Source organism: Dipteris shenzhenensis, chromosome 9, assembly GCF_047967505.1.
Source record: "Dipteris shenzhenensis isolate YYH24624 ecotype China chromosome 9, Dip_SZ_1.0, whole genome shotgun sequence".
NCBI classification, from domain to species: domain Eukaryota; kingdom Viridiplantae; phylum Streptophyta; class Polypodiopsida; order Gleicheniales; family Dipteridaceae; genus Dipteris; species Dipteris shenzhenensis.
In genome coordinates this window covers 28,334,218-28,406,306 of record NC_141604.1, presented here as the reverse complement: position 1 = coordinate 28,406,306, position 72,089 = coordinate 28,334,218, and the positions used below count along the sequence as shown (strand labels likewise).

Sequence of the window (72,089 nt, the reverse complement as noted above, 5' to 3'; positions counted from 1 at the left end):
GAATCTCATGAGTCCCTACACAAAGTGGGGGAACCTCTTGAGTCCCTGCACAAAGTGGGGGGACCTTTTGAGTCCCTCCACAAAGTGGGGGACCTCAAGAATTTTAGGGTTTTAGTAATTATCTCTCTAGTTTTAGTATTTCTCTCTCTAAATCCTAATTTTACAAATATGATTAGATCTTTTCTAGAGAGTATGTGGGCTATCATCATCCTTTAAGATTCATCATACCATTTTTTAGGCTCAAGATATTATAAGCGAAGCGGAAAGTAGATCTCATGCATGCGTGGGTGAGAAAGAGGGCTTGATCCACAACGTAAATAGGGGCTCTCGCCTCCACAGGGGTTTAAGGGTTTAGAAGGGGGTTGCAAGGTTTAGAAGGGGGGTTGGATTGAGAGAGATATCTAGGAGTTCTAGGGTTCACAAAGAGTTGCAAGGTTTAGGAGAAGTCCAGGATTGAGGAGTGGAGCGCTAGTCTCCTTCGTGACTTTGAGGGGTAAGGGACGAGGAGGAGGGACAAGGGAGGAGAAAGGAGGAGGGGGGAGGAGAAGGAAGGGGGAGGAGGAGGAGGGAGGAGGGAGGAGGAAGGAGGAGGGAGTACAAGGGTAGGGAGTGCAAGGGTAAGAGCATGCTAGAACACAATAGTGTAAGGGAGCATGGACACAATGGGGATCAATCACATGAACATAGTAGTGAGCTTGAACACTGAACCCCAAAGAGTGGGAGCTTCATTTTGATTAAGAGAGATTTATACATGTTGATCTCTACACAATCCATAGGTACCTCTAGCGTGGGACTGAACAAATATGGGACCTGTTTTGTAAGGAACCTCTTGGACAAGAGTCCCTCCATCTTTTGGGGGGACCTCTTGGGTCTCTACACAAAGTGGGGGAACCTCATGAGTCCCTACACAACATGGGGGAACCTCTAGTCCCTACACAAAGTGGGGGAACCTCTTGAGTCCCTACACAAAGTGGGGGGACCTTTTGAGTGGAGGGACCTCAAAAAGTGTAGCCTTTTAGTATTTCTCGCTCTAGTTTTAGTATTTCTCTCTCTAGATCCTGATTTTGCAAACATGATTGGATACTTTATAGAGAGGATTTGACTATCCTCATCCTTTAAGATTCATCATACCATCTTTCAGTCTCAATTACAAGCGAAGTGCTACTCTACACACATAATGATCTCATCATCATTGCTCTAGACTGCACTTTGCATTAAGGTTAACAAAGTATCGCCCAAACAAAAAATCATTAGCATTTGTTTCAACCACAAATGGTTAATTGGGGACCAGTGCCTTCAAGACGAGCGTTGCATCTATAGCTATTTTGAACTTTTTGTTCGAGGTTCATTCCATATGAAGGTACTTCCCTTCCCCTTAAACACAATAGAACAGTTATCTTAGCATACTATTGGATGAATCTCCTATAAAATCCAAACAAAACTAAGAGTATATGTAAATTTTCTAGGTTTGTAGGATATTGTCATTCCAATATGGCCCTCACCTTTTAGGATACATATGAATTCCTTCTTGGGATATAATGTGTCCAAAGTACTATGCTTCTTTTGCAAAGAATTCACACTTGGATTCTTTAGCAAAAAGAGACTTGTCTCTACATGATTGAAACACTTTTCTCAAATTTTCCATATGCTTTTCCTATAAGAAAACAATACAACATCTATGCTCAACAGATAACAGGATCTCGTATGCAAGAGAGAAAAGCAGATAGTATGGAGAATCAAAATTTTGATTAGTGTAAAACTGATACAATAGATGGTGCTACCTCCCAGCAGCCGTGCACTCCTGTGTGAGAAGCTTCAATGGCATGCTGGAAACAGTAGAGGACAGAGGCTAGATGCTCAGGAATTAGGGTTGCTATAGCCAGTGATGAAATGGGCTTCATGGGCTTGCTCTTATATAGCCACCACTCGTAGTCAGTTAGACCCAATTGAGTCATGGACCCAGTCCGCCCAAACGGCCGACGGCAAAATAGGCCACTGACCACACGATAGAACCATGGCGCAAAATAGAGCAACTAACCTACGGTGGCCCAGAGCCATTCGAGATCATCTAAGGCTCTAAACGGGCCCCGCAACCCGAGAGTGGGGTGCCCCGAGAAATGCTCCATCTACCCTCAGTGCGGTCAGTCATGGGATGCCTTCCCGCACTTGCATGTGGCCTAGTTGGCAGTGTGCCAACTCTATTTGAAGCCGTCCAACCATCAGGCCACACATGGCCCTCATCTGATGTCCAAACCAGGACTTATCGGATAACTGAGCTACTCAAATGCCTTCTCCTCATATGGGGGGCTTACAAGTAGAGTTAGCTGGTTTCCGCATAGTTACACGAGAGTGGAGCATTGATATCTAACACCCCCCCTCAATGTCCACTTGCAAGTGAACTTACTTTTTCGGCCCAATGCCAAGTCAATGAAGATGCCTCTCCAGCAAGTCTCTTCCAAAAGCCTTTGTGAAGATGTCCGCAGCATTCTTTGTAGTCGGATAGTACACCAAGTCGACCTCTCCATCCATGATGAGCTCACGTACAAAGTGATATTGAATCTCAATGTGTTTTGTGCGAGCGTGAAACACAGGGTTCTTTGCAATTGCCATGCAGCTCTGATTGTCACATGATAACTGCATAGGCTTGTTTTGCACTGCACCCATGTCCCCTAAAATCCTCCTCAACCACACTACCTCATAAGAAGCAAAACGTGCTGATTTGTACTTAGCCTCGGTAGAAGAAAGAGCAACTGTGGGTTGCTTCTTGCTGACCCATGACACAGCTCCAGATCCAAGTGAGAAACAATAACCTGTCACTAATCTCCTGCTGTCCACGTCTCCTGCCCAATCCGAGCCATAGAATATGGTCAAGATGTTTCCCTTGGTATAAGTGATGCCATAATCAAGTGTGCCTTTGATGTATTTCAGCACCTACATCCCTGCCCTCCAATGGTTCTCCCGGGGCTTATTGGAAAACCTACTTAGTACACCAGTCGCAAAACTGATGTCCGGCCGTGTGTTGCACAAGTAAATCAAACTGCCCACAAGCCTTCTGTACTTAACTCCATCCACGAGTGGTGATGAATCCTCATTTGAGAGCTTCACGTCAACCTCCATAGGGGTGCCAACTGTCTTGCACTCAGCCATGCCAAATGCCTTCAGTATCTCTCCAAACTTCAATCCCCAAACAGAATGCATCAGTCCAAAGTCTGTCATTTCAAACTCTCTTCCTAGCAAATGCTTTGTCTGCGAGATCTTCTCTTCATGGTTCCTTGTTATGACAAGGTCGTCCACATAAAGGACCACGATCATACACCTGCCTCCTTCTCTGAAGATATACAAATTTGCATCAGATGGGCTCCTCTTGAACCCGTTTTGCAGAAAGTACGCATCAATCCGTTGGTACCACTCGTGGGGCCTGTTTCAGCCCATAAAGTACCTTCTTCAGTTTACAGACTTTACCTTCTTCACAAAATCTGGTGCTTGTTCCACGTATACCTCCTGCTTGAGATCTCCATTCAGAAAGGTGGATTTTACATCCATTTGAAACATTGCCCAACTTCCCTAGGCTGCTAAAGCCAAAACACTATGAATTGTGGTTAGTCAAGTTGTGGGAGCAAAAGTATCTTGATAATCAAAACCATGTACCTGTGCAAATCCTTTTGCCATGAGCCGAGCCTTGTACTTATCCACGGTGCCGTCAGACTTGTACTTGGTCTTGTACACCCACCTGGTGCCGATTACCTTGCATTTTGGTGGTCGATCCATAAGGTCCCAAGTGTTGTTCTTCATTATGGAGCCATACTCCGACTGCATAGCCTCCATCCACCTTTCATCACCCTGTGCCTCTTTAAGACACTTGGGTTCATCAGCACGAATCACCTCTGTCATCAAAGCATAGTTGACCAAGTGTTCCTGCGCCCTTCTTTGCTCCTCTAATCTCTTGGACCGGTGATGTTCGGATGGCTCCTCCTCAATGGCTGGAGGTTCTCTGCCATCCAAAAGCTGCTTTTACCCACTTCGGGAATAGCCATTGCCATTGTGGTTCTGTAGGCTCTTCTTCCTCTTCTTTATCTTGAATCCTCCCAAGCACCGTTGGGGGAGTTCGGTCTACCGTTGGTGGTGGTACTGGATGGATATCCTGGTCCTGGTTGTCTCGGAAGGAAGCATCCTCCTCCAATTGATGCGACTGTTCTGAGAAGACCACATCACGACTTACTATTACCTTCTTGGTAATAGGGTTATAGAGACGGTAACCCTTTTCCTCTTCACTATAGCCCAAGAAAATACACTTTCGGCTCTTTGGTTCCCATTTGGTCCTGTTAGCATCAGGGACATGCACAAAACAGTCACATCCAAAAACTCTAAAATGTGCAGTTGAAGGTTTCTTACCAGAAAAGGCCTGCAGTGGAGTCATCCCGTTCACAACCTTCGTGTAGCTATGATTGAGAATGTAAACTACCGTGTTACATGCTTCAGCCCAGAAAGTCTTTGGCAAATCTTTCCCTTTCATTATACTCCTGCCCATTTCGTAGATGACGCGCATCTTGCGTTCTGCTACTCCATTTTGCTGTGATGTATGTGGCGGGGGTTTCTGCCTCTTGATCCTGTGACTTTAGCAATAACTTTCGAATTCAGTTGATGTGGACTCTCCACCTCTTTCTGATCTCAATTTCTTCACCTTCCTCCCCGTTCCTTTCTTGACCATTACATGCCATTCCTTGAGAATGCTAAAAGCCTCGTCTTTAGTCTTCAGGAAGTATATCCATATCCTTCTACTGTAGTCGTCAATCAATGTCATGAAGTAGTAGGAACCACCCAAAGCTTCCATCTCCATCCTTCCGCAGCTGTCCGTGTGAACGAGCTCTAGAGCAGCCTTTGCCCTACTAGCCTCTTTAGGAAAGGGCTGCCGATGCTGCTTGCCCATCATGCAAGCTTCACATACATCGGGCAGATTTGTAATTTCTGGTAGGTCTGCAATCATTCCACTTTTATGCATCTCCTTTAACGAACTAAGCTTTAGATGACCAAACCTCTCATGCCACAGCTTAGTGTTCTTCACATCGGCTCAAGCACTAAAAGCTGAGAGTTCCTACATGTTGTTGCGTCGTGTACCTTTACCAATGACCTTCCCTTGAAGATCCAGAATCTGTGCACCATTCTTATCGAATTGAACTTTGAGGTCACGATCCGTGATCGCAGAAATAGACAACAAGTTCCTCTTGCTATCTGGCACATAAAGAACATCGGGACAACTATTTTACAACTCCATTTGACTTGACAGCAATCGTACCTTTTCCTTTTACTGGACATATTGCACCATTGCCGACTGCTTCTACGTATTCAGTGTTGTAACAAGACCGTCGTACTTTGGTGGGAGGATCCGTATGCACCTTTGTGCTAGATTCTCGCTGGTGATTGTGATGCCAATCGCAGTCATCTGATCACGCAAATTCTTCACCCTGGTGATGAACTTCTCTACTACTTCAGACTCAGACAGTTTCTTGTTCGCAAGTTGAGTCTCTAGATTTTGAATCCGCATCTAATTCATGGTCTCGTACTGATTTTTCAAGACTGTCCATGCCTCCTCCGCTGTGGTGACATGTTGAATTAACGCCATGACAAAAGCACTTATACTGCAGACAATAGAACACAGTGCATCTGCATTTCTTCTTGTCCATGCGAGAATCTCATCCGCACCTGGTACTATCTGTCATCCTGCATTGGCTGGATCCGGTCTTGCAACTGGCTTCACGTACATCCCAGTAGCAGTATCCCAAAGCTCATATGCGCTTAAGATGGTCTTCATCTTGAACTTCCAGAGTGGATAGTTAGTGCCTTCCAACTTTCCGCTTTCACCGAACGGTGGGATTCGCAGTCTTGTGGGCTGGGCCATCTCTCACAATCTGCTCGCAAACAGAAACACACTACCAAATCTTCTTGCTAGAGCCCAAGCTCTGATACCATGTAAGAAAACAATACAACATCTGTGCTCAACAAATAATAGGATCTCGTATGCAAGAGATAAAAGCAGATAGTATGGAGAATCAAAAATTTGATTACTGTAAAACCGATACAATAGATGGCGGTGCCTCCCAGCCGTGCGCTCCTATGTGAGAAGCTTCAATGGCATGCTGGAAACAATAGAGGATGGAGGCTGGATGCTAAGGAATTAGGGTTGCTGTAGCCAGTGATGAAATGGGCTTCACGGGCTTGCTCTTATATAGCCACCACTCGTAGTCAGTTAGACCCAATTGGGTGACCGACCCAGTCTGCCCAAACGGCCGACTAGGGGTCAGTCCCGAAATAGGCCGCCGACCACACGATAGAACCATGGCGCAAAATAGAGCAATTAACCTAAGGTCTTCGTTCGGCCCATCCGAGATCATCTAGGGCTCTAAACGGGCCCCGCAACCTGAGAGTGGGAAATGCTCTGTCTACCCTCAGTGCGGTCAGTCATGGGATGCCTTTCCGCACTTGCATGTAGCCAAGTTGGCAGTGTGCCAACTCTATCTAAAGCCATCCAGCCATCAAGCCACACATGGCTCCCATTTGGTGCCCAAACCAGGACCTACCGGATAATCGAGCTACTCAAATGCCTTCTCCTCATATGGGGGGCTTACAAGTAGAGTTAGCTATTTCCCACATAGTTACACGAGAGTGGAGCATTGATATCTAACATTTCCTTGGATTTACTATAGATAAGGATATTATCTAATAATAGTACAACAAGTTTTTCTAATTGTGGCCTTAAGACACTACTCATAAGTGTCATAAATGTTTCTGAGCATTGGGTAAACCAAATGGCATTACTCTAACTTGATAACGCCCATACCTATTACAAAATGATGTCTTAGATACATCATCTTCTCTAATTTGTACTCAATGATGTTCAGATCTTAAATCTATTTTAATAAAATATTTAGCTGCTTGCAATTGATTAAAGAGATCATCAACATGAGGCATATGATATGCATTTTTGATATTTGTTTAAACCCTTAGTAATCTACTATGCATAAATGCATAGTACCATCCTTGTTCTTTACCAATAATACTGGTGAAGACCAAGGTGGGCTACAAGTTGGTGAAGTTTGGCATTTTCTAAGGTGTTCAATTGATTCTCTTTCTACCTCACAATCTTCCATTTGACTATCTATAAGGGGTATAAAAAGGGGTAAATCCAAAGAAAATATCTATTTTATTATCTACTCTCTCAAGGGGTAGACCATCAGGTAAGTCAGACCAAAAAGCATCTTTAAATTCAACCATGAAATTGTTAAAAGAAGCTTTATGCTTTTCAACAACATCAAGTTAAATTTTACTTTTTTTAGATGTAGAAGAAATTAAATCATCACCAAGAAAAAGCTCACAAATATAGACCTCACATCCTTATTAGTCTAGAAATTGTCCCAATTCCATCCACAAAATAAATGGAGAATTAGGTACATTATGTCCCCCTTGAGTTTGAAAGAATCTACCATGCTTTTCAAAAAGGTTGGATATATTTAAATAATCCATTGCAAGCTATGCCCTAGAATATAAAGGCATTCTCGACCCGGAACAATGTTTGTTTTATTGAGATGCATGATTTGCAAATCCAAAGCATCTTAATAGTCTTGAAAATCCACCTCTACACATGTATCATGGTGTTTCAAACTTTCTTATCAATACCCTTTGCAAGAGAGACCACATATTTATGGGCACTTGGACTCTCCCTTTACTTTGAGCTTCTTAACTAATGAGTAAATTAAGAACTTATATGTGGCGCAATCATTGACCATAATCCTTAGTTCTTTCCCCTTAATATTTCTATGTGTCATCTTAAGTCATGAGGACCAAATGTGTAGTGCCATATTGTCCATGATAGGAAACTCATATGATAGCATCTTCAAATTTTTGAGAGAATTTCTTCTCCAATTAACCTTATAATTGTCTTTCAAATACCTCAAAAAACAGCTTATTTTTTAGAACTCATCAATTACCTTTAATAAGAATTTCCCTATATAATTGGCTATATATTTGACTAAAGCATTTTCACCTGTATTACAATTATGCCAAACTTATCTTGGACTTTCTAGCTCATTTTTAAGGTAAAAAGTCTTTTAGAAAAGCTTGTTCAAACTAATCCCAACACTTTGGAATTTTATCAGTTTCTCTGAGGAGTTTGTACTCTTTATTCCCAAGGGAAAGGATAGCTTCCATTACTTGATTTTCCAAGAGGGGTATTTCTAATAAGTGGAAATCTTGCCTTTTTGTAAGAATCTGTTTAGAGAATCCTTGTTCTTTTCTTTTTGTTCCTCACTATAAATTGTTAGGTCCTTTAAAATATTTGAGGTTTCTCTAAGTTCAAAGGTAGATGCCTCAAATTAATGTGGAGAGTTCACAATTTTATAACAAAAATTGTAGCTTGAGAGTTTGATAGCTAAGACATGACTCATTAATAAACTCCAACTGAGTTTCCCTATTAAGGGTTTGGTTATATAGTTTTGTAAATTCCAAGTAAGGAATTCCATAGTTTTGGTAGTCTACTTCCTAAAATTTGTCTTTAACATCTGCCTTACCTTTCCTCACCCTATCCTCACTTTCGATAATTAATCTTTCACTTTTTAAAATCATCATCATGAATCGAGATTTTTCCAAAAACAATAAAGCAAAAATATTTATCTAAAAAAGGACAATGCAATGTCCACTCCTTGTTTGAGGTCTTGGGATTCAACTTTGAAGGTAGCTCTTTCTCCTCTTGATGCATGTATCTTAAATCTTTAATCTTGCTCTCCCAAGTCAATCTACCAAGTCTAGATGTTAAATCTTGTTACTTTCAAACTTCCAAGAAATAGTTCTTTCTTTTAAATTGAAGAGGTTGGGAGGTAAAAAGGATTGGGATATATTTATAAAGGAGCTAAAGGTGATCACTCAGAGATGAAGAGGGGGTAGAAAAGATTAATGATGTGTTTTTTTTTCGAGGAGGATAAGGGAACTTTGTATGATGTGGTTCCTTTCTTCTTCTTTTTTGCTTTATTTAGTTTTTTGCATGAATTCCGCTCCTCATTTTTGTACCAACATGTGCTTGTCTTAAATGAATTTTTCATCAATTCACCCAATTGTGGGAATGAAAGGTGTTTTGCTTATTTAACATATCTTCCTGTTCTCTAGACCTCTTTTGTCACATCGAGTTAGGTTGCTATGAAATTGTGATTTGTGTCTTAGTTCTTCTATGCTTAGCCTACGTGTATATTCAAGAAGCTATTTTGGGACACTAATGGGTGAACTCCTTTTGAAATGACCCAAAGCCATCAATGTCTTCAACACATCCTATTGCTTATCCTCCAAAGGGCTAGCAACACCTCCTCTTGTGTGGAAATGCTTTAAGTGCATCACATTGTGCTTGTGTCTACAATTTCTCAAAAGAGAAAAGCACATGAGTGACTATAGACAAAAGGGATTATGTTCTCCTCCTTACTTTCTTGTTACAAAACTCCTTAGTAGATATTATAGCTTATAACTAGATTTATTCCCCCTCTCTAAAAAAATTTATTTTTGTGACCAAGTTCTAATTCTAAGTCGACCTCTCTATGGATCCCTCCTTCATGCCCAATGCTTGCCATTTTCTCGACACTTTCATGCTATGTGTCCCATAAGAGACCCTTATATTAAATTCCTCTCTTGGAATCTTCTCTTTGCACCTCTTTATTAAGCCTTTGACCTAGGTACGACCCTAGATGCAACGTGTTTAGACCCCCTAAGTCAAGATCAAGACTACACAGTTCCCCACCTTACCATAGCCATTCATAGAATTTTGTGGTTATGGTTGACATACCAATACCCCCATAAAACAAAAGGTGCTTTAACACAACTAAGCCTAAAATCAAATGACTATAGAGAAATACATAACATTAAGTGGAGAACAAACAAAAGTGATAGCCCTCTACTCTATGAAACCTTGGAATACTTCACCATATATAAGGCTTGCAAGGTCACCACAACTTTTTTGCAAGATAAAAGAAATACTAAAGAAGATGAGAATGGATATCATGATGGTCTAGGCAAAACTAAGGTCATACATCTGGGCCTACTCGGAGAATCACATAAGCTCATCAATGTAGTAGAGCACCTTCCACACTTCAATGAATACAAAGATTGCTTTATGGCCATATAAGGACACATAGGGTGTGCCACCAAAATTGCTAGCTCATAGCATACCAGTATGGATAGAGATCTTACCCATCAATCCGAAAAAAGGTAACCTAATGAAGTAAGAATTGCATATGTTAATAAAACATAGAAATTGGGTGCCATCGATTGTCATAGTTTTGAACATAATAATACTATGAGGATCTATTTAAACCTTAAAAGGTGAATTAAAATATCAATATCTTTTTCCTTTCATAGAAATATGCTGTAGAGAGTAGTAAGAAAAGAGGTCCACAATTTCCTAGATGGATTCTTTAATTCATAAATAACTAGGTGCTACTAGATTCAAAAGATAGTTGCAAGATTAACATTTGCCATAGGATGGGAATTATTTTCATATAAGATTCACACACTCTGATCTCACTAATGTCCTTGTAATTCTCCAAAGAATCATGTTCATTCTTTACAATAACATTAATAGTGCCTACCCCTCTTATAAAGATTATTGAAGCTCAAAATTTGGGTGTATACGCTAGAGTTGGGTGAAATAACTTGCAGATTATGTGGACACAACGTTGGGATATGGACTATCTTGGAGCTAAAATTTTGATTGGCTCTTTTCTTCTACGTGCTTGCCTGGTCACAAAGTGGGCCCCATATACCAAACTTCATTGATAGCATTGTGATAAAATAATTAATATAACTATTTAAGAGTGACAAGGTAGAAAATTCCCCTAAATTACAAAGTACCACAAAATGTGATTTCCTTAAGATTAGGTCCAAAGCTAGAAGAAAAAAAGAACTAACAATGGGTTAGTAATAATAACAGGTATGAAAGGATTCTAAATGAAGTTTATCATGGACATAGATGCATAGGATCCACTAGCTTGTTGACTCTACTTTTTGGCTAGTGGATGTGCTAAAGGTTGTCTAGTACTCATGGGTGGTGAGGTTAAACAAATAAATGAAGCATTGATAATTGGCATAATGATGAAGCACACCTCGAAATCTATCCCTAGAAAATAAGTGCTAGAAAGATTTTTAAGGTTGAACAAATGTTTAATGATGTATGGAATGTTGTAGTTGAGGGATTTCTATAAGGAATAGAGCAAAAGTTCAATCTCTTAAAGAGAGATTGAGTTGATTTGTTGATCTTCATTGAAGTACTTATGGTTTTTAAGATAATAAAATTATTAGGGCTTAATGGTCTATAAGGCCAATTAGTGGTCTATGATTTGTGCTCCATAATGACATATTAGCATCTTTGTATTTGGAACAGATACAACACTTGCATAATGTGAGCATATACAAATGGAAACATTGCTATGCTTGATGTATCAAGGAAGATTTCCCACCCTCATTCTATTTCTTTCTTCTCTCAAAGGAGTGTGCTCATAGATTTTAAGGTTTTTTATTCTCATGTCAAAATGAAGAGATAAAGTCAGATCAAAAGAAGAGATGACGAAGTTAAACTTCAAATTTGAGCAAGAAGTAGTGCAGGCTACTTCTTGCTCAAAATCTTGACTTTTTTAAACAAAGGAGGAGAATAAGGACGTCACAATAAACAAAGGAAACATTAAGATCAAGACGTATCCAAAGGTGAGGGAGGACAAATAAAAGATATTCTCACTTAAAGAAGTCAAAAGATTTGATATTAGGGTTCATGATAGGAGGAGGTGAAAGACAATCCAAAAATGAGGAAGATGGAAGGAAAACATGGAAGATGAAAGGGAGGTACATTTCTGCTTGTCATAGCTTTTGAATTTGGGTCTCAAGTGCTTCACTATTGTTCCCTAGCATACCTCTATTGTTTGAATAGGGGTGGTGCTAAGCTCCTTGCTTAGCACCTCCCCTCCTTTCCTCTCCTTCTTTCAGTTTGTGTCCCCCTCCCCCACTTCTTTTGGCTTCTGGGTGTGTACTTGGTGTGTAGTGGGTCAAACGACCTTGGCCTATGATAATGGAGGGCATTGTGACTCCCTTCACCATAGGGGTTTTTTGGGGAGCACTTCAATCAAAGCCAAGTTTCCTTCAATAGTGCATGCTAACAAAATTTCGTTCCCCCTTTCTTCCTATCACAACTTTCTCCCTTGATGATTCAAGCTATAGTTTGCTCCCTTTACATTTTGAGCTTCTTGTTCACACTGGTGGAAATTGAGGAGACAATCGTGGCTGGCACATCTCACTGGACGAGATTAGGTTTTGTTTGTGCAGGCCTTTGCAAGGGTTTTCCCTGTTGGTCAAACTGCAGTGAGGGGATTAACTTTATCTCCCACCTCATGAGTAAGGTTTTGAGAGGATTTGGATTGGGTTTTCTCTCCATATCTGTTGTTGTGGAGGCTTGAGATGGAGAGTACTCTCCCACCTCTACTATGATGAGGTTTTGGATTGGGTTTCCTCTCCATCTCTCTTGTTGTGGAGGCTTGGGATGGAGAGTACTCTCCCACCTCTACTATGATGATTGTGTCATTTTAATGGAAAATATGACTTTTTCATTGGAAGATGAAAGGGAGATGCTAATTCGACAAAGAAGATTTAGGAGAAATGGTTCAAGTCTTATTTTAGGAGAAGTTTGGTTACTGTTCAAATACATAATGGGAGAGTAAAAAACGTCATGGGGAGCTTGACATGAATTTGGTCCATCTAAATTCAAAAATGGTAAAATCATGTCACATCCTCACCTCCGATCAAATATTACATTCATTTTTATTCATCATATCCTTCCATGTCCACACAAGTAGGGCTCTCTTATAAGGTCCCAAGTTGCAAATGCAAAATTTTTGAAAGTTTTAATGCTAGTGGTAAACCAAGATAGCATGTGGCATAACCTTATTTGGATTTTTTTTTTTTGTCTCCTTGATACTCACTCTCTCTTTTTTTCTCACTTAGACTATCAAAACTCAGAAACACTCAAAAAATGACCTCACAAAATACTCAAAACAACACAATGACTTTGAAAACCATAACTTTCACTTCATAAGTCAAAATGGCCCAAATTCTTGAAATCTATGAGAGAAACTTGAGCTAAAATATAAGCTAAAAAGATGAAGGAGATGCCTCAAAGGGAGGGCTTGCCCTTGATGGAAGCAAAGTCTTAATACTCACAAGTGAACCAAGAGAACTATAGGCTTTGATACCATGTTACAAGATAGGGTGAGAGAGGGAGGGTTGCACACCACAAGATAGCTAGCTAACACTACTTTGTAGTTCAGAAGTAAAAATTGAATATACATATTAACAATTTTAGGTTAGGGTTAGGGTTTACTGTAGTCCTCTATGAGAATTGCAATTCACACTACTCTCAATACGAAAACATTTAATTCACACATAAGATTAAATACAAGAAAAATGTAAGGCATTAAAGACATGGAATTGAGTTTTGTAGTTAAAAAGGATTCATTATTGATATGATAAAGCATAGATGATAAAATTTTTTCTTAAGAAGGTAAAGGGAAAGATATCTCACAAATCTTTCAATGTGGCATAAGAAGGTATGTGTATACTATCATAGATCTGGGATTAGAGGTGTGCACACAATTGTAGATTTAGCTTTTAGAGGCAATGGATTATGAGAAAAAAAACATCCATGGGCTTTAGCATTCTGTTAGCATTAAGAATATTATCCTCAACTTACAGATAACCCCTTAAGATTAAGAATATTATCCTCACTTACAAAAACTATGCATAGGACCTTTTAAGTCATAGAGTGGGAAAACAATTAGAAGCAAAACAGACATACATGGGCATGTGCATGCACGTGCATATACACACATGCATGCGAGAGAGAGAGAGATGATAATTCATAAATATCTACATCGATAAGGGGTACTTGACACATTCACTATGTAAAATAGCACATAAATTCAAGAAATATTACAAGTAACCCCTATTTACAAATTTTTAGAACCTATATATACCCCTTCTATAAAATTTTGAGATGACAAGGGTTTTTTGTTTTGTATGGAAATTTTCACTTTTTGAATTAAAAAACCTCTTATGTATGTAGTAAAAAAGCCCTTTGGTTGAATGCACGTGCTATCTTACACATTGCTTGGTGACTTCCATTAGAAGGGATTCCAAGTCGTTACAAGTAAATAGGTGCATTAGGTACTATGAAATGATAAATTGGATTCATGGTCGTGTAGGAAGGAGGGATGGATTTCCCCCAATCTGAACTACAATATTTATTATGTATCGTCTAAATAGGTCACTTCCCCTTTGTACGAATTCACAAAACCATAATTTTAAAGATTTTGGAAGGGTAAAGGAGTCTAAGACCTATATGTAAGTTAGGACCTTTTATTATTATACTTTGAGTACACGTTTTATTTAGGTTTCTTAGTAATGAACCCCTAAGAGAGAAACCCATTTGATCTATTATGCTTTGAACATACATTTTATTTAGGCTTTCTTAATAATGAATCCCTAACAGAGAAACCCATTTGATTGTGATCTAAGATGAGATACAATGTTTAGTACTAGTATAATTTTAAAATGATATCATGGGCTATAACAAATCTTAGCAATCACTACATACATATACTTAAATTTTTCAAAATGGCCATGCGAAGAAATGTTGGGATTTCCACATAGTTCAAATCGATAGTACACTAATCATCTACCCATAAGAAGCTGCTATACAATGTACATTAATCGTCAAATTGATGAGAAATCGATAGTACATTAATCATCTACCCACTTTGTGAGTATAAACTCTTGTGGGTGAGAACTCAAAGCAAATAAAACAAATTCTCTTATATTATGAATCGAAATGTACTTGGATGATTGAAATACGTTTACTACCAAAACCTATTCGTAATTTATGAGCTTGAATGAGTCCTTTTAAAGGTATGTCTATAGGATCAAGTATCTCGAAATTCTCTTGATTTTTAACCCATGATGAATGGCTATAAGGTCTCAATTGTCAAAAGGAAAGGATGTTGATTATGAACTTAGTTAACCTATGTTTTGGAAGGGCATATGACACTAATTTAGATGATGTTGAAGGCATTCTTGGTTCCTCACATAAAAATTCTAGTGAAAGGTTTTATAGAACCCTTTATTCTCTTGTCAAACCATTCCAAAAAGTCCCCCAAAAGGTTGTAGCCAATCATCATATACATGGTGCAATGGTTGCACATCCAACAAAATCTTCTTCATTTTTGTGGTTGTTGATAAGATCTTGAAAAGAATATTCTAGGCTTTAGAAGAAAAAATAATGACATGTCTATTGAGTACAAACATATTTGTAACAAGCCAAGCTCAACACAAAATAGCATAAGGCTTTAAAAAAACATTACTCATGATATCATGTTCTAATTCCAAGATTTGGGAAAACCTAAAGTAGAGCATGTCATTGATGGGATATGAGTGAATATATACTCAATGTTACTTTTTACATAGTAGAAATTCATAAGTTCTCTAAAAGGAAAACTTCAAAGTTTTAAAATACACTAAAGGTAACACAGGAATCCAAATGTCAAAGAATTGAACCATATGGCTGGAAAGGTCCTTGTCTCACAAACTCATCGATACCCATCATGTTTATTGTACTGTCTTTAAAGTCTTTCATAATATTATTTTCCCATTTCCCTTGAGTGCTTCGTACACATCATGACTTTGCTAGTGATTTAATGTATGAATTTGACATTGTCCCTCCTTGAAACTTTCATATGCAAATCTCTATCCAAAGACAATTAGCACCGCTCTTGACAACTACCTTCCATCTAACAATAAACATTTTTAGAACGTAAAACAACAAAGGGACATACATGGAATTAATATAATGTCAATATGAATTTCTTCAAAATATGGCAACATTTTTGTGCTAATAGCTGAAATTCTTACAAGCATATATTGTGAGAAATTGGTATTTCTATTTATGAACTTTGGAGTTCAAATAATCATGTGACTATTAAAGTTTATTGTTTTCAGAAACAAACTATAAAGCTATAAGTAAAAGTGGCATAAGAAAAAATCCTTAGATTATGCAAAAACTTAGCAAAATAACATAGATTAAAGGAGAAATTATACGCATGCTGCAAACATTAAGATAAGACATCAAAATTTTCTTTTTTATAAGCTTCATTATAGCATTTGTCTCCATAAGGTCTCCATATCCACAAGTCTACCTTTTGCTTAGCCAAGGGTTATCACTATGAACTAGTAGGATGCAAAATGCCTTATATTTATATTCCTTATTCATGAAAAATTATATGTACCAATCCACCTTTGTCTGCTTCGACATGCCTTATAAAATCTGATACACCTCTTCATTATAAATGAAAAATGACAAAGATAAGCATTGAGCATTGAGTGGGAGCAACGAGGGAGAAATCATGGATGCCTCTTCATAGATGAACTTTGATCTTTGTTTTTGACTTTTTTCACATCTTTTAATTGATCAATCATGGTGTGTGTTCTTTCACTTTAACTTTCCTTGATCTAGAATGCTACTCTTTACATGCGTCACATTTTATTATCAAAAGTGACTTCAAAATTCATACATAAAGGGTAACACTATCAAACTTCATGGAAAAGAAGGGAGGCTAGTAGCTTTATGCAAAGTGTTCTTTTGGCGTACACATGCTTACTTATATACTCAATATGTACAACATGAAATGTGCCTATGCCATCGTACAAGAAACCTTAGCAAGGTATACATTAAATGTCCATATAAACTTAGTTGGTTTATCCAAGAGATGATGCTTTCATTTTGTATACGACATTAAAATTTGTACCTATGCAATCCAACAAGTAACCTTAGGGATTTCCCACCCACTTTTATGTTATGTTAGTAACTTAACATAATTATTTTAGTTATTTTAAAGTTATTACTAATAATACAATTCCATTTTTATTGGTACCCATTATGTTATGCTTAAAGTTGTCTTAGTAAAAATTTTCGGATAGTTTTTTGCATAAAATGGTATATCTTTACATTGTGATGTCCATTCTTTGAGCTTGGAATTCCAACGGATTCTTCTTTTCAAGGGCTTTGAAACGAGTACACATCCTATGTGTAGTTTCTAGTTGGTCTCAACCTTAAAAAATACGTAACATAAGTAGCATTCTCGGAAATACTAAACAAAAGTCTTGATTAAACCCTTATTTTTCTATATTTGAACTTGTTTCCCTTTAAGAGAAGGTCCTTACGGACCTATTTTTCGGGGTTAAATTTCCAAGCATCTACAATATGATGTTAAAAGACTTAACATAACTGGGCCCTTTGAATGACTAGTCCTTGACTAACGGGTAGTGGCCTATGAAAACGAGTTTCCTTTGTATTACGTTTTGTGTATGAGGCTTAGAAAGGTACATACTTTGCTGCTCACAAGCACACACACATTTTACACTTTCATGCTCACATGCACACACACAATCTAGAAAAGTGCTCACACACACACACATTTTTTTTGTGTGAAAAGCCACAAGACACACACTCTCTCTCTCTCTCTCTCTCTCTTCCTCAAACACGTTGAGAGGTGAGGCGTGGAAGGCCGACCCACCCTCCAATTCTCATGCCGCCTGCCATCATTCATCATCGTTATGCTACACCGCCTCCTTGTTCCATAAATGGATTGCTCCGCTTGAGCCACATCGCGTCTTTGCCTCCTGTTGTTGTAGCTTCTAGTTATGCAGTTCTCCTTTGCTATTGGCCTGCCGACAGCATATTAGCTGCAATTGGGTAGCTTGTATCGGACCATATAATCGATGTTTTCGTCCACCACAGGATCCTACTAGCTGTGAGCTTCCGCGGTCATAGCCTTAACTCTCGCAGCAGGACTCGTTCTACTGTCCAAGACATAGCATAGATCCCTTCTTAGCAAAGTGTGGAAGCCCAGTTGCGATTGTCTGTCAGCTTCAGAGCGAGGAGACTAGTCTCTCGGTTCTTAAATTAGAGCATCCATATCGTTCTTTTGTCCAGTCAATGGATCAGATGGGCACGGTTGCTCCGGATTCAGCTTGGAGATTGCTTCCTTGGTCCTTGACGTCTAAAAGGTCGAAGGACAAACTCAAGAAGCTTTCTGCTTTCAGAAAGCGGATTCAAGCTCATGCAGTCATAGCAAGGACTCTGAGCCCCTTCTGCGCTCGTACAAGGCTTGATTCTCTGGTCTTCGAGGAGGGAAAATGCTTACTGGCCTTCTCCGCGTTGCTTCACGGTTGTAGCTGTGCCTCGACAGCGGTTAAGGATGTGCAAGTAGCTACGAACCTCCAGCCTCCTGATGATGAATTACCTGAGCCCAAAGAGATCGAGACACATCGCAGAAAAGAAGGTAACAAGGTCCGTGTGGAGAGCATCCCCCTGCGACATACGACTACAACAAAGAAAGAGCATGCTGTAAGAATAAGGCAGGATGAGAAGCTCAATCCCAACGTTAAGAGATGCAAGGTGACTAACAAGGTGGACCATGCGATCTGGATGAAAGACACAGTTCCCGTTGTGAAGTATTCTTATGACCCGTACTTGGATTTCCATGATTCGATGCTAGAGATGCTAATGGGGAGAGGCCTGAGAGACGTCCAAGAGCTGCAGGAGATGTTCGCCTGCTATCTTTCACTCAACGCTCCTCGCCACCACGAGCACATCGAGAACGCCTTCAGGAATCTATTGACAGATCTGTACAAGTGTAAGTTAGTCGTACCCAGCAACAGAAATTAGAGAGGAACGACAGGTAGTATCTTACAACAGCCAAATAATTCCTATAGAGATTGAAGAAGCTGATGATCTATCCTCAGACTAAAATCTAGATTGCACACTGTCTTATACAACCATGATCAGCCCGCTATGTATTCACAATATTTTCCGCTTATCAAGGTTGGTTTTCGTTGATTTTAGAACGAACCTCGAACCATAAAAAGCTTGAGCAAGTCTTACACAGTCACGCTCAAAGCTATTGTAAATCCAGTGCTCCTTACACTTTGTAACTTCTGCACAGGTCCCGATTTCCAACGTATGCTAGCGTCAATATTTGCTTTAGTTTCAACTGTTTAGTTTACGGTCAATTTTCTTTCGAGTTGAAAGTCATGGAACAGATAAGAGGCCAAATGTAAAGCCAAATATTAGAGAGAGAGAGAGAGAGAGAGAGAGAGAGAGAGAGAGAAGGGGCTTTTTACTTCAAGGAAACAATTCTGAGGAGCTAAATATGACTTATCCGAGGATCGAACCCATGAGACACACAATGACAAGATCACATCACAAACCAACAAGTCTGCTCGCAATTAGTGGCAGAAATGTTGGTTGTGATGTGACTATACATAGTGGGAGAGGAGGGCGGAGCTACATATTTCGGATAAATAGATAAATAGATAGAAAGAGATTAGATAGATAGATAAAAGAGAGGACATTGGTGAGATACAATGCTACAAACTAGTCAAGAATTCCTCGTAGGCACTCTTGCTATATCTTATTGCATTATTACCTAGGCCAAAATGATTTTTACTAAATTCTCTAGCTTTCAGATCTATTAAGCCCACTTCTTAAGGTTAATGGCAATGTTCTAGTTCACACATTGCAACTATAGAGCTAGTCCAAGAGCACATATTGCATCTATAGAGCTAGCTTCTAATTTCTCTTCACACAAACCTATAACCTCACCTAAATAAACTACATCTATTTGGGTCATCCAAATTGTGAGAGTGATGAGCCCTTAAGATTGGTAGATCGCATCTATTTGGGTCATCCAAATTGTGAAAGTGATGAGCCCTTAAGATTGGTAGATCAAGTGAAAAGTCGAGGGGAAACTATAGGTCGTGTGATACCTAATCTATTTGGGTCATTTAAATTGTGAGAATGATGAGCCCTTAAGATTGGTAGATCAAACGAAAAGTGGAGGGGAAACCTTTAGGTCAAGTGATACACACTTCATGAATGTTTCTTTTATTCTAAAGCTATGCATAAGGCCAACTTTCTATATAGCACATCCGATAGAATACTAGGCACCTTTGTACTATGCAATGATCCCATGATAATGCTTCAAAGAGTTGTGCTCTCTTCGAGTAATAAGATTCCTTCCCTTTTAAATTTCTAGATTTCATTGGCCATATTTAAAGATTCTTTAATCCCAAATATAATTGAGCTAGCAATTTTTTAAACTTTTATAAATCTCTAGATTTCAAGCCCACTTCTTAAGGTCTATGGCAATGTCCTAGTTCACACATTGTATAGAGCTAGTCATATTACATCTATAGAACTAGCTTCTAATTTCTCTTCACAAGGAAATACGACGTCATCTAAACAAACTCTACCTATTTGGGTCATCCAAATTATGAGAGTGATGAGCCCTTAAGATTGGTAGATCAAATGAAAAGTGGAGGGGAAACCTATATTCAGTGATACACACTACATGAATGTATTCTAAAGCTATGTATAAGGTCAAATTTATGTATACACAACCTGTAGCATACCAAGTGCACCTTTGTAATGTGCCATGATCCCACAATAAATGCTTCAAAGAGTTATGCTCTCTCCAAGTAATAAGGTTCCTCTCCTTCAAAACTTCTAGATTTCATTGGCCATATTTAAAGATTCTTTAATCCTTAATGTAATTGAGCTAACTTTTTTTAAATCTTTTCTCAAGTCCATAACTTGTAGCCACACACAGAGAGAATCCTTTTCTTCTTTTTTTCCATGCAACTTACACTTTTCCGTGTTACCCCTTTGGTAAAACTTTTTTAACTACCTCTCCCCTCTCTTTCTCTTCAAATGAAACTTCCTCCCACACTCTCTACCCTTCCCCTCTCTTTCTTCTAATTTCCCTCACACCCTTTCTCAACTTTCCCCTCCCCTTCTTTCCTATTGTAAAATCTATTTTCAAGTAAAAATATTTTTTCTTCTAATATTTTTCTATTTTTTATTTTTTCTAAAATCTTCCTAAATTTTCCTTGCTTTTCTAAATTTTTCATGTTATTTTTTCTAATTTTATTTTTTTAATATTTCTCTATGTTTCCTCTCCCTAATCTCTCTCTCAAACTTCTCCTCTCCCTACCACTCTCTCCCTATTTTGTCCTTAGTTTTGATTTTCCTCCCTTTTTTCCTAATTTCTTTTATTTTATCCTAATTTCCTAAATTTTCCTCCTATTTCTTCTTTTTTTTCTCTAATTTCATCTAGATTTTTCCTATTTTTCTATTTTCCCCCTTTTTCTTTAATTCTTATCCTAATTTCCTATTTGCCCCTAATTGTTCTCTATTTCTTGCTTCATATTTTTCCTAATTCCTTTAAATCCTTTCTATTTTTTCTAATTCTTCCCAGTTTTTAAATTTTCCTTTCTTTAAAATTATTTCTATTTAAAAAATAACTTTTTTAAATCTCTTTTTTTTAATTCTTTAAAATCTTTCTTTAAATTCCTTTAAGCTCCTCTTTCTTTTAAATTCCCCTTCCCTTATGCTCTAAATTTTAAAATTACATTTAGTGCTCTAATCCTTAATTTCTCCCCTCCTCCTCCTTTACGTTCACACACCTAAATACACTAAGTTTTTTCGCCTTATATAACCATTTATTTACTTTTCCTTAAACTCACCCCAATTATTTTACACTTAAAGCATAATATCAAAGATTAACTTTATAAGTCTATAGTGTGAGCAACTATTTTGATTGTGATCCCGATAACAAGGGAGGGGTGTTTATGACACATGTCTTCCCAACTAAGTTAAAATATGGTTCTTATCATTTTTTGTGTTGGATGGTGGCAGGTGTGTAGACTCCCCTCTTCAATAAAATTGATGCTTGTGACAACTTATCAAAGCAAAACTTGTCTGTACAGTCATGCATTCTATAAGTCTTTTGCAAATTGTGCTCCTCTTGGTTTTTATAATATCTCATAGTAGTTTTCTCTTTTATTTCTATTACCAAAATTGTTTTCATTTCACTATGAAACGGGGTTTTGTCGAGTCATACACACATAGTCATGTTTCCCCCTGCAACCTTGGATGGTTGCACATAGTACATTTAAGTCATTATGGCTCTTGCCTCTTGACTCACTTCATTGCTCACTGGAGCAACACTTCCTCTCTAGTAACCATTTGAGTTTCACGTCTTCAATTACACTTGTTTCCCAAATACTTCTCAAAATAGACCACTTCTCCACTTTCTCCTTCCCTTCCTTCTTTCCTTTCCCTTGGCATTACTATCATCTAAAGCTTCACTCTATGACGTTTACTTTTACCCTTGAAACCCTCACTTAAACCTCTATCTTCCCCCTCACTTCTCTCTCTCTCTTGGACTTACATATACTTCTGTCTCTTTCAAGTAGATAGTAGGTCATCACACTAGGTGTTGACCTATTGTCTCACCTAGTGTGGTGTACCCTAATGGGGCAAAGGTGGGTACACACACACACACACATAATCCTTTTTTTCCTTTTTTCCATGCAACTTACATTCTTTACCTTGTTACCCCTTTGGTTAAACTATTTTAACTACCTCTCCCCTCTCTCTCTCTCTTTAAATGAAACTTCCTCCCAAACTCTCTATCCTTCCCCTCTTTTTCTTCTAATTTCCCTCACACCATTTCTCAACTTTCCCCTCCCCTTCTTTTCCTAATGTAAAAAATGTTTTGAAGTAAAAATATTTTTTCTCCTAATATTTTCCTAATTTTCTATTTTTTTCTAAAATATTCCTAAAGTTTTCCTATTTTTCTAATTTTTTATAAATTTTCTAGAGATTGCACTTTTTCTCCATTACTTATAGAAATCCCTCAACTACAACATTCCATAGATCATTAAACATTAGTTCAATCTAAAGAGGTTTTCCAACACTCATTTTCTAGGGATGCATTTCAAGGTGTGCTTCATCATTATGCCAACTATCAATGCTTCATTTTTTTTAAAACCTCACCACCCATGAGTACTTGACAACCTTCAACACCATCCACTAGCCAAAAAGTAGAGTCAACAAGCTAGTGGATCCTATGCATCTATGTTCATAATAAACTTCATTTAGAATCCTTTCATACCTATTATTATTACTAACCCATTGTTAGTTCTTTTTTTCTTCTAGGTTTGAACCTTATCTTAAGGAATTACATTTTGTGGTACTTTGTAATTTAGGGGAATTTTCTACCTTATCACTCTTAAGTTTTTGTATTAATTATTTTATCACAATGCTATTAAGTAGAAGAAAAGACCCAACCAATTCTAAAATTAGAGAGAAATACTAAAAGCCTACACTTTTTGAGGTCCCTCCACTTTGTAGAGGAACTCAAAAGGTCCCCCCACTTTGTGTAGGGATTCAAGAGTTTCCCCCACTTTGTATAGGGACTAAAGAGGTGCCTCCACTTTGTGTAGGGACTCATGAGGTTCCCCCACTTTGTGTAGAGACCCAACAAAAAGTGGAGGGACTCGTCCAAGAGGTTCCCTATAAAAGAGGTCCCATATTTATTCAGTCCCACCCTAGAGGTACCTATGGATTGTGTAGAGATCAACATGTGATTGATGTCCATTGTGTCGTTTATCCCTTACACTATTGTGTTCGAGCATGCTCTTACCCTTGCACTCCCTACCCTTGTACTCCCTCCTCCTTCATCATCCCTCCTCCTCCTCCTCCTCCTCCTCCTCCTCCTTCCTTCTCCTCCCTCCTCCTCCTTCCTCCTCCCTTGTCCCTCCTCCTCAACCCTTACCCCTCAAAGTCATGAAGGAGAGTAGCTCTCCACACCCTGGACTTCTCCTAAACCTTGCAACCCTCTCTAAACCCTCAAACTTCTAGATATCTCTCTCAACCCAACCTCCCTTATGAACCCTGCAATCCACTTCTAAACCCTTGAACCCTCATGGAGGCAAGAACCTCCGTCCACATTGTGATCAAGCCCTCTTTCTCACCCATACATGCATGGGATCTACTTTCTATGCTTTAGCCTAAAACTCTCACCGGAATATGACCCAAAGAACTCCTATGCTACAATGAGAAACAACACGATTATAGGTGACCAACACCCTCGTAACCTAGACTTGGGAGAGAGAGCGACAACATTTTGGCATCGCTACCAGGGAGGTTAGCCTTGAACCAAAAGTAGAGCATGTGTTTGCATGTGTGAAATAGGACCCCCTTAGAAAAATCATTCAAGACACATCCCTCAAGGAAAAGAAGTGAAAACATGCTTCTAATTGGTGCAAAAGGATGAGATTCCCATCCTAAACAATGTTGACTTATATAAGCACATTAATACACTAATTACAAAAGATTAACCCTTAACCCCTCCACATCCTATAAAAGTAACACCACCCCCTTCCTCACTTCTTTCCCCTCACTTTTGCAAGCCACTTCCATATTTGCATGTGATACAAAGAACCCCCTTTAAAAAACCATTCAAGGAACATCCCTCAAGGCAAAGGAGTGAAAAGATGCTTTCAATTGGTACAAAAGGATGAGAATCACATCCTAAACAATGTGGACTTACATAAGCACATTAATACATTAATCACAAAAAATTAACCTTTAAAACCCCACATCCTATAAAAGAAACTCCACCCCTCCCTCAATTCTTTCCACTCACTTTTGCAAGCCACTTCCATCTCTAACTTTCCATCAAGCCTCCATATTTTTCTTCTACCTCCATTTTTCGTCCTCCACCTTTTTCACCATCTCCACCACCACTTCTTCCGTCTAGCTCCTCCACTTTCCTTCCATCTTCTCCCTCCCCTCCACTACCACTTTTTTCGTCAATGTCCCCCCTCCACAACCTTTTTTGCCATTAAACTTTCCCTTTCCACCTCCCACTCACTATCTCCACCCCCTGCACCTCCTTTTTCCATCCATCCCCTCCCTCCACTATCACTTTTCTATCAAAACCCCCACACCCCCCATGTTCATGACCTCCACCTCCATCACTCAAGGTAATCCCCCTTTCTCTCTCCACCCCACCATCCCTCTACTCCCTCCACCCCCTTTTTCTCTCCACCCCCCCATCCCTTCCTCCCACCACTTCCTTCCTCTCTCCACCACCCCCACCCACCTCTCTCTACTCCCTCCTCTCTACATGGGCACTGCTATCTGAGTAGTTCACAAGAGGGTTCCAAACCGAAAGGCTACAAGATGACCCCACCCTCCAACTGAGAAATATGGAAATGCACAAGAAAGAAAAGGACAGAACATACTTAGGAATAATGAAAAGATTAATAGCCAAGTGTATTTCCCATCTTGTGCTGCTGCTAACAAGTACCTTATTGCATGTTTCATCTCTAGACTAAAAAGTTCCATCCACAAAGACATGGAAAAAGCTAGTAGCTATGCGCATTTTAATGACGCTCATGAAGCTGCAATTGACATCAAAAATGGCATGACTGACTTTGATAGCAACAGTGAAGCACTTCCACAAAATATCACACCAATGAAGACCGAGTGGAAGCCATGGCCTTAAGGGTGAATAGAGAAATGATGCAGGCCATAGAGCAAAAGTTGCATGTCTCTTAGGCACCACAATACCCAAGAAGAGAGAATCTTTGGTGCCCACACTATATGGCCAACCACTTGAGTAACAGGCTTAACCCACCAGAAGTGGCCCAACCCCCAAGGTTATGGTGTGCCAATCCCAATATATAGGCAGCCAGCACTAGCACCCAATGCACAAGTGCCACGGCTTAATCCCATCCCTGTGAGGACACAAATGTCTCAGCTATTGAGAAATCCCAATCCTCCATAGTATCCTCGATCCCCTAATCTTGCTCCAATAGTTCCATTGGAAGTATAAAATATAATATCCCATGTATTACATGGATGATGTCAAAGGACTCATTCTGATCTATGTCAATCAAGTAAGACCAACAACATATAGAGCACCTACCAAGTGTTTTGGATGTGGAGAAAACCAGCCCAAGTACTTTCCAATTTGTGTTCAGAGATTTTGGAGTTGAGCATGCATGCATGGATTGCCCACTTAGAGCAAAGCCTCAATCGTCCCATGAAGCAAAGTTGGATGTACCCCTTGGAATCATTAGCATAGAGAGCACAGTGTGGCAACAACAAGTGTTGCCTCCCAACTGGTACTAGTGATAACAAGGAAGCAAAAGGAAGAAGCACAATCAAAAATATTTTTTTCTCAGAAAGCAAAACATCCAAAGGCCACACAAGCCTTGCCAGTCCCAAAACAAAGTACCACAACACCAAGTACATTTGCCCCCAGTGCTCTTTGAGAAGTCTACCCCAATGCCAAAGTGGAGAAATCTTGGTATCAAGCCTAGAAGGAATGGGTAAGACATGAACATGAAAAATTTTGAGGCAAACCAAATAGCAATAGCCAAGGACAGGGAACCAACACCACACAACATTGACACGATGATTGAAGCTACCACCAACCCAAGAGTAATGGATCTACATGCAACTCACCCCCAACTGGATGTAGCTTCCCTAGCCAGCTTAATATGCTACCATGTCATGATGCCAATTGGACCTTATTGAGAAATTATCCTACAATGTGGGAGAATTTCAAGGGTTGGATCGAATTGGCATAGTGTTTCCCACCATGTGCAGTGGAAGAAAAGGCTATATCAGTGATATTTGGTGCTAGGGATGACATCAAAAATGTAACCATCCCCCTAAAACATAAAGACATTGGCCAATACCCTACAATAGTGGATAGTGGGACAGGTGGTCAACATTCTTACAAAGGATCTCTATGAAGAATGGGGCCTCCCACCAATGAGGAATGCCACATTCAAAATATGCCTCGTTGACCACACTAAAATGAAGCTACTAGGTATTGTTGACAATGTGCTAACAAAAATTGCGAGAGTCAAGTTCACCATACAATTCACCATAATGGATCTTCCCCAAAGATCGACCACATACTAGATATTATTGAAAAGACCTTATCTTTGAGAGGCATCAGTGGTACAGATAGGATCACCATCTAGAATCGGGATACTGTTGTGAAAATCAACCTAGGAATTGGGGAAATCAACCTAGGAATTGGGGAAATCAAGCCTACAATACCCATGAATATTGACAACACTTCTTCCACCACAGCTACCAGTTACGCATCACTTGAACTCAAACTCACAGAAGTTGATAGCCAAAGTGACATCAGCAATTGGATACAAGCATTGGTGTTCAAATCTTTGATAATGACTTAGCCATCCTTCATGCATTGATGTTGGTAGGGTATCCCAAGTTAGATGCTCCAGCTAAAACAAACAGCAGACAGTCAAGGAAGAAGAAAAAGGGTGTGCAATGCCAGAAGGCTATGGTGGATCACTTCAACAATTTGAAAGGAAGCAAGCTACAGTGGTGGAACTATACTTAACCAAGCCCACCCAAGTGTAGGAACCACCAAAGTTACAAGGGGACCCCAATGGCCTTGAGAGTGTATGCACGGCAAAGGAACCACTCTTTCAAAATAAAATGCCCATTGAGAATCCATCTCCAGTCTACCAAAGCAAGAAGTAATGTAAGTTCAAACCCAATGCGCGGATGAAGACTAAGCTGCTGTCTTGGAAGGAGAAGAGAAAAATCGTGTGCACTATAAAGAGGAAGGAAAAGATCTAAAAGCGTTGCTGATGGAATACAAGGATTGCATCGCTTGGTCCTATAAAGACATGAAAGGGATCTCCCCTGATGTTGCAGTACACACCATACCAATTAGGGAAGGATCAAAGTCTAAAGTATGTGGACCTATAAGATAAATCCAAAATATGGCACTAATGTCTATGAGGAACTAGAAAAATTATTGGATGCCAGTTTCATTTACAAGTTCAAGCACATTGATTGGGTGTCACCAATTGTGATTGTCCCAAAGAAAAACAAGAAGTTGAGAATATGTGTGAATCTCAAAAACATTAATGCAGCAACAATTAGAGATCATTGCCCCCTACCATTGACAGAGACAATTTTGGAATGAGTAGCGGGGTCAAAATTATATAGCTTCTTGGATGGGTTCAATGGGTATAATCAAGTACAAATTGCACCTCAAGATCAATAAAAGATAGCCTTTGCCACAGAATGGTAATTTTTGCATTTAGAGTAATGCCATTTTAGCTTATGCAATGCCCCATCCACCTTTCATAGGATCATGTACATTGCCTTAAAGATATTTCTCAACAAATTCCTACAAGTCTTCTTGATGGCTTATGCATACACTTAGGATAAATGGACCACTTAAAATTCCTTAAGGATGTACTAAAGAAATGCAGGGAGTATGGAATCTCCTTAGACCCTCTCAAATATCAATTTTTGGTCACACATGGAATAGTCTTGGGACACATACATGGACAAAATCAAGATCATCATGGAGCTTCTCCCCCCCATTCCAAGTATTCATGGGCTATGCGGGATACCATAGAAGGTTTCTGCTTAGGTATGCCATGATTGTTAGACTCCTTTATAAATACTGGTGAATTTCTCCTGGACAAAAGAATGCAAACAAGCGTTTGAAACAATCAAGTGGAGATTGATCATAGCTCCCAACTTGATGGCTTCGGATTGGGACGTTGAATTCCATATACATATAGATGGTTCCAAATATGTAGTAGGGAGTGTACTATGTCAACCTGGTAAGTATAACAAAGACTACCCAATCTATTTTGCAACCAAGTAGGCAGTTAAATGATGGCGAGGTCAATTACACTATCACTAAAAGAGAAGTCCTAGAAATGGTCTACAATGTGAAGAAATTCCAACATTATTTCTTGGCCATTGACTTTGTATTTTACACAGATCATCAAACCCTATTGTATCTTGTGATTTGACAATGTACCACCAATTGGATCACCAGATGGCTTCTACTACTCCAAGAATTCAACTTCAAGATAGTGGTAAGGAAAGGAGCTCAGCCCTACATTGTAGATCATATGTCACGATTGATGACAAAAAAGAGCCAGAAGGAATAGAAGGTGACTTGCCAAATGCTACTTTGTTTCAAATTGATGTTGTACCTAAATGGTGTGCAGACAACATTAGTTATTTAATGATAGGAAGACCACCCCTGGAACTAAGACTAGTGGAGGCAAGGAAATTAATTCTAAAAGTTGCCCCCTATCAACTAATTGCAAGTCCGATATACAAGATGGGTAGTGATCAAATTCTCAAAAGATGTGTTATGCATCATGAAATCATGCCAATCATAAGAGAAGTTCATGAAGGCATAGTAGGAGGACACTTTGCAGGGGAAGCAATAGCAAGAAAAATCCTCTTAGCAGGATATTGGTGGCCAACTCTTTGGGCATATGCTTATGACTATGCCAAACGATGTGATGTATGCCAAAGAACAATTAACCCCAACACAAGGATTTCAACTACCTAACAACAGTTACTACTCAGTAACCATTTGAAACATGGGGGATTGATTTTGTGGGACCCATACATCCACCTACAAAGGGAACACAAGCACACTATATCATTGCTACCACAAACTACTTCACAAAGTGGATTGAAGCTAAAGTAGTGAGAAAGGCAAGTGCTAGAAGCACAACAAAGTCCTTGTATGGAAATGTGATTACATGATTTAAATGCCCTATTGAAATTGTGTCAGATAGAGGCACACATTTTGTCAATGAGGTAATTCAAGGACTTTTTTCTAGCTTAATTTTTATGTTTAACCACAGAAAAAGCACACCCTACTATCCCAAGGCAATGGACAAACTGAGTCCACCAACAAGATGCTATGCATTGTCCTCACCAAAATAGTGGAGCCCAAGAGATCTAACTAGGCTAAAAAGCTTAATGTAACCTTATGGACATGTCAAACCACACTAAAGGTCAGTGCAAGATTATGCCTTCTCAATTGGTGTATGGCATTAAAGTAGTGGTCCCACTAGAATTTGTAATACCAAGCCTACGCATAGTAGTGCAAGAACGCATGGGAGACAATTAATCCCTGAAAGAAAAACTCTACCAATTGGAAAAGCATGCGGAGACAAGGTTAAATGCCCACCATGCCATGACAATAGAAAAACTAAGAAGGAAGGCATGGTTTGACAGAAATCTTAAAGATGAAGAGATTAAAGAAAGAGACGTAGTTTTGCTATACAATGCCAAAGTCCACAAGGGCAAACTCAAATATCTAGGTTAAGGGCCTTATAGAGTCAAAAAGATGAATCCCATTGGAGCTATGCTATTGAAAACACTGGACAGTTCACCACAACAATCAACAAGATTCAACCGAAGCACTACTACATCAACACGCAAGCCATCTCCATCTCAATAATGAAGATTTGGGAGCCCCAAGTCTTCCATAGCTAGCATTAGATTGTATCACGAGCACTCAGTGGCATATGTATGTCTTTGCACATATAGGTAGCTTCAACCGATTTCAACCTGTGGCTTAGAGGTGATGACTAAGTCCTAGTTGCCCTATGAACTCCCTAGTAAATTAAGCATATAGGAGAGATTCCCACCTCATTAGTCATGCATAGAGCACCCACATGTTTTGAGCACCATGAATAGATTGCACAAAATAAATGCCTCAAGAGATACTTGCTCCACACACACGATACCCTCATCACACAAAAAGAGTAAAAAATGCATTAGCCACTCACAAAAGAAACACGTATTGTAAGCACATGGCACTATTGGCACTATCAAACTAGGACCTAATTCATATGTGAAGTACCAGGATGAAGACAGCTCACTAATATGGGAAAAAGTCCTACAACTCCATTAACAAAGTGACACCAAGACAAACGGCCCAAACCTCAACCTTGAGAGCCCTCCCCAAATCACCAACTTGAAGAAGGATAGGATCTAGAATCAGCAACCCAGAGGTTAACACCAAAATGACCACAACTAGTAGTTCTAGAGAATGACAATGATGAGAAAAATAATGTAGCATGCCAAGGAGATATGCCACAAAACCTGGGAACCCTAAAGTCAGGAAAACTAGAGGCAGAGTCATCGATGATGCAGGATGCAAGTGCAGAATAGCTTGATGCCCAAGCCAACAAAGAGCTAATAGCAAAAGGAACAATCTATCTTGTATGGCCACGAGTCTCAATGTTAACCATGTCAGTTGATGCATGCAACTTCTTAAAGTCAAAGGGTCTAGGGAATCTTTTTGAGAAGCTACAATCCTTCTTACCAACACTTGCTATGACAGAATACGTGATTCAATTCATAATGTCATATAAAAGCAGAGAGTTGGAGAAGGTTAAGTATGGCACAATAATGTATAATGAAAATCCTTTACAAATCTACCTCAATAGATCAACAATGTAAGAAGCTTTTCATTCCTAGGGGGATGAAGAATATCCAATGAAACATTTGGATGCAAGATTCTTTGAGATTCAGGTTTGGTTCCCACCTAACACAAAGTCACAAAGCACGGGAATACACAAGAATATGATTCTGGACCCAATATGCAAAGAGTTAGCCAAGTTTTTGGCAATTTAAGCACATTCTAGAGAATGACAATGCGGATCTCTGCCAAAGAATTTCGCAACTTAGTTTAGAATTGCTACCTCAATAGATTGACTTGAGGGAAGGGATGCACAACACACAATGACTTTACAAGTGAGCTAGATAGTGTCCTTCTTCAAGAATCATAAGTCAACAATGTAGGGGACTCTTTGGCTCTATGGCCACATCCTCAAATCATCTGTAGTGACACTCTACAATAGGCTACTACTCAGTAAAAAGATCATGATAGCACATGGGCACATGGGATTAAACGATATGATCAATACAAGCAAGGAAATAGCACATTTCAAATCATACAGCATCACAATCAGCAACTGCAACAATGGTCATTATTATTTGCCAATCTAATCTTGCTAGTCTCTTTTTTGATCTTCTCACATCCCTCCCTAACTCCAATAACATCCGTTGTACCTTTCCAAAGATCCATGCTAACCCTTATTCCTTGCCAAGCCTCTTCACCCATCCCTCTCAACACTACCTCCTAATTTAAGAATTTAACTCCTACCATCCAATAACACTTATCTTTTTTCCACCACTTGAAACCCCTTCCCTTGAGGACTATCAAGTTGCTAAATCCATTTGCCTTGCTCTTCCTCCAATTTCCAGCAACATCCCTGCTTCCCCCTTCTCTAATTCAGTATACTTGCTTCCACCTCATGTTTGTCCCCTATAACGTCTTCCTCTCCCCCAAGACCACATATTCCACAAATCTCAATTGAATTTCCAATGGAAGGCGTCATCAATGATTCCATCAGTGAGCTTCATGAATTGGATAATCCAAATTGCAAACCCACATGGGAGTTGAATAAGGCTACATACAAGATTCTCATGCCTGGTAATCCCATCAGTGATTTTTAGAAGCAATACTTAGATATGTAGTCACGAGGAGGATGGGATCCCTATGCGATTTCCATGCACAAACATAATCAAAAAATTGAATCCACAACCTACTTAGCATAGATCCAAACTTCTCAAAGAAAAGCACCTCCTTTAGTATTTACAAGCCCCATCTTCCTTTTGAATGCATCCCACATTTGATGCGATACCCCATCTCGCTACCAATGGGATGCCAATCATCATGATCCAGATAAGGAATATGCTCCTTTCAATTGGCCACTAATAAATAGATTCTCCAAGGTCAAATGGACAAGCCAAGAGACACTCATTAGTGTGAAGATAGTGGGAGAGAAGGAAGGAGTCTCACTTGAGGTTTTCTCACAAGCACAATGGGGGAATACACACAAAGGTGGAGGCTGAAAGCAATTTTCCTCTTCTTAGTTGTGTAAGCCAAAAGAACTCTAGTACAAAGAAATAGAAGAACCCTATATGTGGGTCTCAAACCAAACTCAACTAACTAAGGTGGCTTACTAACTGAGCCACAAACTAGAGTAGATAAGGATAGCTGCCATCCAGCTATTATTCGTGGGCGGTGTACCAACCGCATCTCCAGCTAACAAGTCGGTGACATAAATACACAACGGTCACCTGGCATATCGCGAGTGGAGCTCGATATCTCAACACTCCCGCTCGAGCTCAATCCCAATTCCTGCACACCAAGCAGGTCTCTGAACTTGCGCAGCTTCTCTGCGCCCAATGCTTTCGTGAATATGTCAGCTACCTGATCCTCTGTGCTGACATAAACTAGATCAATAAGACCTAGTAAAACCTTCTCCCGCACATAGTGATAATGCACCTCAATGTTCTTTGTTCTAGCATGAAAGACTGGGTTCTTTGCCAAGTGTAGGCTGCTCATGTTGTCACAATAAATGACAACTGGCCCATCTGTAGACTGATGCATATCATAGAGTAGCTTATGCAACCAAGCTACCTCACATGCAGCCATTGCTGCACCCCTGGACTCAGCCTCTGTGCTCGACAAGGCAACTGTAGGCTGTTTCTTGCTGCTCCAAGTGACTGCAGCACTCCCACAAGAGAACACATATCCACCACTGGTAGATCATCTATCAGAAATACTACCAGCCCAATCAGCATCAGTGTATCCATGCAACTGTATCTAAACCCCAGCCTCATAAAATAGTCCATACTGCAATGTGGACTTCACATACCTGAGTATGCGTCTAGCCGCATCCAAATGCGGTTTCCTTGGAGCCTGCATAAACTGACTTACCAACCCAACAGCATAGCTCAAATCTGGCCTGGTAATAGTCATGTAAATCAAACTTCCTACTATGCATCTGTACATAGTAGGGTCTTCCAGAAGCTCACCTGCATCTACACTCAGCTTCACATTCTGCTCCAAAGGAACTGAAATAGGCTTACAACCTGTCATCCCATATTTGGACAGCATGTCCAATCCATACTGCCTCTGCAAGAGCTGTATCCCACTTGGTGATCTAATCACCTCAATGCCCAAGAAATAATGCAGCTCTCCCAAATCCTTCATCTCAAACTTCTGCCTCAATAGCATTTTCACATGAAGGATATCTTCATCACTATCACCTGTGATGATCAAATCATCAACATAAATGACAAGCAGCATAATCCCTTTCCCTGTTTTTCTCACATAGAGTGAGAAATCTACCTTGGAAATCTGAAAGCCAATAGTGACAAGATATTGTCCTATCTTGTCAGACCATGCTCTAGGTGCTTGCTTCAAGCCATACAAGGCTTTCTTCAACCTGCAAACAAACTCAGGATGAAAAGCATGAACATAACTTGCTGGCTGCTCCATAAAGACCTCTTCTTGCAAATCACCATGCAAGAAGGCATTCTTTACATCCATCTGATGTAAAGACCATCCCTTTGATGCAGCCATAGCAATGGCTGCTCTTACGGTTGCCATCCTTGCAACCGGACTGAAAGTTTCTTCATAATCAATGCCATATGTCTGTGCATACCCCTTGACAACTAATCTTGCCTTGTATCTATTCACAGAACCATCTACATTGTGCTTGATCTTATAAACCCACTTACAGCCAATTGCATTCTTGTCTTTAGGCAAAGGCACCAATTCCCATGTAGCATTAGCATCCAAGGCATCCATTTCTTCATCCATGGCTTTCTCCCATTTTTCATTTCCCATGGCTTGCTCAAAAGAAGTGGGTTATGGTTCCTGTATCACTTTGACCATATAGGCATAGTGAATGGCTGTAAATCCATCATATTTCAGCCTATCCACAGGATACCTAACCCTGGTAGACCTGCGCAAAATAGGCTCACTTCCAGGTGCTCTCAAAACATCCCTGGTCTTCCTTACTCCAGGTGTAACAACAGAAGGAATACCCAACTCATCATCAATGCTCTGTTCTGAGCCACTGGATTCACCATCCACATAAGAGTGACCTGCATTCACATCAAACATGGGCTGATCTACCTTCTCTTTTCCTTTTCGTGATACCTGCATACCACTCTCTGCATTGCTTTGAGGAGATTCTCCTGATCTCAATCTGCCTGTCCATGGCGAAGTATGTGAACCACTACTAGAGGACACTCCATGTCCACTGGTGTTTTGTGATTGCTGCTGTGAATTCTGTGCACCATTACCATTTTGTGCATCTACATCAATCATCACATTTACTGGTTTATACCAGCTGCTCATCTCATCAAAAACAACATCTCTGCTCACTGTGAACTTACGTGTAGAAGGGTTATAGCATCTATACCCTTTCTGCTGCAGAGAATAACCAATAAAGATGCACTTCTCAGCTTTTGGATCCAACTTGGACCTCAACTCATCTGGCACATGGACATAGGCAATGCAACCAAAAATTTTCAAATGAGAAATATCTGGTTTCCTACTAGTATACATCTCCTCTGGCGTCATGCCATGTATTGCTGCAGTGGGAGTCCTGTTCATTATATAAACTGCTGTAGCAACTGCTTCAGCCCAATAATAATCTGGTAGATCTTTTTCATTTAGCATAGCGCGAGATACCTCTCCAATATGCCTGTTTTTCCTTTCTGCAATTCCATTTTGCTGTGGGGTATGACTGCATGAATATTGCTGCTTTATACCATGCTCTTGCAAGAACCTTGCAAACTCATTTGAGAGGTACTCTCCCCCTCCATCTGACCTTAGGCATTTTATTTGCAGGCCTGTTTCTTTTTCAACCATAGCTTTGAAAGCTTTGAAGTGCCCAAACACTTCACTTTTCTTTTTCATAAAATACACCCAAAGTTTTATGCTGAAGTCATCAATAGATGTGACAAAATAGTGATAGCCTCCAATAGATGCAGCTTTAGTAGTCCACACATCAGAGTGGATTAATTCCAATGGCTTTTTACTCTCTTGAACATGCCTAGGAAAAGGTTTCCTTGCCTGTTTCTCCCAAATTGACAGGCTTCACAAACCTTGTGCATTTCTGCAACCTTGAATTTAGGCAATCCTGCAACAATATTTTGGGCTTGCATTGATTTAAGTCGCAGTATATTGACATGACCAATGCGTTTGTGCCAGATATCAATATCTGCAACTACACCGGTCCCATGTGCAAACATTGCTGCACTCAATTCAGGCATGTCCGCATCCAACGTAAACATCCTGCCCTTCTATTTTTCATATCCTCAACAAAGCATCCATGAGGATTAAATCTGACCTACAAGCCCTGCTCAACCATCTGACCAACAGAAACCAGGTTCCTGGTGATGTTCGGGACATGAAATACATCAGACAAGTATTTCTTTTTCCCATCCTGCATAGACAAAGGAATTTTGCCAATCTGCACAATAGGATGTGCAGTATCATCACCAGTCTCCACAAATCCTAGTTTTTCCATTTTCCTTGCATCCTGCATCCATTCAGCATGACCTATCATGTGGTTTGACGCACCCGAGTCAACATACCACACATCATTGCTTTCTTCTGCACTTGTCACAGAATTTGTCATATGCTGCACCATAAACAAATGCTCATTTCTGTCATCACCCTGTCTACTAGAGGATGCATAATTGCCTTGCTGCAATTTTCCATTCATAATGTCATTCTGCTTTTTGTAGCAGTCTTTAGCCATATGACCCATTTTGCCACAATAGTAGCATTCAACATTGCTGTTTGCATTTTGGCCTCTCTGCCATCCACCATGGCCTCTTTGGCTCCCCTTGCCTCTAGAGTTACCACGTCCTCCTGCATAGGACTGGTTTTCTTGAGTTTGCTGCATAATCTGATTTCTACCATGGCTTGCAGATCGGCCTCCTCTACCTCTGCCAGCATTTGAGTAGAAGACAGTTTCTTTTGAAGTTCCTGCTGAAGAAGATGCACCACCATTTCTCTGCTCTTCAGAAATTAGAAGAGCAATCAACTCCTCAAAATCAGGAAATTTTTCACGGACGGCAATGGATGTCCAGAACTATGCATAATCCTTTCCTAGACCATTCAAGGTCACAAAAACTAAATCGTCATCATCCAGTGGCGACCCAATGGAAGCAAGTGCATCCGCAATTTTCTTCACCTTCATGTGGTAGTCATTGATGCTCATATTTTCTCTCTGCACATTGTGCAGCTCCTGCTTGAGCTGCATTTTCCTGGCTTGCATATTTGTGCTGTACATTTTTGCTAAAGTATCCCATGCCTCCTTTGGCGTACTTGCATTCTGAATATGCACAATCATGGAGTCCGAAATACTGATAGACAGCTAGTCCATAACTTTCCTGGCTCTCTCATGCCATCCTTTAAATGCCTGCATTTCCTGTTGATTGGGAACATTAGGAAGAACAGGTTCTTCTTCATTTCCTGTAATGAACTCCCAATGGCCTTTTCCCATAAGGAAATTCGTCATTCTAAACTTCCATGCCTGGAATTTGTTCTTATCAAGCTTTTCACTGACAATCTGTGAAAGAGAATCAGATGCCATTACAGAACACTGCAAAATATTCTGTCACTGCAAAAAACACAGCTTTTGCCTCACACGTGTAGATCTGCAAAACTGACGAAAGTGGTATTTCACCACACAGTCACTTCCTAGTGACGATTTTGCATCAACAGGCAACAAGCATGAATCTGCAACTCCCAATGTCTATGCGCACAGGCATACGATGCAATTTCTGCGGCAACTTTTCACCGACCTACAGAACAGTGGTCGCACAGCAAAAACAGGGCCTTTTTCTGAGTGCCTACGAAGAACTTCCGCCTTCAAAACGGGCCCCGAGATGGCCTCGAATCACAAAAATAAAGTCACACCGCGAAGGGTGTCTCAATCTGAGACAATGCACTCTTGCACTTCTGGCTGTGCTACCTGCAGAGATTTGCTCCCAAACTCGAAATAGGAAAGCAACACTAGTCCTCTTACCAGGACACCGCGAACTTGGTTTGCTTTCTTGAGCTCCTTACCACGAACAAGGCTCTGATACCATGTGAAGATAGTGGGAGAGAGGGAAGGAGTCTCACTTGAGGCTTTCTCACAAGCACAATGGGGGAATACACACAAAGGTAGAGGCTGAAAGCAGTTTTCCTCTTCTTAGTTGTGTAAGCCAAAAGAACTCTAGTACAAAGAAAATAGAAGAACCCTATATGTGGGTCTCAAACCAAACTCAACTAACTAAGGTGGCTTACTAACTGAGCCACAAACTAGAGTAGATAAGGATAGCTGTCATCCAGCTATTATTCGTGGGCGGTGTAGCAACCGCATCTCCAGCTAACAAGTCGGTGACATAAATACACAACGGTCACCCTGGCATATCGCGAGTGGAGCTCAATATCTCAACAATTAGAGCCTTGGACGAATATGCATCATAGATACAAGGTAGTTATGACAAAACACTCAAGGAGAGTGCCAAATATATTGAAGCTTAGTAGTAATCCTAGAGGTGTCCCTCACCATTGGTGACCATTTACCCAATCTTAGTTTCAACACAAATTGATAGATAGATGCTCAAACAACCAGTCGCCTCTTTCAAAGAGCCATATATCTTCAAGGGTGGTATGTGTGTTTGTAAGAAGAAATGGTTGATACTGGCTTCTTAAAAACTGACCAAACAATCTATGATGTTCATGGATTACAAGGAAAAGATTGACAACAAGCGTGATCCATCTATCACCGATGCCATCTTTTACTATACTCATTGGGTAAAAACTACAACAGCAGCACATCGTCTGCAGACTTAACCCCATAACCTAAGAATAGGTAATCAAATCAGTCTAGGGGAGTTTTTAACCCTGTGGCAACAAGGTCTAGAAGTGCATCTTGAGAAATGACAATGATCATTGTATTTCTAGAGTAGTGGAAAAGCAACTAAGCATACAATCTATGGTGTTTGCGGATTATAAGGAAAAGATCAACAACAAGCTCGATCCATCTATCACCGACACCATATTTACCATACTCATTGGGTAAAATCTACCATAGCAATTCATCATTTGTAGACTTAACAACCCGAGGATAGGTAATCAAATCGGTCTAGGGGAGTTGTTAACCCTATGGCCACAAGGACTAGAAGTGTAGTCTAGAGCAATGACGATGAGATCATTGTGTGTTTAGAGAGTAGAGGCAAAGCTCCGGTTATAATATGTTGAGCCTAAAAGATGGTATGATGAATCTTAAAGGATGATGATAGCCAAAATCCTCTCTATAAAATATTCAATCATATTTGTAAAATTAGGATTTAGAGAGAGAAATACTAAAACTAGAGAGAGAAAGACTACAACTCAAAACTTCTTGAGGTCCTCCACTTTGTGGAGGGACTGAAGAGGTTCCCCCACTTTGTGCAGGGACTCAAGAGGTTCCTCCACTTTGTGTAGGGACTCATGAGGTTCCCCCCCTTTGTGTAGAGACCCAAGAGTTCCCAGAGGGGCTCTTGTCCACCAAGAGGTCTCCTACAAAAGAGGTCCCACCCTAGAGGTACCTATGGATCTGATAGAGATCAACATGTATAAATCTCTCTCAATTGAATGAAGCTCCCACTCTTTAGGATTCAATGTCCAAGCTCACTATTGTCTTCATGTGATTGATCTCCATTGCACTATTGTGTTTTAGCATGCCCTTAACCTTGCTCTCCACTCCTCAGCCCTAGATTCCTCCTAAACCCTACAACCCTCACTGAACCTTGAAACTCCTAGATATATCTCTCAGCCTTTCCCCCCTTCTAAACCCTTGAACCCTTGTGGACGTGAGAGCCTCTGTCCATCATTGTGATCAAGCCCTCTTTCTCACCTACGTGCACATGAGATTTGCTTTCCATGCTTAGCCTACACAACACCCGAGGACCTATGCTACACTTGTGAACACCTATACTACACTTGTGAACACCTTTTTTACAACGAGCAACGACATAATTGTAGTTTTGCATACACATTAAGCAAAGCCATATGATAGTGTATGTGTAGTTTTTCCGATCTAGTTTTGATTGTCATCTCAACATTGCATCACATCCATCTTCTTCCTTTTGTTTGTGTAGGGTAATGTTTGCTCCACTTTATGAGCATTTTATGAATAGACTTTGGCTCCATCTCCATTAGGTCATGATTTCCATAGTTGTAGCATGCCCATATGCCATAATCTCAAATTATGTGATATAAGACGTTCCATTTCGAATTTAAAGTTGGCTTTATTAGATAATGATGTAGACAAATAATGGTATAGAAAGTTGGCTTTATTAGATAATGATGTAGACAAATGGTATATCAAGTCTTCAATGTAGCATATCCCCCTTTGTTGTATTCTTTTTTGTTATTTTAGTTACCAATGGTCAATGATATTGCATTCAAACATCCATGATCTTGGTTGAGTGAACACAATGCATCCTGGCTCCATAGATATAAATGTGACTAATTATATCTAGCCTTGATCATGCAAGATTGTACTACACTAAGATGTTTCTATGTACTGAGAAGGTTGGACATTTATTTGCAAATTGCTTCTATGTAATGACATGGGATAAGTAATGGATGCATCTTCAACTATGTTATTCATCCCAATTTACATGAGCATACTGTGCACTTTGAGTTAATGCTTCCATTGTAAGTTTAGAAACTATGACCCTATGTAGTAGCGTGCACACCTAGATTATCTTACGTCTACGGTAATTGATCTTAAGCTATAGCATGAAGTGTCCATTTCTTGGTCAGCTTAAAATCCAAGTCAAGTGCTTGGTAAGGTTTAGTGTCTGTGATAGTTAGCTTTCACAAACATTTGCTCGCAAAACGGTAGCGGATGTAGGCAATAGCCAATGAAAATCCATGTCAGCCTTCTCATCATTTCATAAGCATTTCATAAGCATCTGCCCTCCATGCACAACAAAAAGTGCCGACAAGTGAGCGACATGCGCGATGGAACCCTTCCCAACTACATGTTGGATGCCTGTGGGTTAATGGGGGATCTGGAATAAATTGAACATCGGACGCTCAAGGCCCAAGCATGAGCTTTTTCACTTGAGCCCTTTATGAATCCTTTTTGTTAATCTGGAACCCAGGCCAAAGGTCACACCCGCTCTTGTATATGATTTCTTAACTTAGTATGCTTGCACTCACTCTTGGTAGGGGATTCTTTACTAGGTGCCTTGTGAAACAGCCTTAGTGTAAAGTTCTCAGGCGAAGACATAACTTGATGAGAGAGGGGATTACTTCCCTCTAGGGTAAAGGGGCTAGTAAAGAGGTGGTGCCTTTAAAATGTCTCCAGCCCCTTCAATAGGGAGGCATGTACTACCCAATATTCTGCATAGAAAAAGATAATGTATCAAGCTCTCCTTTCACTATTTTTTGGATGAACAATGCCTTAGTACTGGCCCTCCCTTGACCTAAGCATTGGCTCTCATAGTTTTCTACGTTTTAGAACATTTTTGAAAAGTTAAAAAACAAAGATTAGCCCCCTTATTCCTACTTGATGACCTCCGTAACTTTGAACTTAAACTATGAACGCCATTTCCCCCATGGTATTGGTCCCCCTTAGGGTGGGTTTAGACTTAGGGTGGTAAAGCTTTGCATACACATTAAGCAAAATCCCTAAGAACTTCAATATGAAGCATGTGACACTTTGGATTTAGTGCAAATGGAGGCATATAGAAGGGCTTGTGTAGTTATTCCCACCTAGTTGCGATTGTCATCGCAACATCACATACATCTTCTTCCTTTTGTTTGTGTAGATTTTGCATACACATTAAGCAAAGCCATAGGTTTGTGTAGTTTTTCCTATCTAGTTTTGATTGTCGTCTCAACATCACATCACATCCATCTTCTTCCTTTTGTTTGTGTAGGGTAATGTTTGCTCCACTTTATGAACATTTTATGAATAGACTTTGGCTCCATCTCCATTAGGTCATGATTTCCATAGTTGTAGCATGCCCATACGCCATAATGTCAAATTATGTGATAAAGACGTTCCATTTCGAATTCAAAGTTGGCTTTATTCGATAATGATGTAGACAAATAATGGTATAGAAAGCTGGCTTTATTAGATAATGATGTAGACAAATGGTATATCAAGTCTTCAATGTAGCGTATCCCCCTTTGTTGTATTATTTTTTGTTGTTTTAGTTACCATTGGTCAATGATATTGCATTCAAACATCCATGATCTTGGTTGAGTGAACATAATGCATCTTGGCTCCATAGATATAAATGTGACTAATTATATCTAGCCTTGATCATGCAAGATTGTACTACACTAAGATGTTTCTATGCAGTGAGAAGGTTGGACATTCATTTGCAAATTGCTTCTATGTAATGACATGGGATAAGTAATGGATGCATCTTCAACTATGTTATTCATCCCAATTTACATGAGCATACTGTGCACTTTGAGTTAATGCTTCCATTGTAAGTTTAGAAACTTTAAACCTTATTAGTGGAAACTATGACCCTATGTAGTAGCATGCACACCTAGATTATCTTAAGTCTACGGTAACTGATCTTAAGCTACAACATGAAGTGTCCATTTCTTGGTCAGCTTAAAATCCAAGTCAAGTGCTTGGTCAAGTTCAGTCTCTGTGATAGTTAGCTTTCACAAATATTTGCCCGCAAAATGGTAGTGGATGTAGGCAGTAGCCAATGAAAATCCATGTCAACCTTCTCATCGTTTCATAAGCATCTGCCCTCCATGCACAACAAAAAGTGCCGACAGGTGAGCGACATGCCCGATGGAACCCTTCCCAACTACATGTCCGATGTCTGTGGGCTAATGGGGGATTGAGAATGAATTGAACATTGGACCCTCAAGGCCCAGGCATGAGATTTTCCACTTGAGCCCTTTGTGAATCCTTTTTGTTAATCTGGAACCAGGCCAAAGGTCACACACGCTCTTGTATATGATTTCTTAACTTAGTATGCTTGCACTCACTCTTGGTAGGGGATTCTTTACTAGGTGCCTTGTGAAACTGGCCTTAATGTAAAGCTCCCAGGCGAAGACATAACTTGATGAGAGAGGGGATTACTTCCCTCTAGGGTAAAGGGGCTAGTAAAGAGGTGGTGCCTTTAAAATGTCTCCAGTCCCTTCAATAGGGAGGCATGTACTACCCAATATTCTGCATAGAAAAAGATGATGTACCAAGCTCTCCTTTCACTATTTTTTGGATGAACAATGCCTTAGTACTGGCCCTCCCTTGACCTAAGCATTGGCTCTCATAGTTTTCTATGTTTCACAACATTTTTGAAAAGTTAAAAAACAAAGATTAGCCCCCTTATTCCTAGTTGATGACCTCCGTAACTTCGAACTCGAATTCTGAACGCCATTTTGCCCATGGTATTGGTCCCCCTTAGGGTGGGTTTAGACCACCCAGTCGCCCATGGAAGAGAAAAGAGAATTGGAGGATGGCTAGGTGTGGTGCTTCACACTAGTTGGTGGTTATTAGCCTACTAATTTATGTCACCAACGTGGGATTGGTGTAGCAGTTGGAGGAGAGGGAATGGGCGAATCATGTAGCCAAATCTTTTCTATCAATGTTGGTGCTTGTCCCTCTTAGGTTGTGTTCACATCACGCGGTCACCATCCTCCAAAAGGTGGTGTGAAGGGCTCTTGTCCTAGGTGGCCCAGTAGGAGGGATGGGCCTGGACATTGACACAAAATATTTGTGTTCGGCCCATGAAGGCCCACTCCATGGCCAACTCCTCCAATTGCTACATGATTGGCCCATTTCGTCTCCTCCAATTGCTACACCAATCACAAGTTGGTGTCATAAATTTGCAGCCTGATGACTGCTGGTGGCTGGTGTGAATGGTGACCATCCTCCAATTCTATTTGCTTCGCAATGGGCGGGTGGGTGGTGTGACTGGCTCATTTCGTCTCCTCCAACTGCTACATCAATCACAAGTTGGTGTCAGGCTGATGACAGCCGGTTGGTGTGAAGTTTGAACGACCAAGCTTGGCGACCAACCTCGTTCGTGGCGGTGTGAACCGAGCCTTATTGGGCCAACGAGGACGGGCTACGATGGCAAAGGGCAGGAGACTTTGAAATTCAAACTTTGAGGATTTGAACTTAGGACTGTAAACACTACATGGGTCTTTTATGTATAGCGTGGAACTTTGGCATCTAAGCTGCTTTTTACTCACGAATGAGAATGTTTCTTAGCTTGGAGCTCGCTCAGAATGCGTCGGGCTCTTCTCTTGCTCAAGCGTAGCGCTTTCCAGCTTTACGTTCAACAGCACCAAGAAGCCTCCATCACCGCTTTGCATCAGGTCCGTGAATTCTTCCGGTTCTTGTGAATATTTGAATGTGCATGTCTTCATGGATACAGTAGTGGCCTCAATAATCTTACAAAATCTAACATACGACTGCGCTTACAAACGTTTCGTCTTCCTGTGAGCGTTGAGGAAAGGACCCCTGACAGTATCTAATTGCGTACATACTCGTTAGAAATGCGAGTTTGGACATTATGGGTGAGTAAGTATACGACCTGTATCGTCGACTTTCCTTTCTAAATGGTGCCCACGTCCATCCATGGAATCACGAAAGGGGTACTTCATTCCAGTTTTGGCATTACCAGAACGCATACTACTTCACGAACGATACTGTACGCGTCTTTTTTTAACTCGTAGGCAGGTGCGAAGTCACAAGAGGGCATGCCATGAGTACGATACGCAAAGATGATACACAGTTCAGGTATATAATTTAATATTGGCTCGACGATCCCCAGCAGTTTCCTTCTCCCTTGAAACCTGCGAGTCGTGACTCGTCACATAGAAAACTGAATGCTAGTCAACTGCAAGAGTTAATGGTATGCAACAGCTTATGCAGAATGAGATTTGTGCTATTATGTAATTTCCCTTAATATTTTACAGCTGCTTGTATTTATTGCGTCTCTTGAGATAAAGATTAATTCGCGTATCTCATTAGCAACGTCTTCCTGATTGTTGGACAGGTGACTGGTAATCTACAAGATCGGCATAGGGTACATGAGGTTACAGTTAAATGTTGTAAGGACGTCCTTGACAGCAGGAAGATCCATTGGAAGTCCCTTTACCGAGATGAGCTGACAGAGCCAATTAATGATGTGGATCTAGTCGTCACGGTTGGGGGTGATGGGACCCTTCTGCAAGCTAGTCATTTTGTGGACAGCTCTATACCTGTTCTTGGTGTCAACTCAGATCCGACCCAAATTAATGAGGTATTTTTGCAGGATATTACCAACGACACGGTTTCTTTATAGATTTAGGGTATGGACTTCAGGACAGGGTTACAAAAAGTAAGCATGCATCCAGAGCCTACATTGCCTTTACGTTTATCTTAGTGATGGCATAGACCTAGTGGGTTAATTGTTGGGAAAATCAAAATTTGGGTCAAATTTCATCCGGCAGGGAGATGCGGTTGGCTTCGTAAGGCTGTTCACAGCAGGGACTTTCCTGTCCTATTAAGTTATGGAGGTCATTGCTCCAGCACAGTGTCTGATCTCATCCCTTGTTAGACAATACTCCTGCATAACAGCACGCTTTTGCTCTCAGCACCTCAACTCTTTGTATTGTTTTCAAATGTTTTAATAGAAGGTACTTTTTTCCAGGGAAAAAAATATTCCTGCATAATATTTTAGAATATGTAAACATCTATATGTATACTGTGTGCCTCTCTGTATGAACCAAGCAAATCTATCAAAGAATTATAATACATGCTACATTCTATCTTGCTTTTTCCTTGCAGACAATATTAACTACCATATGTATATCTTCAATTCACAATGTTGCTTTGGTGCTGCGCTGGTAGACATGAACAACAACAGTGTCAGTGTTTTATACAAAATGACGTGACTTCAGTCTATGAAATATGTGTGCTTCAATTCATATTACAGGTGCAGGAGAAGCTGGAAGATTTTGATGCAACTCGTAGTGCAGGTCACCTATGTGCAGCAACAAAGGAAACTTTTGAGGAGGTGAAATGAAGGGTTTCTTATTGTTGTTTTTAAATATTTCCTCTATGTGGCTCTGATTATAATTAACGTGTTTGTTTTGAAACATTTAAAGGCACATAAATGACATCATAGAGAAAGTTTCTTTTCTCTGGTTTGTTCGCCTTTCTCTGAAAATGCTAGGTCAATCCTGCCATCTTGTTAAATGGAGTGTAGCCCTTTAAATGAGGTATATGCTTGCAAAATAACTTTCAATTTGAGGTTTCAAGCCTTGTAATTTTACTGATTTTCTGAACGCTATCTTTCAGTTTCTGGCTGCAATCAATAGCTGTCTTTGGCTGGAGACCTCCAAACTCTTCAAAAAAGCATGTATGGCTAAAATTTATAGCAAGAGACATTAAACAGCTATTTCTGAGCTCAGAAACTTTTGGATGTTGTCGAGGGAAGAGGCATGGGAGCGAGCATCACAGATAATCTAGATATTCTTATATATCACCAGCTGAACAGTCCGAAATCTACTAGATGTCAGAAGAAATGAGAGCAGATGTCATTATGTTGGGTCCATCGCATTCTTTGCCATTACTTATATGAGCAATGTGCCATTGACTCTAACTGGCACTTTAAACTCAATCTGCCGATGTGCCAGTGCACAACACATCTGTGCTGCATCTACTTTGTCCAATGCACTGAAACTTCTTGCCTTTGCTTGGTGTGCTGTGCGCATAGTGCTTCTGTTGATGTTTCCCCTATATTTAGGCCTGAAAGCTCCTGTAGTGCCTTGCAATCCTTTCACGTGAGTAGGTGCCCACGATGTTGAAAAATGGGCATTAGTATGAGTGGAAGGAGCTCTGTGCCCAATTAACCTAAGCGAAGGGCACCTGATTAATGTATGCCTCTCACCTGCCTCCCTCTCAGTGCTGTTGCTCTCTCTCTCTCTCTCTCTCCCCCCCCCCTTTTCCTTGCTGCCGTCGACCTGCTAGCTGCAGACAGCTCTCCCCTCCGCAGCCCTCCTTCTCTGTGATTAATTTTTGATGGATGCCCTCGATTGATTAGGTGAATCAATGGGCAAGTATTAGAGCCAATCTGTTCTCTCTCCCTCTCTGCATCCCTCTCTCGCAGCAGCCCTGCCTCTCAGGAAATCTCACTCGGAGGGGTCATGGGAATTTTGTTTACAAATTTAGAATCACTTTGCAATTGATTCCAATTAGAGCTGGCCTTCTTTGTCTTTATGAGCCAGGCAGGATGCTTATATATAGGCTGTAAAGGGGCATGCATGGCAGATAGATGTGGGCTCAACAGACTCAATAAATGGTCAGCATCTGGTTAGCCATCAGGTTGGCCCATAGACCTGGTTGGTTCATTTTAGGGCCTCTCTTGGCCTATAAGAGGAGGGCCATAGCCCTACTCTTCCAGTCCCACTGAAGCGTTTTACAGCAGGTGTGTAGGAAGAGTGAGGAGCAGCGCAGTGCCTTTTCTATATTTTTGAGATTCAACAGTTCTATTTAGCTGTAGTGATTCCAGCCCATGTGTTGATGATTTGTAGCTCACTTTGAGCAATTCTTCCCACGCTCGCAGGTGAGTTTATACTAAATTATTTTGCTCTTCTACTTCTGTTGTAATTTTCAGTTCATGGGTTCATTTATCTAGTAGTTGCATTGTGAGAGATCATGTGTGTTTAGACTTCCGCTGCATGGATCTGCTACTGTCCATCTCTGTATATGTAACCCTGTCACGCCTTGATGATCACCTCAAGATGACCCAAACACCAGGTTTCAAGCTTTTGACGCCCTCTTATTGTCACATGCACCCCTGCACTTGGGTGTGACACACTGGCTACATCGACAAGTGCGTAATAGTTCCCTAGTAGGAGATTTTGTCATATGCTGTGACCCCTTTGTGAGCCCTTGTCTAGGGACAGTCAGACACAAGCTATGGAAGTCAGTCTCTAAGCCTTAGGTCAAGTCAGACAGTCAGTCTTGTTCATTGGTATCCACTGGCTGGTATCCACTGGAGAACAGTAGGTAGTTCGTGTTTCCATCTTAGGTTAGGTTAGGTCTAGGTCACAGCCTAGGATAGGAGCCCCAGAGAGGCCGCCAAAGGCTGACCAGTTGGACCAGAGGTAAGCAAGCAAGGCTGCCCACAAAGCTCCCTGGCAAATGAGTCAGGGAAGGGCTTTTATAGGCCAAGAGGCCAGCAACCAGTCGGCTCAGCCAGGCTTTTGGCTGGCTCCCCATCCCCCTATAAATAGGGCCCTTGCTGCCCTCTCATTTCTCATCCAGCCCTCCTACCTTCAGCACTCCTACAGCTCCACTCCAGCCCCTCTTAGAAGTTGGCCTTTGACCAGCCTCAGCTCTTGGCTTTAGTTCAGCCCTCCTGTTATCTTTTACAGTTTGCACAGCTCACTTCTCAGCTCTATATTTCAGTCATCTTTGGGTGTAGCAGGCTACCATGGATAGCTCTGTCCTCTTCTATCACACTTACGAGGGGACCAGAGGTGCTGGTATGCATGCACAGAGAGATGGTTTGAGCGATTGGGGCTCCACATGGATAGACTACCTCCCTTCCAGTACAACATGGATACTCCATTTTCTCCCCTCCTATCACACGAGGTCAACCAGGTTATTCGTGAGGATCTATAACAGCTACACACATTTTGGACCTGGTAGGGACCGATTGAACTCCGAGTGAAGCTTAGCTTCTCTGTATCACTTCTTACATATCACAATGGAGGGTTTCATTGACTCACCAAGATACTCGTAGATGCACCTACCCCACTCGCTGAGGATCTCTCTTAGGCAGTTCCGGGTCTCTTCACACAGACTTCGTATCGAGAGCGGCATAGCAGAGCGACTACCCAGGGAGAGACGCATATGCACATTGTGTGACATGTAGGAGGTTGAGACAGAGGAGCATTTCATCTTCAGGTGTCTTGTTTACTATGATATCTGAGGGCGTTTCTATTGCCTCTTCAGAGATAGTTATGGGATTTTGGGATGTTTCTTCTCCTACCCAGACCAGTGGTGTTTGGCAGGTCTCATTCATGAGGTAGTTAGACACCGCGAGAGGATACTCCGAGCACGGAGACAGGAGTAGACTTCTTCCTCGGCTGATTCCTCTCAGAGCTATATCACGGAGTTCTTTCAACCAGATCACATGGACCCCAATGAGACGAGGCCTCGACGTGACCGTGACTCGGAGCTTGTGACCCGATAGCTCAGACAGAGGGTTGACACACAGATTACACTTGGGGACATCCCCGCCTTGTTTAGAGTCTGAGCCCGACCGATGGGGGTCAAAGTACCCCTGGTTAGACGCAGAGCTATGACCAGGAGACATGCCAATGATGATGATGATGTTGATGATGGTGTTGAGATTGATATATAGTGAACCATATGTTGCACTTAGGACTTAATACTGCCATTCTACATTTTTTGCATTTTGCATTGGTGTGGATGCTCGTTTAGTAGCTCCACTACCACGGCTTGTTTGTAGAAGATTTTTCACAGTCTCATAGACCCATGGGTCTTCCAAAGACTTTAATAAACTATATTTCTTTTTTTCTCTCTCTTTTAGAATCTATACTCTCTCACTCACGCAGTAACCTTGCATTCTGGTAGACGGCATTTTCCTCGCCTTGCAAAAGTGTCCTACATTGTCAGGCCGTTCTCTGGTGGCAACATTGGGCTAGGAAGCATACGAACCCAATAACTGTTAAGACGAATTTTGTTTGGGCAACGTTTGTTATCGACCTCAAAGCCCGTTTTCTTCCGCCACAGTATATGCTTAACTTGGAGAATGAGTTTTCTTGTCCCTCCTAAAATGGTTTGCTTGTGTTGACGTACAGTTACAAGGTCATAACTCTGGTGCAGTAGTTAGGCGTGTCTAAGAGCGACAAGATGAAGCGATTCATTCGAGGATTGGACACAAACATCCATTTTACCATCCGGAACTTCGACCCTCCTGATTATGAGCAGGCGTTGTCTCTCACCCAGAATCAAGAGATGATGTTGAACGGGGGGAAAGCCCAAGCAGATCCAAAGCCCCACAGTAGTCAAACAACATTGCGTGTAAGAATTAAAAGGACAACCAGTACCAAAAGAAAGACGGCCAGGCTTATGGTCAAAAGGAATCCAAGCCAAAGATGACTTCGGATGAGAAGGCTAAAGCGGGCATTATGAGTGGCTATCCACAGCCCGACAAGCAGAATTGGTGCCACCGAGAACATCATTGCTTTCATTGCTACCACATTGCTGGGCATGGCAAGAAGGATTGTACGAAGTGGCTTGCCGAAAAGGTTGTGAAAGCGTCTACTTCGTCCATTGCTGATGTATTGGCTCTTCCAGCCACGTCACCATCCTCAGCTACGAATGCCGTCTTTCTTACTTTGAACGCCGTTCCCACGGTGGTCTTTCAAGGTAAGAAGAAGGGCGACCTCTCAGATCAAAAGAAGGTGCTCATTCGAGCATACGGCATAGCTAATGAGCATCAGCTCATTGTCATGTTCGATATGGGGAGTTCAGAAGATGCCATCTCCCCTTAGCTGGCCAAGACAGTGGGGTGTACTTTGGTGTCTCATGAGCTTTATCGAGCAAAGATTGAAGTAGGTGGGCAAGCAATGCCCTAAGCTATCCTTCAGGAGCTTCGGACCATTCCCTATCATTCAAAAGATCAATGATGTCACAATGAAGTTACACCTTCCGAACAGTTGGACTATACGCAATGTGTTCCATGTAGCTTGGTTGACGACGAGTAGCAACCTGAAGTTCTTGATGAAGCTGAAGTTTTGCATCCAGAGTACATCCTTCTTCATAAATTCAAGCATGGGTCAGGACGCAAGATCCGAGACAACAAGTTCCGTGATCGAGGTACCCATGAAGTAGAGTGAATGGATGAAGATTTTTTCCAGGAGTTCCCACAGATTTTGGCGGACTACTTGGAAGCAATGAACCTACCACCAAGTTAAGGAGGGAATGTCACATGCACCCCTACTCTTGGGTGCAATGTGACACTAGCTACATTGACAAGTGGGTAATAATTCCCTAGTAGGAGATTTTGTCGCATGCTGTGACCCCTTTTTGCTCCCTTGTCCAAGGACAGTCAAGCATAAGCTACCTAAGTCAGTCTCTAAGCCTTAGGTCAAGTCAGACAGTCAGTCTTGTTCACTGGTACCCATTGGAGAACAGTAGGTAGTTACTGTTTCCATCTTAGGTTAGGTTAGGTATAGGTCATAGGCTAGGATAGGAGCCCCAGAGGGGCCCCCAAAAGCTGACCAGTTGGACCAGAGGTAAGCAAGCAAGGCAGCCTGCAAAGGCTGCCCACAAAGCTCCCTAGCAAATGAGCCAGGGAAGGGCTTTTATAGGCCAAGGGCCCAGCAACCAGTTGGCTCAGCCAGGCTGTTGGCTGGCTCCCCAGCCCCTATAAATAGGGCCCTTGCTGCCCTCTCATTTCTCATCAAGCCCTCCTACCTTCAGCACTCCTACAGCTCCACTCCAGCCCCTCTTGAGCAGCCTAACACTTCCAGAAGTTGGCGTCTGACCAGCCTCAGCTCTTGGCCTCAGTTCAGCCCTCCTGGAAGGTGTTTACGCAGCGCATCAGTCGGGGATTCGGATCAGCAAACGGAGTAAGATTTGGGGTACTGTTTCAGCAGCTCTTTTCAGTTATCTTTTACAGTTTGCACAGCTGACTTCTCAGCTCTATATTTCAGTCATCTCTCAGCTCTCTTTTAGAATCTATTACTCCTAGCTTTCACTCTCTCATTCACGCAGTAACCTTGCATTCCGGTGGACAGCACAAGTCTATTCTTGCAGAAGTGCCCTACATTGTCAGTGTGGATAGCATCACGGTCTCGGTATTGGTCGGCGTTGCGTCTCAGGTCTTTAAGTCTGCTATCCGTGTGCACATTGTACTCTTCAGAAGCGCATTTCCGTATTCTCTGGAAGAGTGTTATTTGTATTTCTCAGTTCTCCAAGTGCTCCCTTGATTGGGGGAGGGGGCCCTCAGTGTGGGTACATGGACCCAATCGGTTGTCGACTCCATTCTCTCTCTACCCTTATCTCCTTTCTCTCTCTCTATGGTGCATAATTCTAAAGACTCGCTAAAGGTTTAAAGAAGGTCTTGCTGTGATTACACGATCAGATTACCATTGCATGTTACACTTATGGAACAAGAGGCTCACCTTGCTCTCCCTCACATTTATTCAACAAAGGCATGAATTGCAAGCAACAAATAGAGAAGGAGATCTGATGTTTGCATGTTCTAGTTTCCTGATCAACAATGAAACAACGCTGCTCTCAGTTTCTCTGCTGCAATTAGTTTAGAGAAAGATCTTGAAGTCCTCGTGTGCCAAGGTATTTAGATGTTCAACTCGACGTGCTACAATATTTATGACATTTCTGCAAATCGAAAGACTAGATGCTATGCAGAACTGCACACTTAGGATTATCTAACACAAAGTACTTGGTGGTAGTGGTTGCATTTCAAATAAGATTGCAGCCACCGTTTTTAGATGAATTGTTGGCTTTTTCATATCTTCAACAAAGGGAACCTCAGGACCCCCGCCCCCCCTGCTCCCAAAAAAAATCTTCTGCATTTTCTAGCCTTATGTTTTACTACAGCCACGAAGCAGAAACTTAAAAGAGACCATGAAGGTTTTGCACAAGGCATGTTATCTTTATGACATGGATGCCGATGTATGTATGCCTTGGTGCTCTTGTAAGCCATTCTTCATTGCAAAATGTTCCTGGAATCTGAGGTTTGTGGTCCAATCCTAGTCCTTGGTTATTATGATCTGGTGTCCAGGCAGATTCCCAGGCTGTGAGAGGTGCTATGACATAATCTAACATTTTGCAATCGTGTTTACAATAACATTTTATTCTTGCGTTTTATGGATTGGCTTGGGCTTTTTGTAAGTTTCTCCTTATAAAAAGCTGCTTCTATCTTAACATTCAGTTTTCTCAGCATTGATTTGTTTGCACGACATTAGAAGCTCCTGGAAAAAGTAGACATGGAAAACTAAGGTTTTGACAAGTATGCAGCAATACCAATCTGTAATAACTGGACATATATTCTATAACTGTAATTTCCAAGCTCTCATGTAACTTCAAGTTTCTGGAAGTAGATTATTTTCGGCTGATTGTATTTGTCCTGAAGGTTTTGGAAGAAATTATGGAAGGAACGAGGTGTCCAAGTGATGTGCCTAGGATATCAGCACGACTGAATGGTACTGTTCTGAGGACATATGCTTTGAATGATATCTTAGTTGCTCATCCTAATCCTGCCGCAGTTACACGCTGTACGTTCAGGTCAGGCCATTGCCTTATTCAACTTTGTGCTCTTGGAATTATAGTATCTGCTTGCTCATTCAAAAATGGGATTTTTTTCTCCAAGACATGCCCCTGTGCCCCTGCAGGGTGGGGGTTTGGAAAACTTACCTAGTTCATTTCTCCATCCTAATAGACTCTTTCTTGTGTGTGACAGCATTTGCAAATTAAATACTGCAGAGCGTTTATCGCCTCTGGTTCATTCACGCTCAAGTGGATTGCGAATATGTACAGGAATTGGCTCAACAGCTGCTATGCGATCTGCAGGAGGACACATTATGCCACCATCATCTACAGAATTACAGTACATGGTTAGAGAGCCTGTTACACCGTATCTTTCACATCAGGCATTTATGCACGGATTTATTAAAGCAGATGAGGTGCTCCAGATAAAGTTCACGGGCAGACAAGGGAATGCTTACTTTGATGGATCACATGTATATTGCCCTGCACAGTTTGGACATGTCCTTGAAATATCGTTGGATGCGCCACATCTTCAAATTTTTTTGAGCAATTCTATCCTGCATGCCTGATTGAACATTGGACCAATCTGGAATGCTTTTATGCTTCCCCCTCTTTTATTTTCTAACTGGAAGTCACGTTAACATAAGCAAATACATGCATTGTTTATATTTGCTTCTTTTGTATACCCACAGATTCCTAAAAAAGAATTATCCTGGCATTGTACAAACAACACAGTAATTCCTGGTTTCCTGGGTTATTTTGTTGCATAATCATTACAGACTGGCAAACACGTTCAAGCATTGCCTTTGCTACCCTATTCTTAGTGTGGAACAGCCTGAGCAGCCTTTGCATTTGATCTGCAGCCTCTTGATCTATATCAACTAGAAGGAATAGAAAAGGAGAGATTCTTTAGTACCTTGCAATGTTACATTGGAAGAATTTTGTTGTGGACATCCATGAGCGTTGAGAAAGTAGGATTCCTAGGTGGGGCTAGGATGACATAGTCTATCTCAGCCCATATGAGATTTAAACTCAGCCCATATGGCTTTCTTGGACTCTCTCTATTAATGCCAATGTTTTCTCTTGCATGCCATCCATACACAAAGATGGATGCTAGAGTCGAGCAATAAGAAGGCTGACCGCATGTCCTTGAATGATCGAACCCACTACTTAGAAAGTGCATGAATAGCAAAGTCAAGCTGTTTAATCACCCTTTTGAATAGATTTCAGACCTTGTGGTTATAGACGTTCAACTAACGAGATCTACTTTCCGGCTTTTTTACTTAGTTTTGCAGGGGGTGGGTTGCTCTCTTCCCCCCTGCTTTCCACTGCCCCCTTCCCACTCCCCCTCGTACCCTACATGCATGTGCAACAATACGTGTGCACACACGCACATGCATATCCCCAAACCCCTTTGATTGGCCATCTTATAGACATACATCTGAGGGATGTCCCATAGACGAATGCTTTTGAACATTAACCAAATTTGTTATTTCTGTGTGGATGCTTGTCTCTATCAAGTTTAGATGGATGTTATCTTATGTTTCTGTTTCATGAAAAAATACTACACGTTGCATGAACACCAGTTTCATTAGGTTTACATGTGGAAAGCTATGGCTTCCCTAACTATTACTTTATATAAGGAGATTTCAATCGTTGAGAAGTCCAAGAAGATGAGGCATTGTGATGCATTGTTTTTGAGAGTATGTTGGTTCAATTGAATGGTTTGCTTACACTGAGGATGAGTACTTGCTTACAATGTTCAAGATGGGGTTTCTTTTTGGAGATTGGAATTTGATTCTTGGATTTTGGAAGGTCTTCTAGATTTTAGACCTTGGCATCAAATTAAAAAAGCCAATTTTGTATAATAAAATTTAAAGGGAGGTCAAATGCACATGTAGATGACATCTGACAAGCCTAAAGGACAATAGTCGTTTATGTAGAAGGGCAAATATGGGTAGATAACATATATCACATTAGGAGAAGAGGAGGCCCATATCCTTGGATCAATTTTGTGATTGGGTAGTCTCATGGGGTGGCTAGGCAATGGGGATGAGATCCCATAGGCAGCTTGCTAAGATATGTGTTGTGCATATACTTGTGCATACATGGGCTTGTTTCATCATGGCATTAGAGTGGGGCTTGTGTGGTAGAAAAGCAAGTCTTAGGAAAGAGAAGTGGTGGTATGCATGTGGCAACGGTGGGTAGAGAGTGGTGACATATGGTGGCATGTGCACATTGGCAATGTTTGCCACACGTCTCAATGAGAATTGCATTGCAAATAGTAGCACAAAGATAGTAGTTGTATGCTCTCAAAATTCATGATAGTAGTTTTTGTGAGGTGGTGTTTGTAAAATATATAACAATGTCAATGTGCATGCTTGTGACTTGTGGCAAATTCGTAGACCCCGTGCACAACACAAGGTTGTGCATTCAAAGAGAGGTCAGCAGCAGCAACAACAATAAGAATATCCTTGCATGTGATATGTGGCTAGCCCATGTGGTCACAAGAAAGAAAGGGTACTCACCTCTCATTGGGCCTTCCCTTCATGCTTGATAGATCGGAGGCACGACTGACGGGAGTGACAGTGGCACTTGTTTGTCATAGGGCAATAGTTAGGAGACCACTACGGGCCACACATATCAAAAGCCGTTAGCGCTCTATCACAGGCTTATGCTATCTTAGACTCATACATCACTGGACACCCTCTTAGGCTTGACGTCTCCACCAGCTTCGAGACAACCATCACACTATCGCTAGCCCCCATCTTCTCCATGAGCACATAGATTTATCTTTAAGTATTCGCATTATTATGATTATGGCTCTTTTTGTATTTGTCATGGGTGTTAATGTTGGTTAGCTCCACTCCTTCTGTTTGTTTTATTAGGCTCTTCAAGTCTCATAGACCCTTCAATCTTTCAAGGCCTTTTAATAAACTCTCTCTCTCTCTCTCTCTCTCTCTCTCTGTGTTCAGGTGTCCTCCCTTCCACTCCCCGTCTAGCCATTCTCCCTCCTTGTATAGTCTCTCCCTCCCTGTCTAGTCCACAAGGTTTTCCTCCGCCAGCGAATAGCAAAATGTAACAACAAAAAAACACAGGTTGCCACAAAACACAGGTCGCCATAGTCACCAGGTAAATCTACGAGCTGCCTTCATCCTGAGTTCGCATCACCAGCAAGTCCATTGTTTTATCTCTTCACCTTAGTTCACAGCTCATAGGTCTTCTTTCACTTCATTGACTTCAGTTACTTCAGTTCAGCTCAAACTTCAGTCCACATTTTAGTTTGGTTCAAACGCCAAGTTGGCCTAAACCCTCGGCCTAGCTTGGGGGTTTAGGTCCACGCAAGCTACCATGGGCCTCCCAAGCTTCTCAAGACGATGTTGTTTGCTACATTTGTTGAGATATCGAGCTCCACTCGTGATATGCCAGGGTGACCGTTGTGCATTTATGTGACTGACTTATTAGCTATAGATGCAGTTGGTACACCGCCCATGAATAATAGCTGGATGACAGCTATCCTTATGTACTCTAGTTCGTGGCTCAGTTAGTATGCCACCTTAGTTAGCCGAGTTTGGTTTGAGACCCACATATAGGGTTCTTCTATTTCTTTGTACTAGAGTTCCTTTGGCTTTCACAACTAAGAAGAGGAAAACTGTTTTCAGCCTCCACCTTTGTGTGTATTCCTCCCATTGTGTACGTGAGAAAGCCGCAAGTGAGACTCCTTCCTTCTCTCCCACTATCTTCACATGGTATTAGAGCTTGGTTCGTGGTAAGGAGCTCAAGAAAGCAAACCAAGTTCGCAGTGTCTTGGTAAGAGGACCAGTGTTGCTTTTCTTTTTCGAGTTTGGGAGCAAATCTCTGTAGGTAGCACAGCCGGAAAGTGCAAGAGTGTATTGTCTCAAATTGAGACGCCCTTCGCGGTGTGGCGAGAGGGCAATATATGCTGCGGGCGTGGGCGAAGCCTTCGGTGACTTTATTTTTTTGATTCGAGGCCATTTTGGGGCCGTTTTGGAGACGGAAGTTCTCCGAAGCACTGACAAAAAGGCCCTGTTTTTGCTATGCGACCACTGCTCTACAGGTCGGTGAAAAGTTACCGCAGAAATCGCATCGTATGCCTGTGTGCAGAGATACTGGGAGTTACAGAATCATCCTTATTGCCTGTTGATGCAAAATCGTCACTAGGAAGTGACTGTGTGGTCAAATACCACTTTCGTCAGTTTTGCAGATTTGCCCGTGTGAGGCAGAAGCTGTGTTTTTTGCAGTGACAGAATATTTTGTAGTGTTCTGTAATGGCGTTTGATTCTCTTTCACAGATTGTCACTGAAAAGCTTGACAAGAACAAGTTCCAAGCATGGAAGTTTAGAATGACGAATTTCCTTATGGGAAAAGGCTATTGGGAGTTCATTACAGGAAATGAAGAAGAACCAGTTCTTCCTAATGTTCCCAATCAACAGGAAATGCAGGCATTTAAAGGATGGCATGAGAGAGCCAGAAAAGTTATGTACTGGCTGTCTATTTGTATTTCAGATTCTATTATTGTGCATATTCAGGATGCAAGTACGCCAAAGGAGGCATGGGATACTTTGGCAAAAATGTACAGCACAAATACGCAAGCTAGGAAAATGCAGCTCAAGTAGGAGTTGCATAATGTGCAGAGAGAAAATATGAGCATCAATGACTACCACATGAAGGTGAAGAAAATTGCAGATGCACTTGCTTCCATTGGGTTGCCAGTGGAAGATGATGATCTAGTTTCTGTGACCTTGAATGGTCCAGGAAAGGATTATGCACAGTTTCGGACATCCATTGCCGTCCGTGAAAAATTTGTTGATTTTGAGGAGTTGTTTGCTCTTCTAATTTCTGAAGAGCAGAGAAATGGTGGTGCATCTTCTTCAGGAGGAACTTCAAAAGTAAATGTCTTCTACTCAAATGCTGGAAGAGGTAGAGGCAGAGGTAGAGGAGGCCGATCTGGAGGCCGTGGTAGAAATCAGAATATGCAGCAAACTCAAGAAAACCAGTCCTTTGGACGTGATAACTCTAGAGGCAGGGGGAGCCAAAGAGGTCGTGGTGGATGGCAGAGAGGCCAAAATGCAAATAGCAATGTTGAATGCTACTATTGTGGTAAAATGGGTCATATGGCTAAAGACTGCTACAAAAAGCAGAATGACATTATGAATGGAAAATTGGAGCAAGGCAATTATGCATCCTCTAGTAGACAGGGTGATGACAGAAATGAGCATTTGTTTATGGTGCAGCACATGACCAATTCTGTGATAAGTGCAAAAGAAAGTAATGATGTGTGGTATGTTGACTCAGGTGCATCAAACCACATGACAGGTCATGCAGAATGGATGCAGGATGCAAGGAAAATGGAAAGACCAGGATTTGTGGAGACTGGTGATGATACTACACATCCTATTGTGCAGATTAGTAAAATTCCTTTGTCTATGCAGGATGGGAAAAAGAAATACTTGTCTGATGTATTTCATGTCCCGAATTATCACAAAGAACCTGGTTTCTGTTGGTCAAATGGTTGAGCAGGGCTTGCAGGTCAGATTTAATCCTCATGGATGCTTTGTTGAGGATATGAAAAATAACGGTCGCTTGATAGCAAAAGGAAAGAAGAAGGGCAGGATGTTTACATTGGATGCGGACATGCCAGAATTGAGTGTAGCAATGTTTGCACATGGGACCGGTGTAGTTGCAGATATTGGTATCTGGCATAAACGCATTGGTCATGTTAATGTACAGTGACTTAAATCAATGCAGGCCTAAAACATTGTTGCAGGATTGCCTAAATTCAAGGTTGCAGAAATGCATAAGGTATGTGAAGCTTGTCAATTTGGAAAACAGGCCAGGAAACCATTTCCTAGACATGTTCAAGAGAGTAAGAAGCCATTGGAATTAATCGACTCTGATGTGTGGACTACTAAAGCTACATCTATTGGAGGCTGTCATTATTTTGTCACTTTTATTGATGACTATAGCAAAAAAGTTTGGGTGTATTTTATGAAAAATAAAAGTGAAGTGTTTGGGCATTTCAAAGCTGCTAAAGCTATGGTTGAAAAAGAAACAGGCCTACAAATAAAATGCCTAAGGTCAGATGGAGGGGGAGAGTACCTCTCAAATGAGTTTGCAAGGTTCCTGCAGGAGCATGGCATAAAGCAACAATATTCATGCAGTCATACCCCACAGCAAAATGGACTTGCAGAAAGGAAAAATAGGCATATTGGAGAGGTATCTCGGGCCATGCTAAATGAAAAAGACCTACCAAATTATTATTGGCCTAAAGCAGTTGCTACAGCAGTTCACATAATGAACAAGACTCCCACTGCAGCAATACATGGAATGATGCCAAAGGATATGTATACTGGTAGGAAATCAGATATTTCTCATTTGAAAATTTTTGGTTGCATTGCCTATGTTCATGTACCAGATAAGTTGAGGTCCAAGTTGGATCCAAAAGCTGAGAAGTGCGTCTTTATTGGTTATTCTCTGCAGCAGAAAGGGTATAGATGCTATAACCCTTCTACTCGTAAGTTTACAGTAAGCAGAGATGTTGTTTTTTATGAGATGAGCAGCTGGTATAAATCAGTAAATGTGATTGATGATGTAGATACACAAAATGGTAATGCTGCACATAATTCACAGTAATAATCACAAAATATTAGTGGACCTGTAGTGTCCTCTAGCAGTGGTTCACATACTTCGCCATGGACAAGCAGATTGAGATCATGAGAATCTCCTCAAAGCAATGCAGATAGTGGTATGCAGGTATCACAAAAAGGAAAAGAGAAGGTAGATCAGCCCATGTTTGATGTGAATGCAGGTCACTCTTATGTGGATGGTGAATCCAGTGGCTCAGAATAGAGCATTGATGATGAGTTGGGTATTCCTTCTGTTGTTACACCTGGAGTAAGGAAGACTAGGGATGTTTTGAGAGCACCTGGAAGTGAGCCTATTTTGCGGAGGTATACCAGAGCTAGGTATCCTATGGATAGGCTGAAATATGATGGATTTACAGCCATTCACTATGCCTATATGTTCAAAGTGATACAGGAACCAAAACCCACTTCTTTTGAGCAAGCAATGGGAAAAGAAAAATGGGAGAAAGCCATGGATGAAGAAATGGATGCCTTGGGTATATTTACCTCTTCAAGAGGCATCACGGGCCTAAGAGACAGGGTACAATAAAAAAGAAAACCATACATTAAAATGCTACATGGGAATTGGTGCCTTTGCCTAAAGACAAGAATGCAATTGGCTATAAGTAGGTTTATAAGGTGAAGCACAATGCAGATGGTTCTGTGAACAGATACAAGGCAAGATTAGTTGTCAAGGGCTATGCACAGACATATGGCATTGATTATGAAGAAACATTCAGTTCGGTTGCAAGCATGGCAACCGTAAGAGCAGTCATTGCTATGGCTGCATCAAAGGGATGGTCTTTACATCAGATTGTAAAGAATGCCTTCTTGCATGGTGATTTGCAAGAAGAGGTCTTTATGGAGTAGCCACCAGGTTATGTTCATGCTGTTCATCCTGAGTTTGTTTGCAGGTTGAAGAAAGCCTTGTATGGCTTGAAGCAAGCACCTAGAGCATGGTCTGACAAGATAGGACAGTATCTTGTCACTATTGGCTTTCAGATTTCCAAGGCAGATTCCTCACTTTATGTGAGAAAAACAGAGAAAGGTATTATGCTGCTTGTCATTTATGTTGGTGATTTGATCATCACAGGTGATAGTGATGAAGATACCCTTCATGTGAAAATGCTATTGAAGCAGAAGTTTGAGATGAAGGATTTGGGAGAGCTGCGTTATTTCTTGGGCATTGAGGTGATTAGATCACCAAGTGGGATACGGCTCTTGTAGAGGCAATATGGATTGGACATGTTATCCAAATATGGGATGACAGGCTGTAAACCTATTTCAATTCCTTTGGAGCAGTATGTGAAGCTGAGCGCAGATGCAGGTGAGCTTTTGGAAGACCCTACTATGTACAGATGCATAGTAGGAAGTTTGATTTATATGACTATTACCAAGCCAGATTTGAGCTATGCTGTTGGATTGGTAAGTCAATTTATGGAGGCTCTAAGGAAACCACATTTGGATGCGGCTAGACGCATACTCAGGTATGTGAAGTCCACATTGCCATATGGACTATTTTATGAGGCTAGGGTTCAGATACAGTTGCATGGATACCTGATGCTGATTGGGCTCGTAGTATTTCAGATAGACGATCTACCAGTGGATATGTGTTCTCTTTTGGGAGTGCTGCAGTCACTTGGAGCAGCAAGAAATAGCCTACAATTGCCTTGTCAAGCATAGAGGCTGAGTATAGGGGTGTAGCAATGGCTGCATGTGAGGTAGCTTGGTTGCATAAGCTACTTTATGATATGCATCAGCCTACAGATGGGCCGGTTGTCATTTATTGTGAGAACATGAGCAGTATATACTTGGCAAATAACCTAGTCTATCATGCTAGAATAATGCACATTGAGGTGCATTATCACTATGTGCGGGAGAAGGTTTTACTAGGTCTTATTGATCTAGTTTATGTCAGCACAGAGGATCAGGTAGCTGACATATTCATGAAGGCATTGGGCGCAGAGAAGCTGCGCAAGTTCAGAGACCTGTTTGGTGTGCAGGAATTGGGATTGAGCTCGAGGGGGAGTGTTGAGATATCGAGCTCCACTCGTGATATGCCAGGGTGACCGTTGTGCATTTACGTCACTGACTTGTTAGCTGCAGATGCGGTTGGTACACCGCCCATGAATAATAACTGGATGACAGCTATCCTTATGTACTCTAGTTCGTGGCTCAGTTAGTATGCCACCTTAGTTAGCTGAGTTTGATTTGAGACCAACATATAGGGTTCTTCTATTTCTTTGTACTAAAGTTCCTTTGGCTTTCACAACTAAGAAGAGGAAAACTGTTTTCAGACTCCACCTTTGTGTGTATTCCCCCATTGTGTATGTGAGAAAGCCGCAAGTGAGACTCCTTCTCTCCCACTATCTTCACAACATCTACCCTATGAGGAAGCCATCGTACTTAGCCATTGCAACCCTATAGACGCCGACCCCTATGCAAAGGCATATAGACAAAGGATCATTTCAGGCCCATAGGAGCAGATCAACTATTTGCAACAAGAACTTAGAGAGTTCAAGACTTCAGCTTGAAGCCCTCGGGAGGAAAGTGTAGGATATGGAGAGTAATGAAAAGCATGAAATTATTATAGAAGTCATACACAAATGCAATGCATTTTCATCAGCGTCGGTACTTGTTTCCCTGGTTAACCATATGATTACCAATCAAGTGAGCTCAATCAAGCAAGAAATGATTATTGATGTCAACAACAAAGTCAATAGAGTGGACCTCTACATGGTAAGTAAAAGAGCAGGAAACCAAAGTACGAAATAAGAGATCTTGTGCATTGGGGGACTGAAAGATGGCTACCTTCATGATGATGAGGAGAAAGACCTGATGACATAAAAATATGTCTTAAGAAGGAAGTACCACAAGTTGAATGGATATATGCAATATCAATCAAAATAGTAAACAAGCAAAGGTCTACTTTAGAGGGGGGATAACAAGAGTTAAGATCCTCAAACAAGCACAAGCATAGGTCCACTTCAGAGGGAGGGTAGCAAGTGTTAAGCTCCTCAAGCAAACACATAATATGAAGGGATTGGCATATGGATATCTGAAGAGCTCACTCCGATCTGGCTCAAACAAAGAGATAGTGAACTCATCAAAGTAAAGGAAGTACGCAAGGTAGGCAAATGGGCAGTTTATCCAGGTTGATTAGGGACTTCAAATCCAAACCTAATAACTCTCAGTATTAAATTGGTGTTACAAAGGCCACCTTATGGTAGTATTAGAAATATACCTATGCCCTGTAATAACTCAGGAGGAGCTAGCCTTGTGTACTCCCCTGATTCTCTCGCTATCCAGATGTAGCCACATTTTGGTGTTTGTACTTTGTCTCATAGACCCATGGGGCCTTTTGTAGACTTTAATCTCTCTCTCTCTCTCTAGCCTCTTGGTTCATCTAGATTAGAGATGTTTAGTGATCTTCTTTTATAGGTCGTATGATAGAGAGGCCAGCAACTCAAGGCATAGAAATGAGTTAGGGGGCTTAGCCACACTCCACTCAGAGCATGGTCATCTTTAGTTTTTCCATTTGGATAGCATGGACCAACAAGCCGAAGATAGCTAGTTGAGACCTAAAGCTAGAGACATGGTAGAGTTGTGAATGTGCCAATTCACGGATGAGTCTTGGAGGTCTTCCCTTCATGTTTGCTAGATGATTTGACAGAGAGAATTTGTTAGGAGACCATAGTGGACCACAAAGATATACTGGGGCCAGCATCCTATTATGGTTTTCATGCTCTCGTCGCACCAATCTGTGTTGTATCCTCTTGTGTCGAGATCCTCTTATCTATCCTTAGCCGCATGCTGGACTTAGTTCAGTGAAATCACACTATAGATCTTTCTTCTATCCATGGGTTCAGAGTCTAGATCACCCCAACATCAACTAATCCTTACAGATTGGACATCATGTTACCATTCTCAAAAGTCACATTCTCAATATCATTAGAGCTCCCATCCTCAATGTCTTTCCATAAATGACTAAGGTAGGCTCATGTGACCAAATTACTTTTTCCATGGCTCAATTTGAGAATGGTATAATAGATAAAAACAAGTTTGGTGAAAAGTTACTACCATGCCTTAGTCCACTTGTTCTTTGGAACTTCCATTGGTTCTCGTCGATCTGAGAATTTTCGAAGGGGTCCAGCCAAATAGGAACAATTAAAAATACCTAAGTTCATGTTATATGATTAATTTTAACTTTTACCCTCCTTAGCTATGACTAGATATCTTCCAATATAGCCTCCATCAACAAGGATATGGTCATAACATGTCCATAAGGTATTCATGCTACCATCTAGTTAAAAAAAATTCTTGATCAAGAAGATGACTCAACTTTTAAATAGGATCTTTGGAAATTGTAGTAAGAATCCATTTTTAATCGAATTCTTTTTACTCAAATAAGTATACTGATCCTCAAAGAGGGGCTTACCAAGTCTTATGTGCATGAATATCAAATTACTTGGTTAACTAGATAGCCATAATTTCATTTTCTTTTGGAGTAACATAGGTGAAATATTCTATGTGTAATTTCTCTTAGCAAAGCACTTTTAAAATTCTTGATTCAAGAACTCAAAAAGAAAATACTCTCACTCAATTTCTCAATTAGTGATTGTATGAACATCGTCTACAAAGAGAATTCTTAAATCCATTCCCAAAGAATGTTGGGTTGGGTCAACTAATTGAATGGCCTCAATTCTAGTAGGTCTTTGCACAATTATAATTTTGAGAATCTTTAAGTTTCTTCTTTAGTCTGTACCAAAATTGATTTTATGGCTCTAAGGATAAGAACCGATTCACATGTTGCTCTACCACTCAATTCCTATATGTAAAACTTTCACAAGTTGTGGTATCATGCAATGAATTGAAATCCATCCCACCCCCCCTCCCCTCCCAAATTAGGTATTACATTTTAGTGCTGTAGAGTGGTTGGATTCATAGTTATAAAAAAGTTTCAAAATACTAAGAAATTTTAAAAACTATAACCCTTTATGACCTCCATACCAACATCCTTGGTCGATTTAAGAATACTAGTATCCAAGGTTGTCACATGCTTTGAGCCTACATTTATTGGTATAACGGATGTCTTCCTCCACATCTATATTGTTTGCTAGAGGCTAAGACAAGATGATTTAACAACCAAAACTTAAACCTTAAGTTTGTCTTCCTCCATATCTATATTGTTTGCTAGAGGTTAAGACAAGATGATTTAACAACCAAAACTTAAACTTTAAGATCTCATTCAAAAAAAGATGCCCTTCTAAGAGTCTACACATAGTCCACTCCTTGAGAACTTATATACAAGCTAGCATCTATGTCTCTATAACCATGGCATGTAATTAATTTGTCTTGTTAGGGGGAATAGTAGTATACATGAGCAAAACTTTGCAATCTTGAAGATTGCTCTAAGAATAAGGGTAGCATTGTAGATCAACATTAAGTGCAAAATTGTCGATGAATCCTCTATTGTGTGCAACCCAAAAGTTGTTTCAAGAGCTTAGGTTGAATAGCTTGGTTATATAAATAGCCAAGACTTATTATTATATAGAATTCTTTTTAATGGAAAGAAAGCCTGCATAGCTCTTTACTCGTGAGTCGTGCCTAAACTGAGGACTCTGAGCTTGTAGACTACACAAAGCCTTCAAACTATCATCCTTTCTGTGTAGACAATCTTGATTTTTGTAATGTCAGCTTCAAGTTCCCAGCTTTTTGTCTGCACAAACTTTCACATTGCCTCAGTCTCTACATGACCTAGTCTATTAGTTTTGGATCTGGCAAGTCCCTATTGCCCAGGTTAAAGCATATGTGAACTGCTAAGCGTGACAAAAACAACATGAATCGTATTCAACGGGCCTGCCCAACGAGGAGGAGCGAGACAAGGAAGAGTGAATGAAAAAAAAAGAATGATGCTAACTACTAATAAAAGCTAGCCAATCACAAAATTGTAGTACAACAATTAAAAAATGTGTAATTTCACTTCTAAGACGAGTTTCATTACTAAGGCTACCTTAGAAGTAGGCCAAAAACCGGCCATCAAAAACAAAACAAAGTTGGGCAGGTGCACTAAGATTTAAGATAATGTAGTTTCCATGGATTTACATTTGTTAGCACTGCCCCGTAAACCAGTAAATGTGATTGATGATGTAGATACACAAAATGGTGATGCTGCACAAAATTCACAGTAGCAATCACAAAATATTAGTGGACCTGTAGTGTCCTCTAGCAGTCGTTCACATACTTCGCCATGGACAGGTAGATTGAGATCATGAGAATCTCCTCAAAGCAATGCAGATAGTGGTAAGCAGGTATCATGAAAAGGAAAAGAGAAGGTAGATCAGCCCATGTTTGATGTGAATGCAGGTCACTCTTATGTGGATGGTGAATCCAGTGGCTCAGAATAGAGCATTGATGATGAGTTGGGTATTCCTTCTGTTGTTACACCTGGAGTAAGGAAGACTAGGGTTGTTTTGAGAGCACATGGAAGTGGGCCTATTTTGTGCAGGTCTACCAGAGCTAGGTATCCTATGGATAGGCTGAAATATGATGGATTTACAGCCATTCACTATGCCTATATGGTCAAAGTGACACAGGAAACAGAACCTACTTCTTATGAGCAAGCCATAGGAAAAGAAAAATGGGAGAAAGCCATGGATGAAGAAATGGATGCTTTGGAAGCAAATGCTACATGGGAATTGGTGCCTTTGCCTAAAGACAAGAATGCAATTGGCTGTAAGTGGGTTTATAAGGTGAAGCACAATGCAGATGGTTCTATGAACAGATACAAGGCAAGATTAGTTGTCAAGGGGTATGCACAGACATATGGCATTGATTATGAAGAAACATTCAGTCCGGTTGCAAGGATGGTACCCGAAAGAGCAGCTATGGCTACATCAAAGGGATGGTCTTTACATCAGATGGATGTAAAGAATGCCTTCTTGCATGGTGATTTGCAAGAAGAGGTCTTTATGGAGTAGCCACAAGGTTATGTTCATGCTGTTCATCCTGAGTTTGTTTGCAGGTTAAAGAAAGCCTTGTATGGCTTGAAGCAAGCACCTAGAGCATGGTCTAACAAGATAGGACAATATCTTGTCACTATTGGCTTTTAGATTTCCAAGGTAGATTTCTCACTTTATGTGAGAAAAACAAAGAAAGGTATTATGCTGCTTGTCATTTATGTTGATGATTTGATCATCACAGGTGATAGTGATGAAGATATTATTCATGTGAAAATGCTGTTGAAGCAAAAGTTTGAGATGAAGGATTTGGGAGAGCTGCGTTATTTCTTGGGCATTGAGGTGATTAGATCACCAAGTGGGATACGACTCTTGCAGAGGCAATATGGATTGGACATGCTGTCCAAATATGGGATGACAGGCTGTAAGCCTATTTCAGTTTCTTTGGAGCAGTATGTGAAGTTGAGCGCAGATGCAAGTGAGCTTCTGGAAGACCCTACTATGTATAGATGCATAGTAGGAAGTTTGATTTATATACTATTACCAGGCCAGATTTGAGCTATGCTGTTGGATTGGTAAGTCAATTTATGCAGGCTCCAAGGAAATCGCATTTGGATGCGGCTAGATGCATACTCAGGTATGTGAAGTCCATTCAGATACAGTTGCATGGATACACTGATGCTGATTGGGCTGGTAGTATTTCAGATAGACGATCTACTAGTGGATATGTGTTCTCTTTTGGGAGTGCTGCAGTCACTTGGAGCAGCAAAAAACAACCTACAGTTGCCTTGTCAAGCATAGAGGCTGAGTATAGGGGTGCAGCAATGGCTGTATGTGAGGTAGCTTGGTTGCATAAGCTACTCTATGATATGCATCAGTCTACAGATGGGCCGGTTGTCATTTATTGTGAGAACATGAGCAGTATACACTTGGCAAATAACCTAGTCTATCATGCTAGAACAATGCACATTGAGGTGCATTATCACTATGTGCGGGAGAAGGTTTTACTAGGTCTTATTGATCTAGTTTATGTCAGCACAGAGGATCAGGTAGTTGACATATTCACGAAGGCATTAGGCGCAGAGAAGCTGCGCAAGTTCAGAGACCTGCTTGGTGTGCAGGAATTGGGATTGAGCTCGAGGGGGAGTGTTGAGATATCGAGTTCCACTCGTGATATGCCAGGGTGACCATTGTGCATGTATGTCACCGACTTGTTAGCTGCAGATGTGGTTGGTACACTGCCCATGAATAATAGCTGGATGACAGCTATCCTTATGTACTCTAGTTCGTGGCTCAGTTAGTATGCCACCTTAGTTAGTTGAGTTTGGTTTGAGACCCACATATAGGGTTCTTCTAGTTCTTTGTACTAGAATTCCTTTGGCTTTCACAACTAAGAAGAGGAAAACTATTTTCAACCTCCACCTTTGTGTGTATTCCCCCATTGTGTATGTGAGAAAGCCGCAAGTGAGACTCCTTCCTTCTCTCCCACTATCTTCACAACATCTACCCTATGAGGAAGCCATTGCAACCCTATAGACGCCGACCCCTATGCAAAGGCATATAGACGAAGGATCATTTCAGACCCATAGGAGCAGATGAACTATTTGCAACAAGAGCTTAGAGAGTTCAAGACTTCAGCTTACAGCCCTCGGGAGGAAAATGCAGGATATGGAGAGTAATGAAAAGCATGAAATTATTATAGAAGTCATACACAAATGCAATGCATTTTCATCAGCGTCGGTACTTGTTTTCGTGGTTAACCATATGATTACCAATTAAGTGAGCTCAATCAAGCAAGAAATGATTATTGATGTCAACAACAAAGTCAGTAGAGTGGATCTTTACATGGTACGAAACCAAAGTATGAAATAAGAGATCTTGCGCATTGGGGGACTGAAAGATGGCTGCCTTCATGATGATGAGGAGAAAGACCGAATGACATAATAATATGTCTTAAGAAGGAAGTACCACAAGTTGAATGGATATATGCAATATCAATCAAAATAGTAAACAAGCATAGGCCTACTTTAGAGGGGGGATAGCAAGAGTTAAGATCCTCAGACAAGCACAAGCATAGGTCTACTTCAGAGGGAGGGTAGCAAGTGTTAAGGTCCTCAAACAAACACATAATATGAAGGGATTGACATATGGATATCTGAAGAGCTCACTCTGATCTGGCTCAAACAAAGAGATAGTGAACTCATCAAAGTAAAGGAAGTACGCAAGGTAGGCAAATGGGCAGTTTATCTAGGTTGATTAGGGACTTCAAATCCAAACCTAATGACTCTCAATATTAAATTGGTGTTACAAAGGCCACCTTATGGTAGTATTAGAATATACCTATGCCCTGTAATAACTCAAGAGGAGCTAGCCTTGTGTACTCCCTTGATTCTCTCGCTATCCAGATGTAGTCACGTTTTGGTGTTTGTACTTTGTCTCATAGACTCATGGGGCCTTTTGTAGACTTTAATCTCTCTCTCTCTCTCTAGCCTCTTGGTTCATCTAGATTAGAGATGTTTAGTGATCTTCTTTTATAGGTCGTATGATAGAGAGGCCAGCAACTCAAGGCATAGAAATGAGTTAGGGGGCTTAGCCACACTCCACTCAGAGCATGGTCATCTTTAGTTTTTCCATTTGGATAGCATGGACCAACAAGCCGAAGATAGCTAGTTGAGACCTGAAGCTAGAGACATGGTAGAGTTGTCAATGTGCCAATTCACGGATGAGTCTTGGAGGTCTTCCCTTCATGTTTGCTAGATGATTTGACAAAGAGAAATTGTTAGGAGACCATAGTGGACCACAAAGATTGAAATATAGCCTCCATCAACAAGGATATGGTCATAACATGTCCATAAGGTATTCATGCTATCATCTAGTTAAAAAAAATTATTGATCAAGAAGATGACTCAACTTTTAAATAGGATCTTTAGAAATTGTAGTAAGAATCCATTTTTATTCCAATTCTTTTTACTCAAATAAGTATAGTGATCCTCAAAGAGGGGCTTACCAAGTCTTATGTGCATGAATATCAAATTACTTGGTTAACTAGATAGCCATAATTTCATTTTCTTTTGGAGTAACATAGGTGAAATATTCTATGTGTAATTTCTCTTAGCAAAGCACTTTTAAAATTCTTGATTCAAGAACTCAAAAAGAAAATACTCTCACTCAATTTCTCAATTAGTGATTGTATGAACATCGTCTACAAAGAGAATTCTTAAATCCATTCCCAAAGAATGTTGGGTTGGGTCAACTAATTGAATGGCCTCAATTCTAGTAGATCTTTGCACAATCATAATTTTGAGAATCTTTAAGTTTCTTCTTTAGTTTGTACCAAAATTGATTTTATGGCTCTAAGGATAATAACCGATTCACATGTTGCTCTACCACGCAATTCCTATATGTAAAACTTTCACAAGTTGTGGTATCATGCAATGAATTGAAATCCATCCCACCCCCCCTCCCCTCCCAAATTAGGTATTACATTTTAGTGCTGTAGAGTGGTTGGATTCATAGTTATAAAAAAGTTTCAAAATACTAAGAAATTTTAAAAACTATAACCCGTTATGACCTCCATACCAACATCCTTGGTCGATTTAAGAATACTAGTATCCAAGGTTGTCACATGCTTTGAGCCTACATTTATTGGTATAATGGATGTCTTCCTCCACATCTATATTGTTTGCTAGAGGTTAAGACAAGATGATTTAACAACCAAAACTTAAACCTTAAGTTTGTCTTACTCCATATCTATATTGTTTGCTAGAGGTTAAGACAAGATGATTTAACAACCAAAACTTAAACCTTAAGATCTCATTCAAAAAAAGATGCCCTTCTGAGAGTCTACACATAGTCCACTCCTTGAGAACTTATATACAAGCTAGCATCTATGTCCCTATAACTATGGCATGTAATTAAGTTGTCTTGTTAGGGGGAACAATAGTATACATGAGCAAAACTTTGCAATGTTGAAGATTGCTCTAAGAATAAGGGTAGCATTGTAGATCAACATTAAGTGCAAAATTGTTGATGAATCCTCTATTGTGTTGAACCCAAAAGTTGTTTCAAGAGCTTAGGTTAAATAGCTTGGTTATATAAATAGCCAAGACTTATTATTATATAGTATTCTTTTTAATGGAAAGAAAGCCTGCATAGCTCTTTGCTTGTGAGTCGTGCCTAAACTGAGGACTCTGAGCTTGTAGACTACACAAAGCCTTCAAACTATCATCCTTTCTGTGTAGACAATCTTGATTTTTGTAATGTCAGCTTCAAGCTCCCAGCTTTTTGTCTACACAAACTTTCACATTGCCTCAGTCTCTACATGACCTCTACATGACCTAGTCTATCAGTTTTGGATCTGGCAAGTCCCTAGTGCCCAGGTTAAAGCATATGTGAACTGCTAAGCGTGACAAAAACAACGTGAATCGTATTCAACGGGCCTACCCAACGAGGAAGAGTGAATGAAAAAAAAAGAATGATGCTAACTACTAATAAAAGCTATTCTAAGACGAGGCTACCTTAGAGGTAGGCCAAAAACCCGGCAATCAAAAACAAAACAAAGTTGGGCAGGTGCACTAAGATGTAAGATAATCTAGTTTCCATGGATTTACATTTGTTAGCACTGCGGGTACCCCGGTAGATCACAAACAATTAAACACTGTCTACGTAAGCGAACAACACCAAATCATCTCTAAGTGTTTTTTTTTCCGCGAAAAGTATCATAATACTCTTTTTTTTCCTCTTTAATATATTGGTTTTGGCATAACGGAGCTGTGTGTGACATGGAGAGCGAAAGGAGAGCAACATGATCCAGCTTCTGCTACATAAGCTCGCACTACACTATCATTTACAGTCCAAAGGCCCTTCCATGGGCACCAGGTATTCTTGCTATGCTGCTGTCCTGCCCAGATAGGACTGATCGAATTCTGCTGCAGAATTGTAGTATCTTTATCAATTTTACCCCTTTTCTTCTTCGTTTCCCCTCGCCCCACACAGTGCAGACAGACTTCGGCCCTTACAAAATGCAGCAGACAGTGCCGCCCCGTGCATCCATCCAGTCAGTGGACATTTTCTTGGCTTCTTATTTATCTAGCAGCGTTCGCCAGCGCACAGTTTCTAGTAAGGCTTGAAAATAGACTGGACTAGGTAAACAGTGCCCAGAAGACATTTGGTCAAAAGCTTGAGAGGTTGTGCCCCCTCCAAACACAGCTTCAATCTGCTCTAATACGACTCACGTACAATTTCCCTTACTCCCTCGTTCATCCACAGGACCACCAAAAATCAAGCGCCTCGCCTAGAACAGCGGCAACGTGATCATTGGAAACACTAGGGAGGAGCACTCCAATGCCGTAATGGAGTGGTTGTGAGGGCCCTGACGTCATGCATACCACTGGGGGTGAATCTTGATGTCTCAAACTTTTTGATTTGCTTTGGTGGTGTGTCGAGGGCTGAGATAATTCGGTAGTCATCCCGGGAGCAAAGTCACAATGCTGTAGCACCTAAGCAACTAGAACAT

At 40.8% G+C, this 72,089-nt stretch overlaps 2 protein-coding genes across 4 annotated transcripts; both read left to right on the top strand.

Moving 5' to 3' along the window:
* The first annotated feature begins 17,610 nt into the window (after positions 1-17,610).
* On the top strand, positions 17,611-19,074 carry LOC147898467 (uncharacterized). 2 transcript variants are annotated; one of them, XM_087379840.1, is made up of 2 exons: positions 17,611-17,873; positions 18,056-19,074. In XM_087379840.1, the coding sequence occupies exon 2, from the start codon at positions 18,059-18,061 to the stop codon at positions 18,788-18,790; it is 732 nt and encodes a 243-aa protein (XP_087235966.1). In that variant the 5' UTR covers positions 17,611-17,873; positions 18,056-18,058; the 3' UTR covers positions 18,791-19,074. The 2 variants fall into 2 exon arrangements, with proteins under 2 accessions (XP_087235966.1, XP_087235965.1); XM_087379839.1 differs by having other exon boundaries at positions 17,611-17,886.
* Positions 19,075-43,848: 24,774 nt separating this feature from the next.
* On the top strand, positions 43,849-53,641 carry NADK3 (NAD(H) kinase 3). Of its 2 annotated transcripts, XR_015541555.1 has the most exons (6): positions 43,849-44,027; positions 44,711-44,956; positions 45,632-45,712; positions 45,997-46,057; positions 52,838-52,989; positions 53,165-53,301. XR_015541555.1 is itself a non-coding variant. In XM_087379384.1 (5 exons), exons 1-5 carry the CDS (start codon positions 43,938-43,940, stop codon positions 53,538-53,540), a joined length of 945 nt encoding a protein of 314 aa, XP_087235510.1. In that variant the 5' UTR covers positions 43,849-43,937; the 3' UTR covers positions 53,541-53,641. The 2 variants fall into 2 exon arrangements, 1 of the variants encoding a protein (XP_087235510.1); XM_087379384.1 differs by lacking the exon at positions 45,997-46,057 and having other exon boundaries at positions 53,165-53,641.
* The last annotated feature ends 18,448 nt before the right edge of the window (positions 53,642-72,089 follow it).

What these genes read in the sequence shown, in the direction of transcription:
- NADK3 (XM_087379384.1), top strand. Translation starts at nt 43,938, where the DNA reads ATGCGTCGGGCTCTTCTCTTGCTCAAGCGTAGCGCTTTCCAGCTTTAC. An exon ending in CCATCACCGCTTTGCATCAG is followed by an intron (nt 44,028 to 44,710) that starts GTCCGTGAATTC and finishes ATTGTTGGACAG; the next exon opens with GTGACTGGTAATCTACAAGA. An exon ending in GTTACACGCTGTACGTTCAG is followed by an intron (nt 52,990 to 53,164) that starts GTCAGGCCATTG and finishes TGTGTGTGACAG; the next exon opens with CATTTGCAAATTAAATACTG.
- LOC147898467 (XM_087379840.1), top strand. Translation starts at nt 18,059, where the DNA reads ATGGATCAGATGGGCACGGTTGCTCCGGATTCAGCTTGGAGATTGCTT.